A 72,089-nucleotide genomic window follows, 5' to 3' on the forward strand; every position below is an offset into this window, starting at 1 on the left:
CATGTTTTATGTAAAGCACTTTGAAGAGAATACACAAATACACCTGACTTGCCTTTCACAAATACCTGCCCCTGTCAATGTCCACCAGATGTTATAGACATTGGTGGGGAGACTGAGATTATAAAATTAAAACAGTTGAAGTAATCGGTAAAGTAAAACGGTCTTTCATTTTCTTCATCTGGTGTCTGGAACTAGCTCTGATTTGCTTCTGGACAAAGTTTTATTCTTTGTGGCTGATGTGCTCCTGAGGTTTGGGCAGAAAACCCGTCAAAATAAACGTCTCAGGGACCTGCCATTTGGGCAGGAAGCCGTTCAAAATAAAAGTTCCAGGAACAAGACATTTTGATTTGGAGTGGAGGGTCTTTCTCCATGGTCTACAGAGAGAGCGCATGCAAAGTTTGATGCAGATCAGTCAAGGCATATTGTACTGTACCTGTCACATTGTGCAATAATATGATGACGATTGGTGCACCTTGATGCCCCGGAAAAGCCAACCAAAGCTGACGTTGGGTATTGCTCAATCTAAGTGCGCATACATTTCCAACGAGTAGAGGACTCTCACATTTAAAATCAGCTATAATAATTCCAGTGCCGAAGAAAACTGTATTTTATTTTGCTTTGGCTTGATTTTGGCTTATTCATTTGTGTGATATTGTTTCGTATTTTTTGTGTGGTTTGTATTTTGTGATAATTGCTTTGATTTCTTAATGCTTTCTATTTTTAATTTTAGTTTGTTAACCCAATACCCACTGACTGACACCAAAGCCTAGTCTTGATTGCTGAGGACCTGCAGCTGATGGCAATTGTGTGCACCTTCAGTGGCAGTCTAATTAGGTGGCCTATTTTTACAGCTATTTTATTGCTGTTTTTTTTTTTGCTATTTTCTTGTTGCTAATATGACATGGGGTAAACACACCATATACAGACCAATGCAGCATTGACAGACTTGAAGTATTCATAGTTCCTTGGGCCAAATGTAATACTTTAACCTACATTCCTGCCCTTTGATGCTTCAGAGCTGTTCCACAAATGTTAATGAGATGTCTGCAGATGTAAAAAATGTATCTGAACTGTGTACATCCACAACTGCCTAGTAGACAAGTTTGCTGAGGACACAACAGTGATAGGCCTGATGACGACGATGACACAGCTTACAGGAGAGATGATGGAGAACCTGATAACAATGGTTTCAGAACAACCTGGCTCTCAACGTCAACAAGACCAAAGAGCTGATTGTGGACCACAGAAAGCCAGATAGAGCCCCTCCATGATGGGGCCCATACCCATGTCCTACGGGCCTTCCACAGATGCACCACGGAGAGCATCCTGCCTGGCAGTGCCGGTCCTGAGGACCAGGACTTTATTATTTATTATTAATTATATCCTGTCATGCATGCACGCAGAGAGAGAGAGAGAGAGAGAGAGAGAGAGAGAGAGAGAGAGAGAGAGAGAGAGAGAGAGAGAGAGAGAGAGAGAGAATGAAAATGGGAGGCAACAAACTGGAGTTAAAAGACCTCTGAAAGTCTTATGTCAAAGAAATGTAACTTACATGCTGCACGTCGTTGCCATTGGCTGTTGCATGTGCATTGTGCACGCATGTTTGTGTACAGTATGTTATACTGTACTGTACCATGCACTTAATAAACAGGTTTCTGCCCATCTAGGGGAGATGCAGAACTCTTTACATTATATGGAATGCATCCTTCTAGCAATACAGGTTCTATCTTATCTAGTTTGAAACACTTGAGGTAACATGATCACCTAGCCTGGTTCCAGACGAATCTGCCTTTGCAAAATTGCATGCACTTTAGCCCTCGGTGCCCTCAATGTCCGGTCAGATACGCATGGCTGGGCGAAACAAAAAAAACTCATGAATGAGAGGGGTGCATTGTTGGGGCGCACCTAACTTTTAGTTTTTCAAATACTTAAAATGTACAAATTTGAGGGTTTCTTTGTGTTCTATAAACAATAGCAAATATGTATATTTTTCAATTCTTAAAATAAACTAAAAACTTAAATCTTGGCTTGGTGCAGGGCGCCCACCAGCCTTATGGCACCGTAGGCAATTGCCTACTTTGCCGGCTCTGCCTGGTTGCCTCACTAGTCACTACCTGGTATATGGGAACTGTACAACCGCGAAGCATGGCAGCGGGTCATCGGTCATGAGGACAGCATCAATGGTGAACTTCCCTCCATCCAGGACATATACGATACATAAACCCCCACAAAACACATTCCCTGCAAGCACAATAACACAAAATTAACTTCATTATCATTATAAAAGTGTTACACAATGTTAAAAGCCTTGACTGGTCTAGAAAGTGCATTATGAATTCAGATTGAATTCCCATGACTTCACTTGAGCCATTTGAAATGAGAATTTTGTGTGGCTGTATTGCCTAATCCTCGACTGCTGCAACACACACACACACACACACACACACACACACACACACACACACACACACACACACACACACACACACACACACACACACACACACACACACACACACACACACACACACACACACACACACAGAGAGACGGGGGGGGCTACAACTCCACACACACACACACACGCGCACACACACACACACACACACACACACACACACACACACACACACACACACACACACACACACACACACACACACACACACACACACACACACACACACACACACACACACACACACCATCTGCTCGCTCCTGGAGTCGTAGCCCACAGTCAGTAGACACAAATTCGGTCAGAGAACGCGCATAGAAAACAGCTTGTCCGTCCACTCTGCCTTGTCTTAGCCGGTGGTGGTGTGGGTGGGTGGGGGTCTGCATAGTGGTTGTGTGTGTAGAGCCTGCAGGGGGGCTGGGCTGGGCTGGGCTGGCTGTATGGGGGGGACATCCACTGACACACAGACCGTAGAGAGATGGGAGGATTCCTGAATGATCGTCTCTGTGCCTGAGAAGGGAGAGAGAGTGGAGCTGGCGAGAGAGAGAGAGAGAGAGAGAGAGAGAGAGAGAGAGAGAGAGAGAGAGAGAGAGAGAGAGAGAGGGGGGAGGACTGGGGATTATAATACATACAGCAGCATGCACAGTGATGCGATGATGCTGTGCGTTTCGTGGATAATACAAAGCCAAAGAAAGCTGACGTGAATTAGACATGTCTGGACGTAATGCCCACAGGACTGCATGGGGATGCTGATGAGACGCGGTGCTGATGAGAGAGCTGCTCCAGCCAGTGCCACCACATCTGCATCGACGACAGCACAGCTGGATAGAAGGTCTATGAAGGCATCAGTGGCTTATTGCAGAATGTATTGGTAAGCCTGGTAACATAACCAGTGTGGCTGTTTATTTATTTGTTGGAGGTAGAGAGCATGCTAGTTGACTACAAATAGACAATGATCCATGCACTGACAGATTAGCAGCATTTTAGCTATACTGTACAATAATTCACATTTGTTTGTCTGTTTTCATCATATATGTTTTACTTACATGTGCAGAACCCACCCAATAGAATAGGCTACCTATCTGCCACTTATAGTCGTTAGTGAAAACTGAAAAGAACAAGGTGTTAAATAGCCTATTGTTTCTCATTTCATCAGAAAGGCCTGAATTCTATTTGTATTTCAAATAATACATGTAATAATAATAATAATAATATAACAATAACTTGGCTTAATGCTCCGGCTGGTCTGTGAGGTGATTGAATAGCCAATTATGTTCAAGGTGACATTGGTTGAAGTTTCTCCACAGGTGTTTCCACTTCCAACATTTAGCATTTATCTCCTTTTATAAGTAAAAAAGAATAATAATATGAGTAAAATGTTAGCAAACTTTTCCTTTCACCCCCTTGAAGGGATGAAAGGAAAAGTTTGCTAACATTTTACTCATATTATTATTCTTTGTTTTTGGTACTTATATTTTTTCCTCCCCCCCAGATGGTCCACATGGGGAGTTCCAGGACATCACACACCACCACCCTTTAAAAACGCCCTCTCTCTCCTGCTCTCGTCCTGTCCAGCAGCACCTGAAAAAGTACTCACATGTTTTACTTCAAAAAAGTAAAAGTATCAATACTGCAATGCAGAAATACTCTGTTACAAAGTACAACTTACAAGTCTGGTATTCAGAATTGACTTGGGTAAAAAAAGTACAAAAGTATTGGTATCAAAATGTACTTAAAGTACCAAAAGGAGAAAGTATTCATTATGCAGAATGTCCCATTTCACAAGTTTTCAGATGTATGAAATGTGTACAAATCTTTTGAAAATAGCAGTCGCATGAGCTTGTAGATCTTCTATTGTCAAATGGCCTAAATGTTATGGGGCTGTAGTGAGTAATGAATGTTTTGTAATGATAATCAAAATCTACCAAGTAACTAGTAACTAAAGTTGTCAAATAATTGCAGTAAAAGCACAATATGTGTCTCTGAGATGTAGTGGAGTAGAAGTAAAAGTACTGAAAACTGGAAATACTCCAGTAAAGCAAAAATACCTGAACATTGTACTAAAGTACAGCACAGCAAATGTACTTTTAACGTTACTTTAATTTCCACCATTGCTAAAAACCATAGACTGTATAGCTAAAAACGCGCTCTCCTCCCGTCAAGCAGCAGCAGCGCACCTGTACAGTGTGTCCGTGCGAGGCCGCCGTCGCCATGGGTGACAACATGTCCAAGAGGCTGAAGCTGGTCTCTGCTACTGAAGCAGAGATGGAGGAGCGGTCGTTTATCAACCCTTACCCGGACTGTAAAGACCCCCAGGGTGGTCTCACCACGTCAGGCTCAGGCACGGGGGAAGAGGAGGACGAGGACTGCCATAATGAGCCTTTTGACGCCAATGGGAAGGTGAGAAGTGTTGTTTAAAACCCACATTCACCTGAATGTTTATGATAGTGCTAGCCTCGATACATGACTGTCAGTCATGGATGAACTTCAACATAGTGTTTGCACGTTCTCCCTTTTTGGCCCGTACATCTACATACACGTTCATATTTTATAATGAAGTGCTTACCTCATGGCCACGGATGTTACAATTATGTACGGGTCCTCAGAAGTACCAGTATCTTCCGTATTGTTCAATAAAAAAGCATTTTAATCCGATTGGCGGCTATTTATTTTCTTCATCATGCTTTAAACTACGTGACCCTATCGGTTGGTAGGTGTACTGCACTCTGATACACTATAACTCTATGAGAAAATGGCCACCGATCGGATTAAAATGTTTTTTATTGAAGAATACGGAACATACGGGTACTTATGAGGGCCCGTACAAAATTGTAACATCCGTGGCCATTGGGTAGGCACTTTATATTTGAAATCTGAACGTTTATGTAGGTGTACGGGCTCTAAATGGAGAAAGTGCAAACACTATGTTGAAGTTCATCCATGACGGGACCGTCTTGGATCCATGGCTCCGATAGTGCTAACTAAGCTAGCTAACATACTGTCATACTGATATACACACAGTCAAGTGTGCTGTATAGCCCAGTGGTTCTCAAACGTTTTCTTGTCCTCGGACACCCATCTGAAAAGATGTCATGTCAGGGACCCCCGTAAGAGAACATTATGTGTACATTTTTTTTTACAATTATTGCCCAAAAATATTCCACAATAGTTCTATTTGAGATGTTTCACAATGTTTCAAAGATAGTCCCAAGTATAAAATTGTGTCGTCACAATCATTTTAACCGAGCGAGCATTTTTAACTCAAATATTCCTTGGCATGAAAAAGGTTGAAAACCACTGCTGTAGAGTATGTGGAGAAGTGCACAACAGCTCACACCAAGTTATTATGTTTGTGTAGGTTATGGCTCAGCCTCATTTTTATGTGTAAACATAAACAACTTTAAACATCTGGCCCCTGCCTGACTAGGGTTGGGATGGAACCTTTAGGATTTTTAACGATTCCAGTTCCTTAAAGGGATAGTTCACCCAAAAAAAAACAATTATTTAAATATCATTAGTCACCCCATGGAGACTTGAATTCATGGATTATGTTTTTGTTTTTGTCGCATTCCTAAGCCAATAATTTGATGACCAGCGGACCGGTAGGCAGCGGTTTCGGTAGGAAAGACAAAGGAGACTGTTTGTGTCTCCTACCGGAACCGCTGCCGGTCATCAAATTATTGACTTAGGAATGCGACAAAAAACCCAAAATATCCACGAATTCAAGTCTCCATGGGGTGACTAATCGATAGAAAAAAAGTCATTTTGGGGGTGAACTATGCCTTTAATGATTCCCTCTTCACGGTTCAGATTCCTAAACGGTTTCCTTTAACGATTCCTATAGGAGGTTCCAAATGGACCCTTACGGGTCTGTAACTCTGAGAGTGTACAAATGGCCCCTTAGCGTCCGTTTGGCTCCATTTGTACACTCTGAGTTATGGTGGTCATGAAATGTAAACGTTTGAGAACCACTGGTATTGTAATTGTATAGCAGACGTGAAGTCCATATGCCAGCTCTGACAGTGTGATTTAAAAACCCGGTTCCAGAAACTGTTCCAAATGTGATGGAACCGATTCTGGTTCCTCAATATTGGATCCGGTTCTGGATCCCAACCCCTATGCCTGACCAAGTTACACCATTCAAAGTAATAGGGCGACAGAAGGGAACAGGGCGGCCGTGTCCATAGAGTTCAAAGAGAAGTGGCGCCATGTTCTATTCGGTTCCTCAAGCTAGGCTATATTAGCTGTGTTGTGCAGAAGTTTGTGTTTGGTTGTGTAATGCCTTGCTTAAATGGAGTAAATTGTTCTAGACTAGAGTTTGCTGTAGGCAGCTATGCATCAGTCATTCAGCGCTATGGAAGAACAGTATACTGTAGGCTTACATCATAAACGGTGTCAGAATCACCTTAATTGTCACATCACAGGTTTACAGGTGTAAAACAGTGGGTGAGAGTCGTTTTTGTGCAAACACCATCATGTCTCAATACTAGAAAGAATGGACTATTTTAATGAATGCATAGCAGTAATTGCAGAGCACTAAATAAACTAGGCAGTAAAGGTCTGTGCCTTTTTGTCCAGAAATGCAGGCTTTTGGAATGGCATTCTAAACTGAAGTCATACTCATGAATAACCCACCAGGTAAACCAATGACCTTTTTTATTACCCACTTAGTGCAGGTGAATCCATCATTGGCTCATGGGTCACATGATTAATCAAGCTGCCATCTATTGAAGGGTATAAAGGATTAGGCTAATTGAGCTGCATAGTCAATTGCGTCAAACACATGCAATTCAATTAGAAAGACTATTTTAGCTGTGTATACTGTTTTTTTGGAACAACTTCCTCTGCTTATTTATTTACTTAGATAAACTTATCAAACTGAAAACTAAGGCTGGGTTCCCATTGGACGTGAATGCTCTGCAAATTGTGTTGAAACTTGCCAGCATGTTTTCCTTCTGCTGCCCATATTCACTAATTGAGGCGTTCATATCGCCCACGTGTCAAGTGTGAATTGCAGCATAAAGCTGCTTTCTGTTGAGTCTGTTTCAAGATGAAAGCGAAACAAACCACCCAAAAATTATAGCATAAGTGTATAGTGTTTTATTGCAGCAGTTTTTAAGATAACATTTAAAATTGTAGACCGTATAGCCAAGAAAAACTAACGAAGTGGGTAGTAAGTCCAGTATAGTGTACAGCTGTAATTCTTAAAGTTATTAATTCCAAGGACCCCCAGTATGGTATGCATTTAGGCTACGGACCCCCATAACTCAGTGTTCAAATGGGGCCCAAATGGACCCTGGCTCCATTTGTACATTCTCTGATTTAAAAGGTCAATTTGGTTCCTAACTATAGAACGTCTAGCTTTGAACCCCCTCAAGGACCCCTGTTAGTCCCTGGACAAGGGCTGCCACTTGTAACCGATGTTACACAGTGTACGGTAGGGCTGGGCGATGACTTCACATCAATATCACAGATTATTTTAAACTACTGAACAATTTCATACACTTTTTTTTTTGAATATTGCCCTCGCCTCAGTTCCCTGACCCATTTAGTTATTTTTTTGTGTGGTATCCATGTTCTTGTAACATACAAGCGTGATATCAATTCTTTAGTCGGATGACGGGCGGACTTTCATGCTGCTTGTTCGTAATCATATTGGAGAAAAGGCCTGGTGATTTAAGCCTGTGCTTCTCAAACTTTTTCATGTAAGGACCCCCAAAATGATACGTATTTGGCTGCGGACCCCCATCTCAAAAATATTTTGTGCCACGGACCTCCAGAAGCAAAGATTTGAGTAAAAACATGTCGCTTTAAAATATATATATTTTCTAAGATTATAAAGAAAAGATATATCTTTAAGCACAAATGTTCACGATTTTTCAAAAATAGATCTACAAGCTCACAGCGCATGCATGTATATCTAAAACATGGTGATGTTATATTAATCTTTGACCCATGTGTGCATGCCTCCATTGTGATAAGACAGAAAAATCATTTAAGGCAGACGGTATGAAATCTTTTAGTTTGGTTGCTCATGTAATCAACCCAGCAGGTTGTGTTGTGGCTTTCATGTCTGCAGCAAACCAACACAGAGAGAACAGTGACAGCTGAAGTGTTTGCCTTTTTATGAATATTCTATTGTTAAGGCTGAACAGTACGCTTGTTTGTGTTCCTCCCTTGGAACGGCTTTCTCTCTTTTGTCTGCCTGTATGTATCCATGGTTCTGTTCTGTGTGCCAGCCTCTCTTCTCCCTCTGTGAGCCTGCAGTACTGAGGCAGAGCGTTCTCTGGTCACAATCCAAAGACAGAACAGATGCCAGTCAGGTCCCCTGTTCTTCTTGAAGCTGTTTTTCCAGCTCTCTCTCTCACGCACGCATGCACGCACGCACGCACGCACGCACACACACACACACACACACACACACTGGTGTTCTCCTCCTAAAACGTCTAGAGCCAGGGGGCCACTTTGAGAATGGATAAACCACTGTATCCATGTTCATGTTGGCTATGCAAAAATAGCAGATGTACAAGCTCACAGCGCTTCACTTCGATCTACGCTGCAAGCTTGTACATCTGCTATATTTTGATGTTTGGGGGCTCTCCCAGTGAAACTCATCAGTGTGAAAAGAAGTGTCTGGCAACTCTGTTTGTATCAGCGTAGATGAAAGAGATCACAGTACATTGGCCACGACTACTTCCCCAATAATAGCTGGCATATGAGACAGCATTCTCCATCTTGTGTATACTGTATCTAAATGTAGCCTACGGATTCAGAGGGTGAGCTAACTCCACATTCATGATGATGCGTTCACAAGGCTTTGGAGCCCAGCATCAGCCTGGCCTATTAAAGGGCAAATGGAGCCTTGGGTCTGGCTAACTTAAACCAATTATTCAAGGCAATTTATTTCCTGAAATGAGGTCCCGGTGCAGAAGCAGTGGGGTCACAACCTTTTGGCCAAAATGTGAAGGAATATTAGTCCTTTCAGTTTATGGACAGCTTTTGGCTGGTTTCAAAAAGACGGTAGCCTAGTACGTAGGTCTTCATTGGCAGATTCAGGGCCAATTATAGCTTAATGTATTAGGATGAGATGGTAGAAATAACAGGTGTGCAACTTAGGCGGTAGGTAGCACAGAAATTGTTCTATTAGAAATGTTATGCCAGCTGCTGCCATTTTTCCCCAAAGCACAACATGGCATTATTCTATTGTAAATTGTAGAATTATTCTATTCTATTTATTCTTTCATTTATAAAGAACATTTATAAATGTCTGTCTGTCTGTCTATCAGCCTTTTGACAAATGAATCCATTTCTATGGTATTTGTTGTTATTGATTTCTCATGGACCAAGATCATTGCTCTGATTGTAAATACGTACGCAATACGCATAGAGTAATTTGTAGTTGATTGGGGTTGGTTTCTTCTCCAGGTGAGTGCTGCCTTCCAGAAAAAAGTCCAGAATAAGATTAAAGACCTCCTGATACAGATGGAGGAAGGTCTGAAGACTGCCGACCCTCACGACTTCTCCACCTACACCGGCTGGACAGGTCTGTTCTGGTCTTACTATCTGACATGTAGACTGAAAGAACGAGCCCAATCGATGGTCTTGAAGGGCAGATCCAAACCAATCTATGTCCCCGCCTCGCCTCCCCCCCCCCCCCCCCCCCCCGGCCTGTGCACGGAGCACGCTGACGTCACCAAATTTAGAGCGACGCCCCTCTGCACTCTGATTGGTTAGGAGATAACAAGGTCCTAAGACCAGCGTTCCTGCAACGTTCTCCCAGCCTTTTTTTCTTTTGAAACAAAAGGCATGGGTTTCCGAGGCTATCTGACATGTGAGACACGCTGGCCCAAAATGTCCCTCTCCCCAGGGATGAAATGACGAATTGACATTTAATACTTGATACAATTATTACAATATTATATCATATTACAGGATGTAACAGAATCGAAATGAAGAAGAAAAAAACCCGCCATACATCATAAACGTAGCTTCCGATCTGCGCTCACTGTTCTTAGTTTTAATTTTATAAATGATAATTTTGCTGCATGTAATCTTAGAGAATGTTAGACCTACTACAAGGCACGTGTGACACCCCTCAACTAGAGTTGTTCTGATACCGATACCAGTATCGGGAAAAGCTGCCGATACTGCCTAAACTGCTGGTGTCGGTATCGGTGAGTATGCCAGTCTGTGCCATTCCCATACCACATCATTTATCACATGATGATATGTCATTTACAGTGATCAATTATTTTGAATGCTTCAGTTGATATTTATATATTGTTTAACATTTGTATTTATTCATTTATTCAATCAGTGGTTCTCAAACTTAAAAATTTCAAGGACCCCCATAACTCTGAGAGAGTACAAATACATTTGTACACTCTCAGAGTTACAGACCTGTAAGGGTCCATTTGGAACCCCCTCAAGGAACCTTGAGAGTCCCTGGACCCCACTTTGAGAACCACTGTCCTAGATTTCTTTTTAAATGACACACTATTATCGGTACTCGGTATCGACCAATACGCAAGTTACAGTATGGTTATCGGAATTAACATGGCCAGACTAATATCACTTCGGTGATATTAGTGCAAATAAATAAAAATGCCTCTGGTGATAATCCCGCCCCATATTTGCATACTGGGCCCTGATTGGTCCCTCACTACTTTCGGAGGGAGTGAGATCCAATCGCAACTGAGCAGTGCCAGACCAATTTTTATTTTTTTGCAATGGCAGATTCGTCTGGTTTCCAGGCTACTGTATATCGGAATCGGTATCGGGAAGGGAAAAAAATCGGTACCTTTCTACCCTCAATGTCTGTAGCAGTGTGGTTCAACTGGTTATACTGTCAAATAGTTCTGTAGCTTCTCTCTCTGCCGTCTGCCCCACAGGCATCGCACTGCTCTACCTGCAGCTGCACCGCACGTCCCAAGACGCCGCCCACCTGCAGAGGGCGCTAGATTATGTGAAGAGAGCCCTGAGGAACCTGAATGGCCGCAAGGTGACCTTTCTGTGCGGAGACGCGGGGCCCCTAGCGGTGGGGGCCGTGGTCAATCACAGGCTGGAGAATACCGCCGACAGCGAAGATTGTCTGACCAAGTACGTGTTATTAGTTAATTATCTTAGTTATCAGATAATTAGTGCGATTAGTAGGTTTTTGTAGGTTCTAAATGTAGTGTGAGGTCCCTTTGGTTGAGCTGGTCATGTATGCAGATGTCATAGTGTGCTTAGGTCAGTGGTTCGCAAACTTTTTCATGTCAAGGACCCACACATTGACAATTATTAGCCCGCAGACCCCCATTTGAAAAGATATGCCAGGGACCCCCATAAGAGAAGGTTTTTACGGCTCTAGCTGTGATTCTCAACCAGTTTAATTTCAAGGACAGCCAGTTTTATATTTACTAGGCTACAGAACCCCATTTAATGGCATTTCTATCTCTGGGACCCCAATTTATATTGTAAAATCAACATTAATTTAACTTAACGGGTCCATTTGGTTCCATGTGTTCACTCTCTAAGTTGGTTCATTTGGTTCCTAACTATCTATCATTTAGCTGGGGACCCCCTGGAACTCCCTCAAGGACCCCTGGGGGTCCCTGGACCCCACTTTGAGAATCACTGGCTTAGGTGACATGCTAATGGTGGTACTATGGTGTCTGAAAGGTGTGGGGTGCCAGTGGGTTCGGACCCAACAGTAGGTTGTGAGATGCTCTAACATAGCATAGCCTTTTATTAAAGACATATTGTTATTAACACATCGGGTGCCGATCACGGTCTGAACCGTGTGTTTACATAGTAGCGCTCTGGTGCCGCTCACGGTCTGAACCGTGTTTTCAGTCTTTTTGTTTTTTTTCGTTTTTCTCCGCACGGGTGGGGCTAGAGCAGCTCTGGGAGTACCCATTGTGATCTTGAGAAGGAAGGGCCAGATAGATCACCGGAAACAAAAACATGGCAATGTCGCAATGTAGTGAAAGAAAGGAGCCGTAATATATTCTGCTCAAACTGGTCTTATTCTGGTGTGGTTTGCTTCTGTTTATCCCTAATGGCCACATGCTGCCTCCTGTCAACTTCCTCCTCCTGTTGTGTAAAACAAAACTTATGAATAATGAAAACAAATTAAAGTGTGGCAAAGCAATCTAATTATTAGAGATGAGGCTGGAACAGGACATTCATTCTTCTCAACTCTGCTGTTATCGCACAGTTTAGGTATACAATGACAGGTGTGATTAGGATTAATGAGCCGCATTATTATCGCTGGCCCGGCCGGTGGCGGAGATTTTGTTTTCGACCTTGTGTGTGTGTGTGTGAATCCAGAGCTACAGTAATCTCGCAAAAGGAAGACACCCCAAGCCTCAACTTTCAAATCAGCCTCACGGTAGAGCTTTATGTTTAGGCTTATAACTCTTGAACCGTAGGTTGTACAATGGATATTGTACAACCTACGGATTCCTTGGATCAACTACTCACATAGGCATTGCACATTTCCATCTAACTAGATTTTCCACAATTTAGCATTTTCTGACAATGAGCATCAACAGCGTTTTGATATTCCCTGCTGTTTGCCTGTAATTGGCTTTCAAAATGAGTGGGAGGGGCTTATCTCTTACCACAAATGCTAAATATCATGTATGCAAGATTCAATGAACCCCAAATTGAACTTGCATGTTGAGGCTCTATAGAGCGCACCTCCACCTTACCTCTGTCCATAGGGGAACGGCAAATTTGAAAAGTTGAACCGTATGTTGTAGAAAGGCTAATTCCCTCGTAGCTTCCCCGGGTCCTGACGGCTTCAAACGACGACTTACAGTGCACAGCCCTGAGTAGGCGACCTAGCCTGGTGGAGATATGTGCTCCATGGAGCTCCCCTGTCTAGTTAACAATGTACTGTAATGCTGTAAGCACTGTGCCTTATAGACTGTTTATGTAGAGTTAGTGTTTTTGCATGTTGTTTGTGTACGCCTGCATGCACCTGTGTTTATATTGTTTGTGTGTGCGTGTGTGTGTGTGTGTGTCAGATTGCTTCAACTACAGAGGGCGGTACTGAGTCCAGAGGCAGACATGCCAGATGAGCTGCTGTACGGTCGAGCTGGTTACCTCTACGCTCTGCTCTATGTCAACAAGGAGATAGGACCCAACACAGTGGAAGATGGCACCATCTCTAAGGTGACACACATAATGTCACATTACACCAACAACAGTGCAGGAATGCACTACTTCCTAGTTGGATTTTGAGTGGCCAGAAAAATAGATCGATTTCAATGTATTGATGTCAATGGGAGATCCATCGGATGCCACTACGTAATATAATTCCCCCCCCCCCCTGACATTGTGGTTTACCGTCACGATTTAATCTTGTTTGTCAGGCTGCTTGTTTGTGACAGCGAGTAAGCAATACTCGGGTGCATTTCTCATGTGCGACGAGCAACACCCACTCATGCAGACCAGAACTACATTGATTGCCATTGACAGCCACTGTTATGCATCATGTTGTCTTTGCTTGCTGTTAACTCTTTCCTCTTTCACTGCCAGACTTATTTCTGGCTGCGTGCACCCACTGCCAGCGATTTCTAGATTTTCTTACCTTTTGAAGTAGTCACAGAATATTTATCTCCAGTATGATCGATCCCCTGATGGTTGCTAATCACAAAGGGTTTCATTGTGCTTCCGAGAAAGAAAAAGTTCGCTTTTATACGCCTTTGAAAATAACATGTCTCGGCCAAAAATACATAGTAAAAAAAAAAAGTACACAGGAGGCGAGATACAGGATTTTTAAGTAATAAGTTAACTAGGAAGTGAATGGAGCAGTACATCTTTGGATCGCGTTATCTCTGGTTCTGTGTGAAAAAACAAAAACAAAAAATATATATTTATATATATATATATTTTTTTTTCCCAAAAAGTCGTCATAAGTCGTTCTTGGCAGCCAGGGCGTTATGACGACGATGTCTCGTCATAAGTCGTTCTTGGCAGTAAAAGAGTTAATAATGCTTATTTTCAAAATGTACTGCTACTTTGGCGAATTTCGCACAACACCGAGCGCTGCCTGTAGCTGCGGTGTCGCGGTGCGGAGTGCCAGCCGCTTGACACCGCAGTTATGATTGCCGCTCTGTGGATTCGTCTATGGAAATAGATGTTAGCAGCAGTAACTTGCATCGGTGAGAGCCCCATCCCCTTCTGAGAACTAGCCGTGGTTTCAACCCCGTACAAGCCGCGGGGCTTCACCTCGTTTCTCTCCCCTGCTCCAGCCAAGTGAGAATTAAGCCGCAACCTCGTTGCGTGGCGTGCCCCGCCCCAGGGCCGCATGGGCCAAGAATAGCAAGTATCTGAGTCAGAGAGGCAGGGAGACTCCCGAGGAAAAACACATGGAGAGAGACCGAGCGTGCAGGTCCTGCTAACACTACACGGCAGCCTCGCTTCCAGGGGGTCCCCAGCTGAATGATTGATTGTTGCCAATCAATCATAAGGGTCCATGGTCCTTTTGGGGTTTTCAGTGTAGACTGCAGTCCCAGAGATAAAAATCATATCAAACGGGGCAAAAGATTGCTAATCACTGCTCTAGATCACACTCTTTTTATCCCCCCCGTACACACGCACACACAATTCCTACAGGTCTGAGATCTATGGAGAGGAAAGCGATCATGGTGATTATCATCTCTGTAGAACAACAGGATTATGGTTGTTCTGTAGATATGAGGCAGCTTAACATAACAGGACACGATGATCACTCTTTTGGAGAAAGCCTTCAGCTATGGTTTTAAAGCTGCAATCTGGGATTTATTTTAATTATTCATTTATTAAACCACTCTGTCTGTATGGTAGAGTATGTTAATACAATATAACTAGTAAACCTGCAGTGGTTGGAAGTGGTCTACTCTTCCTCTTCCTGGTGTCGGATAGGACACAGACCAGTTGACATTATTGATGTCAATTAACTTAATTGAAGCAGACAGCGCACTGGATTGGATACTAGATGCACCGCCGTCTTTATTGCAGTTCAGACATCATTGCAGTTACCTCTCATTGTCGGGAGAGATGTAAAAGTTAGGGATTGTAGCCAGATTGTAACCGCATATATCCAGAGATGGCAATGTTTAGGATTACCATTTCTGGAGCCACATGAACATCTTTCTGACCTACATGTATAGGCTCAAATCTAGCCGGGCACAGGCTGGGTGATGTCTTGAGAAGCGGAGTGTGAAACACAATAAACAGAAATGTTGTCCTGGCGCTCCAAAGAGCATTACGTTCTTGAGTTCCTGTTTCTATAAAGAGGATATGTGAAACCCGTACTGGGGAGCATCAATTAGGCCAAGGGTTCCCAAACCTTTCAGGTTGTGAAATAATCATATTTGAACTGGGGACCCCTCACCCTGACAAGCACTTGGAATTGTAGGCATTACATTTAGTTTGACTCAGTGCCACAGATAAATATTGTGAAAATAGCCAAACTACAAGCTCAAACGCCTCGCAGGCGTTGTGAGCTTGAGGATTGGCTATTTTCACAATGTTTGCCTCTTTCTTACGTAATATTTGCCCAATTCGGTTTTAAAAAGGTCTTAAAAGTCATTCAATTGTATCTTTAGAAATGTGCAGATACCCTGTATACACTTATACTGTACGTTGGTTTGTTTACCGTTGAATGAGAAAATAATGTTGCACATTAAGCTAATCATCTGTTTACCCCCCAAAAAAAACAAGTTTTGGATCCACTAAATTATGCATCACTTCACACTTTGTCAAGCACTCCAGCTTTGAGTCGACTACACCGCACAAAACCACTCCACTCTTACTCAGACCCCACCCCCCCCACCCCTCTCCTGTGCCCTGTTTTGTCCTTTTACAATAATTTTGGCTTTTTCACCATCTATTAATAAAAAAAAGCTCAGATGTGTATTTGCTTCAGTTCTACAATTGTCCAGAGACAGCCGGTTATAGAGGCAGCTTCATCATCGAGCTGTACCCACACATGAAACCTGATTATGAGAGTGACCGTGTTGCCAAAGACACCCCCACGCAACTTACCCTCGCTTCAATACTAACAAAGCCAAAAAGATTTTGTGTGCGCGTACGCGCAGGGCTGGGTGTCATGATTCTATAATAGATAACATGATTATTGCATACATTTTTTTTGCATTTTAATTTTCTGCTCAATTAAAATGCATGCACACACTCTCACTCCTGCACACATTGCTGCAGAAACTGCAGGACCAGCTGTCCTTATTGGTGAGGTGCCACACACACACACACACACACACACACACACACGCACACACACGTGCCACACACACACACACACACACACACACACACACACACACACACACACACACACACACACACACACACACACACACACACACACACACACACACACACACACACACACACACACACACAGGTGGTGTGAAGGTGTCAGCAGCTTGTTGACAAACACCCGGTATTGTGGTCAGACATATTGGATGTGGATATTATGGTGACAAATGGAGGAATCAAGTTGTCAGGAGTGTGGCTTTGAGCACATCCGTCTTTCTACAACAACCATTCATCATGCCATCATCTGTACGCCGCCCCATAACACCACAACACAAAGATTACCGCGGTAAATCCATTTTATGAGTTGATGAATGGCATTCTATATTAACCACATGAACCCCAGTGTCCCTATTCTGAGTCATCATAATAGGCAAACATTCAGTGAAAATAAAAAGGGCAATCTACACGAGCTCTCAACGCGTTGCGTTGTGCTGAGAGCTTGTAGATTGGCTATTTTCACCAGACATTTGGTGTAGAGGGGAGGAAAAAAGGAGGGGACCAAGCGTAGAGCCCTGGGAGACCCAGGTCAACTAAAGTATATAGGTTTTAATTGGTTAAGTGCAATATATTGTCATAGGTTGCAGAAGTCATCTCCCCAGATGCAGGTTTGCCGGGTTTATGATCCCATCCCGATTTTTATTTCTCTCTCAAAAGACTTGTGAAGTATTAATCTGCAGCGTTTGTGATGTTTCTCCCATCTTCTAATGTATTTATTTATTTTTATGGCAAAGTGTGCTGACAGGGTTTTTTTGTTTGTTTTGCAGCAATGTGCGTGTTTGTCTGTATTTGTCTGCGTCTCCTTGCATGCATGGCTGCATGACTTATTCGCCTCTATTCTCCGGACCCGTCAGTTTTATGTTTTTGTGCCTTTTCTGCTGTGAATTTGTACTCTGCTTCAACGAGGAACCTCGGGGCTGAGGGGGAAGAAAACAAAACCCCCCACGCTCTTTGTTTCCATGTGACATATTTTAAATTTTGGTTATGATAGGACTGTTTAGACATCTCTGGCTAGTAAGCCCAGCCTCTGAGGACATTTGACGGCTCCGGTTTAGTTTTTACAGCATTTCCACATTTGTTTTCAATCATAGAAGCGTCACACGTACAGTATATACTGTACGTGTATGCCTCGCCTTCGTTGTACTGTGAAGATGAGAGCCATCTTGACTGAATGTGCACCACTGCCGCAGTCTGAATGCTGCAGATTTCTGCTATCAAAAGAAGTTCTCCAAAGCTGTGCAACGGTATCACTTCCCTAGTCTCCCAAACAACCATGTGATCTCTTGCTTGTGTGTGTCAAAAGGGAGATACTCTTTTGTTTGAGAGCCCTCCAAGTGGAGGTCCCAGCAGCTCAGGTGTGAATCCACTGATTCAGCGCCTTGCACAAGGGCACTGCAGCAGCGAGGGTAAACGGTTCCCTGCCCTCAATTTTCTCTAGTATGCAGACTATGCATACTGTGTTGATACCTTGTCAGCAGCATAAAATGAACTCCAAATGGGCTTTTACTTCAGGAGTGCTATCCGATGTAGCCTCTAGACCCTGTTGACAAACTAGCTGCTGTCTCTGTCTGGAGTAACTGTATCTGTTGCAACTCCACTGTGTGTGTGTACACTGGTGATGCATTAGGGCTGTAAACAAATTAATTCCCTCTAAATTAGATCGGTATCCCTCTGGGGTGGCTGAGGACTGTGTGTGTGTGTGTGTGTGTGGGGGGGGGGATTGCAGGGAATAGACCCATGTGAGTGAGGGAATGGATGAATGCCCATAAATGTGCCCTGTCACAAGGGAGGAGTTAAGTGCTGCAGGGTCTCTACCCCTTATATTTCTCAATCGTTCGCTCTCCCTTTCTTTTGTCTGATTTTTTTTTTCTCCTTTCCCTATACTGCGGCATCTCATTGCTTTCTTTGTCCATGTTCCATTATATCGGTGCCACTCCCCCAACGTGTTTCTTTCTCAGCGTACCTGCCTCTCTACAGGCCTCCCTCTCCTCTCTTTCTGCATCGCTGCACCTCTCCTTCTCCTCATATCTCGGTTCGCCCTCTCCTTTCCTCTCTGTCCGTGTGTGTGTGTGTGTGTGTGTGTGTGTGTGTGTGTGTGTGTGCGTGCACACAGAGACGAGAGGAGGCACGTGGACAACAGAAATGCGCTGTATCACGCTTTGCGTACTAGCCCGGCCTCCCTCTCTCCACCCCTCGTCCCTCTCTCCACCCCTTCTCCCTCTTCCCTCTCTTTCTCCGTTTCCCACCTCCCTGTCCCTTTCATGCCTTCTTCTCTCCTTCCCTCCTCCCTCTCTCTCTCCCTCCCTTCTTCCTCTCCGCCCATCCTCCCTCTCTCCTTCCCTCCTCCCTCTCTCCTTCCCTGTTTCCCACCTCCCTGTCCCCTTCACGCCTCCTTCCTCTCTCCTTCCCTCTCCCCTTCACGCCTCCCTCTTCTCTTCTCACCCCCCCCCCCTCTCCCTCGCCTCTCTTTACCCTCTGCCCCTTCAGTCGCTCTGCCTGTCCTCCCCGCTGACCCACACCCCTCTCTCTCTCTCTCTCTCTCTATCCCTCCTGTAGTAGATGCAGTCAGTGTTTCAGTTCAGCGTCATTAGCGCTGTAGCGCTAACAGGCAGTCGTATCCTAAAGGAAATCCATAAGAGCCTGTGTGTGTGTGTGTGTGTGTGTGTGCGCGCGCTGTAGGCTGCTGCTGTAATTGCTGCTTTTCTTACCCCCGTTCTGTAGCATCTTCGCTCAGCTTCTCACAATGTCTTCCTCAACATGGAAGGCAGTGGTGTTTGGACCACTGGCCTTCTGCTTAGCTTCATGGCCATCGGTCGCGATCTGTATCATTTTCTTTCAAGCCTAATTATTAGTATTAATGATTATATATCATTCATTCATTTGTTGATATAAGCTTTTACAACCGGTCTCTGTGTGTGTGTTTATGTCATAAATTACTAACGTTACAGGCTGGCTAAATTAAGTCCCAACTTCAACATTGGAGCCATGCCGTTCCCATGTGAATCCCAAGATCCGCATGATTAGATTTCTTTTACGGTATATTATAAATGTACAGTAAGTGTACATTTGTGAAAAATCTGAGTGCACCGCAGAATCACAATTGAATTGATCATTAAATGAAATACCTCATACTATAAACGGCTCCATTTGATCCATGACTCTTTACTGTGAGAACAGCTTTTGGTTCTGTCTGCAGACAAATCTATACTCTGTGTAGAACAGCGGTATCGCTTAAAGCATGTGTGTCATTTTAGATTTTTCCGTTGGCTATTAACACATTCACTGCCATTAACAGAGATCTCCGTCATTTCAACAAAATAAAAATGTATATATATATATATTTCTTTTTCACACAGAACCAGGAGATAACGCGATCCAAAGATTTACTGCTCCATTCACTTCCTGGTTAAAGTATTTGAGAAATGTTCTGTATCCTGTGTTTACCATGTATTTTTGGCGAAGCATGCTATTTTCAACTGGGTATAACAAGCGAACGGGAGGTCGCGATGAAATTATTTTTTATTTTACGGAACCCTCCGTGATTAGCAACCATCAGGGGATTGATCATACTGGAGATAAATATTCTGTGGTTCTTGAAAGATTAGTCAGAATGCTTTAAAATGCTGGCAGAAGCTACAGCCTGTTTTAGAAAACCCCTGAATGTGTTAAAAAATTGCAGATTTACAAGCTCACAGCACGTCGCTGCAAGCTTGATTTGATTTGATAATTTATGGTACAAATTCACAGAGGTGCACAGTACAGTATATATCAGGATATCACAAAAAGTCCAAGGACTTATTTCCGTTGAGGTCCCACATAAATGATTACATCATGGTTTCTAACTATCAACACACTTGCCATTTTACCTTAACTAAATTAAAATCATTGCAACAACAGCACTCAACAACATAGACATTCATACAAAACAAAGCACAATAGACCAATAAATAAATAGAACATTACATTTATCGCATCCAATACCAGTCATACAACAAGACCAATGCAGACCAACAGGGGCCCCTGACTCTAAACTAACTTGCCCATCAGCCATCTTTTTAAAACTATTTAGTGACTGTGCACATTTTATTTTGTGTGGGATTTTGTTCCACTCCTCCGCCCCTGTGTATTGGAATGAGCTTTTACCTACCTTGTTCTTTTAACTTTGGTGGTTTAATTTTGTATATCTGCTGTCTTGTTTGAAAAATCTTGAAAGTGTGAGAACTACTGATCTAGAAGGCATTTGTAGAATCAGTCTCAGGTCTTAATGGGTTAAATGAAGTGATCTTCACCGTCTTACGATGGAATTATAATTAACACCATTGGTTCCTTTGTGTTGTCTGTAGGTGGTCACTGCCATTCTGGAGTCTGGTAAAAACCTGTCGGCAGAGCAGAAGAAGACCGAGCGATGCCCGCTGCTCTACGAGTGGCACAAGAAACAGTACGTTGGCGCAGCCCACGGCCTGGCTGGCATCTACTGCATGATCATGCAGGTAAGCAGTGGGTAGGATGGAAGGACTGTAGGGCTGTCATAATTACGTCAATTTTACTTGACGATTAATTGTCGCTCAAATAATTGCGATCAATGATTTTACATTGTGTTTCTGTCGTTGAACATTGGAACAAATTTAATTCTGTTTCTTCGTGTAAAAGTCGTTTAGCCATGCATGCAAGGAGACGCGGACAAATACAGAACATTTCTGTTTGGCTTCTAGGCTCCGTAAACTAAAGTTGCACAGGGAAGTTATGACAAATAACTTGCATATTTAACAACTTTATACTTAAGAAAAAAACATGAATAGTGGACATAGCCAATCTACCAGCTCAAAACGTGTCGCACGATCGACTGTTTCCACATTTTTTTTAAATGTTTGAAAATATATGAACATTTTGATGATGATATGACAATTATGCAAAATAGTATTGCGATTATCTCAAATAATTGCAATTAGGCGATTATGTAATGTAATTGTTGTTAATTTGGCCTACCATGCACTTTCAAGGCTACTTTCATCTTGAGTGCTCACATCCCCCGGTATGGACTAGTAAGCTGTATTTAAAGAGTCCTACAGTAGCCTCTCAGTGATTATTGGCAGCAGCAGCAGTCAGCTCTGCCAATCAGTCACCAAGGAGAAAGATTAGGTCTAATCTGGCCCCCTGAATAATACATGATATTTAAAATATTCAATGAGTAAACGGCAACGTTGACATGGCACAATGCTCAGCAATATCGCACAGCGTTCAATAGCTGAGTTTGTTGGCTTATCACTTGCGCGCACGCACGCACACGCGCGCGCACACACACACACACACACACACACACACACACACACACACACACACACACACACACACACACACACACACACACACACACACACACACACACACACACACACACACACACACACACACACACACACACACACACACACGTGAATGTTTGTGTGTGAGTTGTCTCTTTATCAGCTACACTTTCAAATCTAATCTTTTATTTTATTTTAAAAGCCAACCGCTTCAAAATGAAAGATTTATATAGAATACAGAACCACCTATCCCCTGCCTTTCGACTTAATGTAGATTTATTGACAGTAAAAAAAGAAGGGTGGCCATAGCTGAAAGGGTAGAGAGGCCGTCTGAGGGAGAATGTCCCAGGTTCAATTCCTGGCCCTGGCTATGTGTTGAGCTGTCCATGAGCAAGACACGTAACCACTAATTGCTCCTCGTAGAGTGCTCAACATGACCCGATTATGCAGCCATCAGCTAGCCTGGGACCAGACGAATCTGCCAGTGCAAAAAAAGAATTGCCCTCTGCGATTTGGGTCTGGCCCCGCTCCGTTGTGTATCCATTTCCTGCTCCCGAAGTCTGGGGTGACTAATCAGGGCCCAGTATCCCAATATCGGCGGGTTTATCACCTTTTTTGGAACAGTGACGTACAACGCAAGAGACTGTAGTTGGTTGCATGTCTAACCAATTGCGTCCGTTCTTTTGAACCCACCCCTTGGAAAAATAACCTCCTCATAGAAGCACCAGACTCATATCCACGCAATGATATAGTCTGGCCATGCGAGGCTAGCCATCAGCTGGGTGAAGCTGAAACTGAATTTTCCACACAGGATTAAAACGGTGTACATTACTGCATTAAAATTGCTTCTCTGGACCGAGTAGAGGGGTTCATACCCTACCAGATAACCTAAAGCCTGGTGCATCAACTTCACTTGCTGGGTCTGTCATTAGAGGCGTACGTACGTCGGCATTACCTTGCTTTGGTTGAAAAAGCAGTGTGTCCTATATTAGAAGAGCCAAGTACTTCTACACAGCTAATTAATGTTAGGACTGCAGTAGCTGAGTGGGTAACAAGACCGCCTGGGAATCGCAAGGTGACAGGGTTCACCTGCCCTAGTCTATTTGTCAAAGTGTCCCTGAGTGGGAAACTTAACCCCCAACTGTTCCCCGGACCCTGTACTAATAGCAGTAGTTCTCAAACCTTTTTGACGCTGGCTACAGCTGCACTTTATAATTTCACAAATCCGAACATACTTGACGGCACAATGCGAGCTCATTCGTCGTATCTCTGATATCCTCGCAAAACATTGAAACAAGTAAAGTAAAATTGTTTCTCTAACGGTTTCTTTGGCCCACAAGGCTAAGCAATTTTGGTTTTGCCTCTACCCCTGAGCCTTCTTTTCTGCAAGTTCGTCCACGTCCCAAAGGGAGCCAGACTGTTCCAATCACAGTGTGAGCTCAGTAGCATCTGTACTCAGATAACGCAGCATGGTGTGAGTGCAGTGTAGAGTAACTGAAGCCCTAGTTGCCAGCCATTTTCCTCAGTAGTGTCTCAGGAAAAATAAAGACTGTTGCTCTTGTCTCTTTGACTTGTCTCCCTTTCTTACACTCCTCTCAGCTTCGCTGATGACGCAGATTTGCTTAAAAAAGAAAAAACCCATCAAAGCATCACAGATCTCATGCATAGACAATGAACCTCAGTACAATGTCTGCTTTGCTGAGCTATATCAAACGTCTGCTCTTTAAAATAAACCTTAAGAAGATGACAAAAATGCTGTAATTAGAACACGATCAAAGTCTTTGAAAAAGATTGTGAAGCGTGGGCTTGGATCAAAGTACCGGAAGGGAGTGCAGTATGTTCTGCTGTGACAGCTATCTTCACATAAGCGAAGCGGTCACCAACTGTGCCGTTAATACCCGTAAAGCACTTCTTGTTGTAAGTCGCATGACCAGCTGTTATTGCTGCTGAGCTGATTGCTCTTGATTTCTCTCGCTTTTCATAATATAACATTGTCTCTGTCGGGTGGAAACCTCATATGTCCAAAACTGTAACTTTTTTTTCAAAAACATCAAAAGTAGCAGATCTACAAGCTCGAAACACGTCGCTTTGTGCCGCGTTTCGAGCTTGCGGATCTGCTGCTTTTTGATGGTTTTGTGTGACCCCTTAGTATGATCAAGTAGGGATTTATTTATTTTTTTAAACGCAAAAAGTTAAAATATGGGGATAAGAGGTTTCTGCCTGACAGCAACAATATCATATAACGTGTATTGTAGAAGAGAAAAAAATTCCATCACCAGTGAGTTATTTACAATGTTATAAAAGCCACAATAATGGAGAAAAACCTTTTCTGATCAGTGTTTGGTGCCACTAGTGCCGTTGCATCAGCGGTAACAAATTCCCTCTTAGATTGTGATCTCTGTGTACAGCGGATCTAACACAGATTAACAGAGGATTAGTTTTCTTAGTGTTGAGTCAGATTTTGCCCCTGTGTTCCGAAACACAGAAGAAGATGTTTGTGTGGGCATTTCACGGTCGTAGATGTCGGTACAAGGGGGGTATCTCCCACTTCTGGAACGGAAATGGTCACGATTTATTCAATTCCATAGCTTGGAGGTAGACCAGTTCTTTGGCTTAAGAGTGAATGGAAAGCGTTAGACTTTCAGTCTGTGGAGAGCAAGTCCAGAACCATGTATCCTGATGACTACAGTCTGTTGTGTCTCTCTCTCTCTCTTTCTCTATCTCTCTCTGTGTGTGTGTGTAACCATGATGCTCTATGTCCACACAGGGTTAGAATGACACGGAACGTCTTTGCTTCTTAACACCAGGCATATGGCCAAGGGTTACTTGGGGTTAGAATAATGCTTCATATATCGTTGCTGTCGGCCAGAAACCTCTTATCTCCATATTCTAACTTTTTGCGTTTTTTCGTAAATTAACGACCTACAGTACTTGATCACACTACAGCGTCACACAAAAGTATCAAAAGTAGCAGTTTCGAGCTTGTATATCTGCTACTTGCTGTTTTTGAATTTGAATCCTGAAAACGGTTTTGGACATATTACCGGTAGGTTTCCACCCGACCGAGACGATTACGCTCCATCGTATGATGGTGTCTCGCGTTGGAAAAAAATAGCAGATCTACTTGCTCACAACGCGTCATAGACGCAACACATTGTGAGCTTGTAGATTGGCTATGTTTCGGTATGTGTGACATTGACACCATCATTATGACAAATGGAATAAATCAGGCTTACGGTCAAAGGTTTCAGATTATTCTCATAATGATGAGAGTTATGAGCTGAGGATTAGTTCTGTCAAGTTGTGTCTTTGTGAACATAAGCTCTAAAGCAGCTTATTATTCATGTCAGCCTAAACTCTTTGCTCTCATATTTCAGAATAAGACGGCAAAATGACTAAATCTCTCTTCTTCACTTTGTGTCCCCCATTCTTTTTTTTTCTCCTATCAATCTCCCTCTCTCTCGCTCGCTCTTTCTCTTCTTTTTCCACCCCATCCATCTTCAATCACCCCCCCCCCCCCCTCTCTCTCTCACTCCCTCTCTCCCTCTGTCTGTCTGTCTCTCGCTCCACACCACACACATGCACACTCACACACATGCACACAGCCAGGGTCAAAGGTGAATCCGGACGTGCTGTCAGAGGCGGTGCGGCCCAGCATCGACTACGTGCGCCACAAGAAGTTTCGCTCGGGCAACTACCCCTCGTCGCTAAGCAACGAGAGCGACCGGCTGGTGCACTGGTGCCACGGAGCGCCCGGTGTGGTGCACATGCTCATCATGGCATACAAGGTAAACGGACAGGCCTGTCAATTATTACATAATAATAATCGCCTAATCACAATTATTTGAGATAATCGCAATAATCTTCTCATAATCGTCATCATTTCTATGTTTAAAAACATATTCAAACATTTTCAAAAATAGTGGAAATGGCATACCTACAAGCTCAAAATGAGTTTTGCGCTCGTAGATCAGGGGTGCACGTAACTTTTTTGGTCTAGTACTCAGAAGAGCACCTGGGTTGGTTAAAATGGTTAAAAAAAAGTGCCGGTGCGTTTTGTCAAAGGGGGGGGGGGATTGCTGTGCGAGAAAGAAGGACGCTTCACTGGTGCGTTTCGATGTTGTAGCGCCGTATTTCGCCGTTTTTTTTTCTTCACGCCGTTTGGTGCCACCCCCAAGGTTGGTGCGATGTGCTGCGCTGATTTTATCCGCCAGATTGGGACGTTCACGGCATATTTTGCACCATCACGGTGCGTTCATCATCGGTGACGAGTGCCTGCAGCATGCAGCGTACGAGTCGTGCGACTGACTGTGTCTGTGTGTCAGGATTAGAGGCATGCAGCATGCGTCCCCTCCCCTCCCCCTCCGCCTAATGGCTGTGCATGGGGCCGACTCGTGCTTTAGCGTGATTGTGTGAGTGTGGCTTCAGGAAGTAAATTCCTGTCCCAGCGGTCCCAGCTGTTGGTGTGCGAAAGCGCTTCCCTTCGTCTGATGTGCGCGCATCATGCATTTTGACGACTCGTGCGCACCTGCGCACCAGTTATGTGCACCCCTGTCGTAGATCGAGTTTGTAGATCGGCTATTTCCACTATAATGTTATTAAATGATATACTTTATTTTTCACATCTTGCCTTTGCACCTTTTGTTTACGAAGCCTAAGAGCCAAACAGAAAATGGAATTTATATTCATAATGTTCAAATGTTCAAAGACAAACGCAATTCAATCGTTAATCACAATTATTTGATTTATCAAAATAATTTGAGCGACAATTAATCGTCAAGTAAAATGTAATAATCGTGACAACCCTAGTAACGGACTGATTACGTTTGTGTGTGGTGGGGCAGTCACAATCATGACATTTTACTTGACGATTAATTGTCATAATTGCAAACAAGCCATTATGTAATGTGTGTGTGTGTGTGTGTGTGTGTGTGTGTGTGTGTGTGTGTGTGTGTGTGTGTGTGTGTGTGTGTGTGTGTGTGTGTGTGTGTGTGTGTGTGTGTGTTAGGGCTTTCACCAACTAGTCGACTAGTATAACCACTAGTCGACCTTGTTGGTACTAGTCGAATAGTTTGAAAAAAAAAATGAAAAAAAAATTGTTTTAATGCCATAGTAATGGCCCATCTTACTATTATTATTATCCTCCTGACTTTATTTTTTATCAAAAGGGGGTCAAAAGTATGCCCAATAAAAGCCTATTATTAGGCAATTGGGATCCTTGGAGACGCTGCTGTGGTGCTGTGCCAGAAGTGATTCCCTTAAAACGCCATAACAATAAGGGCAGGAGGATATAATAATGGTAATATAGTTGTAGGATGGCATTAAAACAATCCCCCCCTAAAAAAAAACAACTAGTCGACTACCACTGGGTCAAATTAGTCGACCTGTAAAAATCTCTAGTCGTGAAAGCCCTAGTGTGTGTGTGTATTTTGATTGATTGAATACTTTATTAAGTTTGCAAAAAGGTACAGTTATACAATCATGCTAAAAAGATAACACAAAAAGCCCTGGGGGCTTTGTTCCATTTGTGGTCCTGTGTATTCAATTCATCAAGACATACTATATAAAGACATACAATACTGTGTGTGTGTGTGTGTGTGTGTGTGTGTGTGTGTGTGTGTGTGTGTGTGACAAAGAGTTTCAGTATTGCACAATTCATGAGCTTGTAGGTCGGCTCTTCTCGATGCGAGACACTGTCACGCGACGAAGTATGCATCAGGCTTTTGGCTTCTCTGTTGGATCCTTTGTCTTAAAATGCATGTGCTTTGTTGTTGATGGTTTAAAGTGTGACAACTTGGGTGCACAGCCACTTATTCTCAGTGCAGATGAAAACACACACTTTTAAAAAACGGGGACGCAATTGTGAACAATAGCCAGATAATGTATCATTTGGCCAATCATATGGTTCACTGCAGCAGAAAATGTGCCCACAATAGGGACACCAGGGTTAATGTGTTCAAATATGGGACACCCAGGTCTTCTCAACCACTGTCTTGAGGGATCGCCGTCTACTCTAGATGCTGGCAAAATGCCACCGGTCTAGTCAGTAGTCGCCTCGTCAAACATATCGTTTTATGTTCTAGGTTGTTTTGTTTTTTGCATTGTCTGGGATGACTATGCAACTGAGCTGATCTACAGCATCACCTAGTGGCGAGTATCTGCACTGCCAGCAGCCAGCACACAATGCCCCATACAGTTAGCCTGGCATGGCCAGACTAATATAATATCACTGTGCAGATATTAGTCTGGAACTTCCAGTAGTGGAAAAAGTACTCAAATGTTTTACTTAAGTAAAAGTATCAATATTGCAATGTAGAGGTACTCTGTTACAAGTAAAAGTCCGGAATTAAACATTTACTTGAGTAAAAGTGCAAAAGTATTGGCATCAAAATGTACTTAAAGTACCAAAAGTAAAAGTACAAAAATATTTGAAAATAGCAGATCTACAAGCTCACAACGCGTCGCGCTGCGACGCGTTGTGAGCTTGTAGATCGGCTATTTTCAAATATTTTTGTCACCCACAACTCTGGGGTGAGCGAAATGGAATTCAAACCGAGGAGTGCCAGACCAATCTCCCCACACACACACACACACACACACACACACACACACACACACACACACACACACACACACACACAGCTTGTGCACAGCATAACCCAATAAGACCTGAGGCCGATTCTACAAATGCCTTCTAAATCAGTAGCTCTAAAACGTTTTCTTGCTGAGGACCCCCAAAATTATATGCATTTGGCCACGGATCCCCCTCCCATCTGAACACACTTTCAGGATTGTTTAAAAAATGTTCAAAATTGGCAGATGTACAAGCTCGCATGAAGTGACATGCTGTGAGCTTGTATATCTGCTATCTTTGAATAGCCAACGCCATAATCTAAAATGACACTCATACTTTCCCAGTTTTAATGGGTTTAAAGTGGCGATTCCCAGAAATCTGATCGGTTTGAGCCGGTTACAGGGATCCATCCGAGTCCACAAGTGGACAATAATAATGGACATGCCACTCCAGCAAATCAGAAACATCTCTAATAGTTAGAGCACTTCTACACTGATAAATAAATGATCTAAAGTAAACTGTACACACACACAGTGCACTGCTGCGTTCCCATTCACAACTTTACTGCTAAAGTCTAAATTGTACTTCGTAGTACGCCGGTGTCTCATGCCAAAAAAACAATACTGGGTCCAGTAGAAACAGCGGCTTCATGTGCACATGGTTTCAGCCCCATTCCACCGCCATTTTGCCGTGTCGGGCGAAAACCTTGTATCTTCATATTTAAACTTTTTATGTTTCTCTGTCACTTAATGCCCTACTTTCTCGTACAAGAGTGTCAAGCTATGTAGCTATTGTCTGCTATTTTCACTATTTCTGAACATTTTCGTCCCATTCATTCATCCTATATTTATCTTCTTGGAAATACATTGGGGGCAGGACCCTCATTTTCAATGATGCCGAGATTACAAAAGGCATAATCATGAAAAAACAGACTCATAATATTGAAATAAGAACAGGATGAAAACAGGTTATGTACTGGTAAAGCAAGCAAGGAACAGAATATAGAAAACGGTAATACAAAAATAACCAATAAGACACCATAATTAACCTATTTAGACCTGAGGCCGATTCTAAAAACGCCTTCTAAATCTTGACCTAAGTTTTCTAAAAACGATTAAAAAATATGTTTTGTTTGTAACAGGCCTAAATGGGTTAAAGCCTCACTATGTAACCTTTTTATTATGAATAAAATGTTTTAAAATGACAAATAATTTTGTCCACAATCTGTATTGTAGAGTATGTTAATACAATATTTAGATTGTGCCAAAGGTCATGTCTCACCTAGACACAGGATCTGACACAAATTCTGACCTCATGGTCAAGATTCAATTTATCCCCTGAGCAAGCAGGTAGGCTCTATTAGCTCAATGGTAAAAAGTTCAGCACTTGCGCAGGAAACCGGGTACAAATCCGTGGTAGAAGAGGAAAGTTGCATAGTGCTGCGTTAAAACAATTACAATTTTAAAAACTACAAGATTAGCGAGCTGCAGATTTCTAAATTGACCCAATCGAATCATGGAGTCAATTTGTAAAGTCTAAATCATTCCTGAAGAGTAACGGTTTTGGACAACCGACAGCGACGATGCTTCCTCTTGTACGGCCTGGCTCTGAAAAAGGTTGGGCCGATGACGGCATCCGTGCCCACATTTTGGAAAATTTACTTCCATTAATTCAGAAAGACACACACACACACACACACACACTGTAATGAAGTAACTGTGGGGAGTGCAGTGGAAAAATGTGCATGTGACAAATTTAGGACGTCAATATGCACACTGCCACGTTCCCCCTGCTGACGAAACACAAGGTGTCTTTCATTAGTCAGAGGCTGGCATATACAGTATGTACACACACACACACACACACACACACACAGACACACACACACACACACACACACACACACACACACACACACACACACACACACACACACACACACACACACACACACACACACACACACACACACACACACACACACACACACAGAGAGACAGAGCTTGGTCTTCTACCAGCCCACCTCTGCCATGGTTCAACTCATTCAATGCTTGATCTGAACTGGAGTCAGACGTGGTTGTGTGATATTCCATGATGCAGCTACCTGTACAAAAGCAGTTTCTGCTGTCATCTACCTCAAGGTCACTGATTCTGGAGGACAGTGATAAGGGGAGTTCATATTTTAGACCGCTAAACTTGGCCAGAAAAGACATTTGTTTTGGTGACTGTAGAAACTATGAGGTCAGGATAATGCTTGCATGCAAAATGAATCATGGGAATTGTTGGAATGGCCAAAATGTATAGACAGGGTAACTGTGTTGCATTGTAAATATTGATGTTTTTATAGACTTATGATAGTCATCAACACATTTCAGTGCTATATTTCAAATCCTGCTTACACAGTAGTGCAGTGCAACAGACATTCCAGAGAAACTTCTCACCCACATTCTCATTCATACTGTCTCTCTTCTCTCTCTCTCTCTCATTCCTCTGATACAATAACGCCTTCACACACCTGCTCATAGTGCCCAGGGGATGTGACTTTCCATCTAAAACAGAGCAGTGGGTGCTGACGTCCCTTTTAGCGGCTCTCAGAATGCGATGGCATGTTAGTGTATAGCGGCTGGCACAGCTCTGCCACGTGCTGCTACCGCCTTCTGTATGATTTGAGTTCAAAATGTCCACTTAAAAATATTTATATATATATATATATATATTCAAAGGTTTGCACAGATTTTCATGATAAAAAAAGACTGACATACACCCTTTTGTGGCTGCAAAAGACACAATTGTAACCTTCAGTCAGCTAGTTGCTTTTTTAGTTTTTTTTAGTTTTGTCTCTTTCTCGCATGCATGCACACACGCTGTAACCATACATCAGCTGATACCCTCAGTAACAATGTATGGCTGCTAATGTATGGTAAATGTGAGAATTATTTTAATTTTATCTATTAATCTGTCTGTCTCATGACTGTTAAAGGGTTCATGATTGTTAAAGGCTTGAGAACCACTGTTCTTACCCATTGACTACAAATCACATATAGACTCTACCTTACATTGCTGCCAACCATTTTCCCCTCTACACCAAATGTCTTCGCCCTACAATAGAAAATCTACAGTGAGCTTGTAGATCTACTATCTTTGCCAAATGTTCGACTATTATGACATGCTCAGAAAAGGGACGCTAGGTTTCGTGTAGTTCAAAATAAATGAAATAAAAACGACACTTTGGTATGTGTGATTGTGACTGTAAATGAAATAAAAACGACACTTTGGTATGTGTGATTGTGTGACTGATTGTGACTGTGAGTGAGTGTGATTAATAAAAGATATTCCTGTGTGTTCCCAGGCGTTTAAAGAGGAGAAGTACCTGCGGGACGCGGTGGAGTGTGGAGAGGTGATCTGGCACAGAGGCCTGCTGAGGAAAGGTTACGGGATCTGCCACGGCACCGCCGGCAACGGATACGCCTTCCTGTCCCTGTACCAGCTCACACAGGAGAAGAAATACCTGTACCGTGCCTGCAAGGTGTTTGTTTAACCACTTAAACCCCATATGGTTGAGCGGAGTCCCTCAGGGTTCTGTACTAGTGTCTTTTCTGTTATTGTGGGGAAAGCATTCGCAGAAAGTAGCCGGTCGACAAACGTTGCGTTGCGAGTTTGTGATCTTCCCCACAATGTGGAAAATTATAATAATTACAAGCTCAGCTTAGAGACATTGAAGGACGACTTCACCCATTTTCAACATATCTTCATATAAATGGTCCTCACTAATGCTCATGATAAAACGCCGCCATTTCTTTCTCCTCCGTCTCTGTCTCATAGAAGGGCTGTGGACATTTCAGAAACCCGCCTACCAGTGACATCATCATTATGCTGTTTTTTTAATTTTCCGAACAAGATTTCACATTTTTTATTTAGATTTTTATTAACGCGATTTTTATTAACCCCATTATAGCATGCTAACTTTCCAGGAATAGAAAGCCTGCAGTTTCTATTAGCTTGGAGTCCCCATCGATGATGTCCCTGGTAGTACGTCGGGTTTCTGAACTGTCCACAGCCCTCCGAGAGAAAATATTTGTACCATATTGTAATGAGCATTAGTTAGGACCAATTATATGAAGGTTAAAAATTAGGGAAGTTGTCCTTTTTAAAGGAGTAGTTCAGCCAAAAAATTACATATTTTCCTACTGGCCAGCCACGCACTTATTTTCTATCAATTACGCACCCCATGAAGCCTTGAATTCATGGAGATTATTTTGTTTTTGTCGCATTCCTAAGCCAATAGTTTGATGACCGGCGAAGTCTCTGGTAGGCAACTCGATTAACCTGCATTTGAGTCTCCGCTGGTCATCAAGTTATTGGCTTAGGAATGCGACAAAAACAAAAGAATCTCCATGAATTCAAGGCTTCATGGGGTGTGTAATTGATAGAAAAGAAGTCATTCTTTGGGTGAACTACTTCTTCAAGGTTCATGTGCTTGAAGTCAATATGCCTGACCGAAAACACAAATGCCTACAAAGTGTGTAAAAATGGAAACATGCTGTACAGTACAAGTACGTACACAACGTTTTATTCTGTCTGATAAAAGGCCATTGATGTTTTGTCCCCTCCTGCCTCCTGTAGTTTGCCGAGTGGTGTTTAGACTACGGGACCCACGGCTGTCGCATCCCTGACAGGCCCTACTCTCTCTTCGAAGGTAATGGATATCTGTTTGTCTGCGTTTTAAGCTACAATACCTTCTTTAATGAATAAAACATGTTTTAACCAATCTGTATGGTAGCGTATGTTCATACAATATAGCCAGTACATCTGCAGTGGTTGGAGGTGGTCTCCTTGCTCTTAAAAATGGAGATCCGAGGAAACGTTATTATAGGCTGATAATTAGGACTAGAAAATGTGCTCCTCGGAGCACAGGTCTCCGCCAGGCGAGGTGGTAAAAGAAAGTGCTGTTCCTGATTAATCCTGTCTTACCTATTTATATTACATATTGTGATGTCACGTGAAGCTTGACCAATGCTTGGCTGATTGAACATGTTAGCCAAGCTAACATGTTCTAATCCTTAGATGTTCTAATCTAAGAATCAGAACATTTCTAGAAAACTATGGTTAAAGATAGGGTAAGTGATTTCCTTTGGTTAAAATAGCACGGGTCTGCTGGCGGAGACTTGTGCTCCGAGGAGCACATTTTCTAGTCTAGAAATGTTCTGATTCTTAGATTAGAACATCTAAGGATTAGAACATGTTAGCTTGGCTAACATGTTCAATCAGCCAAGCTAACATGTCCAATGTTAGCTGATGGCACTGATGTCACTTTGAAACATGTAATCAATGTTTCAAAGTGACACACCTATTTATAGGATTTTATTTCGTCATGCGTCCCTCTAGCCAATCAAAAGCATTGGTGACAACATATTGTCACGTGTCACGTGGAGCTTGACCAATGTTAGCTTGGCTGGGGGGGGGACACAGCGGGACGGGAACGAAAACATACTCTCCACCATGCCTTCGGCGGAGACAATAACACAAGCGTAGTATACTATGCTTGTTATTCTAATTAGCAGCCTATAATAAGAAAGTCATTAATTTAATAATATAAGCTAACAAAGAATGAGACAATAATTCAGCGTGAATAATAATGGTAAGATAAATTCTGACTATCTGGTGAGAAAAGTGTTATGCATAGATAGTGTTAATGGGTTGTTCGGGGGGGGGGGTCTTCGTTAATGGATGTTTTTGTGTCACTGGTGTTTGATCACCCTTTTTGGTACCTTTATGTGCAAGCATTCTCCTAACCCAAACCCTGATTAGATTAGCGATGACATATATAATTGAGTTGACGTGATTGTGCAATGCGATTCATCGCGCTCTTCCTCTTTCTTTCTTCCTCTCGCTTTTCCATCAGCATCTCTCGATCGTGGTGAAAAAACTAAAACAAACGGCTTCATCTCCTGTAGCTGTAACTTCAGATTGGAGCTGGCACACACACACGCACACGCACACACCTGCTGTGAATATGAAATGAATGTGTTCAAATATAGACATGAAAGTGCCTCAGCTGTCTTGCCTTACTGCCTGATATCCATGGTAACAAGTTGCACTCTATATACCTGGAGAATGATTGATGGTCACATCCATCTCTCTCGCTCTCGCTCTCTCTAGTATATTCATTTTTTTCAGTCTGGCTCTGTCTGTCTGAATTTACAGTATGCTGTATACCAGGGGTTCTCAAAGTGGGGTCCAGGGACCCCCAGGGCTCCAGGGGGTCCCCTGCAAAATCAGTTTACCTTAACCCTATATGCATTAGCTATTTGAAAATGGCTGATCTGCAATCAATTTACAACAATTTACAATTTAGGCATTTAGCAGACGCTCTTAATCCAGAGCGATTTACAGTAAGCAAGGACGCAAGATAATACATCAATTATACATCAAATGCATAGAAATAGTAATCTAATAATAAATGAATACTTAAGTAAGCCAAGAACCTATCATCAGCCTGTACATTGAAACTATACACACAATAGGATGCCAGGTCAACAATGACCTGGTATCTGTCTACATAACATGCTATCTAAGTTACATTTTAGCCTTTGCATAATCCTACAAGGTCAAGTGCTATGGGCAATCTATTAAACGTGTGTGACCTTGAGCTTGAAGACATGCTATTTATAAAATTAAAATAAACTTAAATGTATTTTACCAATCTTGAATATAATATCATTTTGAATATTTAAACAACACACATCTTGTATGGGGGTCTCTGGCACAAAATGAGATGGGGGTCCGTGGCCAAATTCATATTAATTTGGGGGTCTGTGACGGGTTTGAGAACCAGAGCCACTCATATATACAGTACAGTGCATTCATATCTGTCTTAACTGTACAGTATAATCCTCGGTGTTAATCACTCAACGAGATGCTGACTTTCAACGTCCTCACGTTTTTCAAAAATGCTTAAATGAAACTGAAATGCAGGGTTCCTCCTAAAAAAAACAATGGTACGGTCAACAAGTCCACCCACAGATCTTCAGAGAAGCACAGATCAGCCTCCCCTCTAGGCAGTGTAAATATTTCATACGCAGACTTTCTGGAGAGGAAATACATTGCCAGAGCCTGCATTTTTAAAGCAGGTGTAACTCAACTCCCATTTGTACTATTTTATGTAGTCAGGACTGGGCCAGGGTAACACTCACCCCTCCGTCAATACCCACAGTTGAAGTGCCATTGGGCAAGATACTGAAACCCCCAACTGCTGCAGTGGAGCAACAGTGGCTTATTTGTATGATTTATGTTAGTTATATTTAATTGACGGTTAGTTAATCAGTCCTAAACGGAAATGTGGTACATTTTCATGTACGTACACTTTTAACCCAAACTTTTTCGTGCCAAGGACACCCCCAAAATGATATGTATTTGGCCATGGAACCCCCATCAGATTTTTTTTTGTGCCAGGGAAGAACAGAAGAGAAGATTTGTGTTATTAAAAACTTTTTTTTTTCAAGAAATGCAAAAAAATGATTTAAAAAAAAAAAACTACTGTTCTACCAACGTACGTTTTCTGAAAAACATATGTTGCTATAATAGCTCCAATCGAAAATGACACGGATGCTTTCCCCGGTTTTAACGGGTTAAACATGTGCCCACCCCCCCCCCCATCCCTACTGCATCTGTTGTGACATCTTTGTGTTCCCTTCAGGTATGGCCGGTGCCATCCACTACCTGTCTGAGCTGGCCACGCCCGAATCCTCCCGTTTCCCTGCCTTTGAACTTTGACTTCCGCACCCTTCCCAGACCGCGTGGTCTCGATGGGATTGAAGAATCTGACGAGGGAGGGGAGCGCAGTTTGGTGTCTCAGCCGAGACGTCCTGAAGATGGAGGTTCTGAGTTCCGTGTTGGTTGCACTGATAAATGAGTTCAAAGATTTGTTTTAAGACAAGACGGACAAACAAAACAGAAAATGCACTTTGTTTGTGGACAAATCTGAACCTGTTTTGGACCCATTGGAAATGGATTGAGATCCATCTGCATCTGGCAGACAGACGCGGCTCTCGTCGGACAGTTCTCTTTCAGCGAGGAAAGACCTTTTGTTCTGCAGGCGGAGCCCTTGGCTTTTGTGGGAAGACTCGCACATGATTCAGGGCCACATATACACTCCAAAACCCCTGTCCCCCTCCACTCCTTTATCCTGGAGCGAGGGACTCTCAGACCCTCAGCCCTCTTCCTCGCACTTCTTAACCCCCCCAAATCTCCTGTAGCTGGCATGGTCGTGAAAAAGTCCACAGCCTATAATGCCATTTTGTGTGTGTGTGTGTGTGTGTGTGTGTGTGTGTGTGTGTGTGTGTGTGTGTGTGTGTGTGTGTGTGTGTGTGTGTGTGTGTGTGTGTGTGTGTGTGTGTGTGTGTGTGTGTGTGTGTGTGTGTGTGTGTGTGTGTGTGTGCGCTCATCTGTGTGTTTGAACTAAACTGTATTAAAGCTGTTTCATGTCATTTCCATGGCTCTGCATGCTCTTGGTGCCTCATGTAATGTGGATGTAGTGATATCCTTCCCCAGTTTTCTGTCTGTGTCCCCCCCCCACCCCCCCCACCCCATCATATTCCCCTCCTCCACATCGCCTTGCAGGGACTTAACAACATTCTCCTCACCTTGTCACAGTATGTAAGGGAAACTACGCCTTTTGTGTAGAGCTTTGTCAGCATTCTCAGCAAACATCAACGGGTTGCGATGGGACACGGTTTACGCGGTTCAAGCTAAGCGTTCGAGCAGGAAAGCCAACTAACTTTCATGACAAAACCTGCCTGGTGATTCATAACGATAACTAAATAATGCATTTCATGCCGTTTTCCCTCAGTCTTCTCAGTCTTCAGTGCGTCTTAAGGAGTCCCTTGCTTCTGTTTGAGAGGGTCCTGCCGTTGTACCGTGTGGTATGTGCCGAGCTCCAAGCTCATAAAGATTGCATCTAGTGGGGGCGCCCGCTGGCCTAGCAGTCCAGGCGCACACCACATACGCTGGTAATCCAGCGTGTCGCGAGTTCGACTCCCGATGACCTTTGCTGGGGGTCACCCCTCCATCTCTCTCCCCATTTCCTGTCAGCCTACTTTCCTATCAATAAAGGCAGAAAAGCCCCCAAAAATATATATATTTTAAAAAAAAAGTAATACCCATGTCCCACGTCCAAAACCATTCCTTTTTTTATTATAAAAAAAAAGAAATAAGAATGGTGAAAATAGCCGATCTACAAGCTTGCAATACGTCACGTTGTGAACCTGTAGATCGGCTATTTTCACTAATTTTGCGTGACACTTGTATGATGAAGTAGGACATTAATTTACAGAAGAAAAAAGAAATCGGCCCGACAGTTAAATAGTGAACTTTGGTTTTCGCGCAGCGGAAATTGCCAATCTACCAAGCTTGCGACGTGTCGCAAGATTGTCGATCTGTTATTTTTGTTTTGTTTTGTTGAAAATGTTCGCCTTTAATGACAAAATAGGGACACGAGGTGTACACGGCTATGGAGAAAGTAGCATGTTATCCAGACCAACCCCCTCTATGTTCCTAGATGACGCATACTATTCCCCACTGGAACATACCTAGATATAGATATAAAGGTAGATGGACAGACAGACGTTTTCATAGCAGCACTACGTTAAGGATGAAACATGGACACGGGTAAGATTATAGAAGAACTAATTGGGTAACACACATTATAATAACATCCCACCTGGCCATGTGCACCTGGGCTGGTCATGTTTGCATAAAGTATGAATCATGTATTTATTTATCAAACCTAAACCCCTGTTCCTCCCCCGTGACCCTCCCTCCCTCTTTGTCATGGTTGTCATTGCATGAGGATAACGTCACGTGTAATAATAGCCTTGGAATGTTACCTGCGTTTGTCCGTCCGTATCTCTGTTGTCGGTCGAGTCTGTCACGTGTGTTTTAGGTGTGTGTGTTACCAGTGGAGCCCACTTAGTTTGTTCAGCTGTGTACATCAGTCAAAAGAACGTTCAAAGGTCCAAATGTTCTGTCCTGTGGCAGTGGCCACATGCACATGCACACCATTTTCACCGTGATAATCAGTGTTTTGTTCATATTTAAGATTACTGATGCAAATAAACATCAGTTAACCCAGTTGTTGTCAACCTTTTCTGGATCAGGCCCCACTTGAAAATCTTGTTAAGTGTTAAATCTTGGTCAGATGGGTGGGCCGCGTTTCAGAACTTGCATTTTTCAATGATCAGTCAAACGATTGTGTTGTGGCTTGAATCAACAAAACTAATGTAGTATACAGTCGCAATAACATACATTTTTCAAGGCTTTAAAGAAAAAATACCATGATTTTTTTTTTACATTGTTTTTGAATGTTATATTATCACTAAAATTGTAGTGTTTTGTTAATTATTTTGGGGCCCAGTTGCAATATTCTCGCGGCCCACAGGTTGAGAACCGCTGTGTTAACCTGTTTACTCATGCTGTCAGTTCTGACAGCATGAGCTAATGTCATGGTTGTGGACAGAAGTTACGAAGAACGTGAATAATTCAAATAAAAAATGACTGTTGAAGAACATATTTTACTTGATCTTTTTTTTTTTAAGGCTAAGTAAATGTAGCCCACAGTGACGCCAGCTATTCGTGGGTTCATGGTGTGTTTGTGTCAAGTTTGTGGCGCTATAAAAGGACAAACTGAAATTTTTGGGACAGAGGTTCGGCTTTGGCATCCAGGGAGTGTGTGCACAGTTTCGCAGCGGCCGGGCTAACGGTGCCGGAGATTAGCTGTTCACAGACAGACACACGGACGGACGGACACGCGGACACACGGGCGGACGGACAGGGGTAAAACATACTCTCTCACCATGCCTTTCGGCCTGGCGGAGACAATAACGGCTCAAATTGTTGTTTCCTGGCAAGTATGATGGTCAGTATCATGGTCGGTATAATGTCAGTATCATGTACGTATCATGGTCTGTAGAATGTCAGTATCATGTCAGTATCATGGTCAGTTTAATGTCAGAATCATGGTCAGTATCATGGCCAGTATCATGGTTAATTATGGTCAGTATCATATCAATATCATGGTCAGTATCATGGTGACCATGAAACTGACCATGATACTGACCATGGTACTGACCATGATACAGACCAGGATACTGATACTGACCATGGTACGGACCATGATACTGATACTGACCAGGATACTGACCATGATACTGATACTGACCATGATACTGACCATGGTACTGATACTGACCATGGTACTGACCATGGTACTGACCATGATACTGACCATGGTACTGACCATGATACTGACCATGATAATGGTACTGACCATGATACTGATACTGACCATGATTGATTGATTGATGTACTTTATTTAGTAAGACATGAGAACAACAGTACATGGAAGTACAAATTCACAATACAAGGTCTACTAAACTGGAAGACTCATAAAAGCACTGAGCTTGTTTCAAATGAGTTCCCCATGCACACAAATCATGATGACATATAAGAGACAGACAGATATACACAACTACTATAGAATGTCATACAATCAGTTTACAGGTTACTGGTATGAAGAGTGAGGAATATGTACAAAAGGAGAAGGAGAGAGGGGGGGGTGGGTAGGGGGGTAGGTTAGGTTAGGACTTAGACAGGGGCCATTTTCCAATTGCAGCCTCCTGAAGGTGTATCTTTAGGGCTGTTTTGAAAGAGAGTAGGGTTTTACACTCCTTTACTCCTTTTGGTAGGGCATTCCACATTTTTGATGAATAGCATGAGAACGAGTTACTTCCCTTTGTTGAGCCAAAAAAGGGTTGGACAAGGTTTGTGGAGCTGCCTCTGGTATTGTGATCATGGACATCATTAACATTTTGGAAGTATTTTGACAAATACAGGGGGATCCCAATGTTGTGGTATATCTTGAAGACCAGGCCCATAGCAAGTTGCTGTACTCTGTCCGCAACCCTAAGCCATCCAATCCTATCAAAATGATCAGGGGTTAGATGGGTTTTGTAATTGAGGCCAAGAAGTAGCCTTACAAGTTTGTTTTGGGATGTTTGGAGCCTTGTTTTTAAGGCCTTGGAGGTGTTGTGATACCACGAAGTACATGCATAATCGTAATGACCTTGTATGAGGGCCACTGCAAGAGTCTTCAGAGTCTTCTTACTGACTTTACGATCAATACTCCGCAAATAGCGTGTTTTCTTGTGGACCGTTTTGATCGTTTTTTCAGCATTTTTGTCACCAGAGAGGTCAGCCTCCAAGATAGAGCCCAGGTAGGTAATTTCGTTTTTTCTTTTGATGATATCATCACCCGCTTTGATCGTGAAGCTCTCTGCCTTTCTGAGGTTAGGAGTGGACCCAAAGAGGATGCATTCCGTTTTGCCCAGGTGTAATGAGAGCTTGTTGTCGGAGAGCCAGATGCAGATCTTGTTGAGTTCAGAGCTGAGAGTTTTCTCAACCTGCAGCCTGTCCCTGTCCGAGACTAGCAGGGCCGAGTCATCTGCGAACAGGAACAGGTTGCAGTCGCAGGCTGACGACATGTCATTCACATATATCAGGAACAGTAAGGGTCCTAGTATACTTCCTTGGGGAACACCACAAGTCACTGGGAGGGGGGGGGGACTGGGTGCCGTTTACTTCCACCACTTGCTCCCTCCCTTCCAGGTAGGATCTCATCCAGTTCACTGACGTGTCATCAAAACCTATTGCTTTGAGCTTATTGATCATAATTGGGTGATTAACGGTGTCAAAAGCCTTCTGGAGGTCCAGCATGACCATGCCGCAATATTTGCCCTTTTCGATCTCTTGTTTGATAGAGTCGTTCAAATAGAGAAGGCATGTGTCAGTGGAGTGGTTTGTTCTGAAGCCAGATTGGAATTTGTAGATTAGATTTTTCTCGGCAAGATACTTGTCGACCAGTTCATAGACTATTTTTTCCATGACTTTCTCCTAACGAGGTTTTCTCCCCTTTCTCCTAACGAGGTCCTTCTCCTTGTTACCTCTAGCCGCCCCACCTCATGCTCTCTGGATCCTGTCCCATCCCCTCTGCTGCAGTCCACTGCACCTGAACTTCTTCCCTTCTTAACCCACCTTATTAACACCTCTCTGACATCTGGTTACTTTCCCTCTACTTTCAAGACTGCCAGAGTCACCCCCCTCCTCAAGAAACCGACACTTGACCCCTCTGAAGTCAAGAACTACAGGCCGGTTTCCCTTCTATCCTTCCTATCTAAAACTCTCGAACGTGCTGTGTTCAAACAACTGTCCTCGTATCTCCACCAGAACAACCTCCTGGACTCCAACCAGTCTGGGTTCAAAGTGGGTCACTCGACAGAGACTGCCCTCCTGGCAGTGGCGGAGTCACTCCATGCCGCTAGAGCGAACTCTCTCTCCTCTGTCCTGATACTCCTGGACCTGTCTGCAGCGTTCGACACAGTGAACCATCAGATCCTCCTCTCCACCCTCGAGGGGATGGGTGTCTCAGGCTCTGCACTCTCCCTGTTTGCATCCTACCTGACGGGTCGCTCCTACCAGGTGAAGCTGGGAGGGTCTGTGTCAGAACCTCACAGGCTCACTACTGGGGTTCCCCAAGGCTCGGTTCTGGGTCCTCTTCTCTTCTCTCTCTACACTACATCTCTTGGTGCTGTCATCCGCTCCCATGGCTTTTCCTACCACTGCTATGCCGATGACACCCAGCTGATCCTCTCATTCCCCCCCTCTGACACACACGTGGAGGCACGCATTGCTGCTTGTCTGGCTGACATCTCGGAGTGGATGTCGACGAACCACCTGAAGCTCAACCTGGACAAGACCGAGCTGATGTTCATCCCGGGGAAGGGCTGTCCTCACCGAGACATGGCCATCACCATTGAGAACGCTGTGGTGACGTCAACTCGGACTGCGAAGAATCTGGGTGTGACCCTGGACGATCAACTGTCGTTCTCGGCTAACATCGCATCAGTGACACGGTCCTGCAGATTCCTCCTCTACAACATCAGGAGAATTCGGCCCTTCCTCACGGAGAAGGCAGCCCAGGTGCTCATCCAGGCTCTTGTCATCTCCCGCCTGGACTACTGCAACTCCCTCCTGGCTGGCGCTCCGGCATCTGCCATCAGACCCCTGGAGCTTGTTCAGAAAGCTGCGGCTCGTCTGGTGTTCAACCGCCCCAAGTTCTCTCACACAACTATCCTTCTCCGTTCCCTGCACTGGCTCCCCGTAGCGGCTCGCATTCAGTTTAAAACCCTGGTGCTAGCCTATAGGGCAGCGAAAGGAACAGCTCCCTCTTACCTCCGGGTATTGGTCAATGCCCACAACCCTTCCCGACCACTCCGGTCGGCCACCAAGGGGCGACTGACTCCCCCGCCACTCAACGGTCCTTCTGGTCGATCGACACGGTCACGACTTTTTTCTGTTCTGGCCCCACAGTGGTGGAATGAACTTCCCACTGATGTCAGGACAGCAGAGTCACTGCCCATCTTTCGCCGCAGGCTGAAAACCCACCTCTTCAGGAAACACTACCCTTCCTCTTTGCCTGGCCTACTTGTTGTTAACTAGTTGTACGAATGCTTGTTTTATTGTTGAATTGTTTATTGGATCTTGTTTAGTCAATACAATTATTTGTTTTTAGCTCCTGCTCATTTGACTACTTTGTCTCATCTGTTTAAGGAAATAGGTAGCTGATATATTGCACTTTTACCTTAGCGCTAGGTATGCTCTTGGTTGCTTGTTATTGCAGAAAATGCACTTATAACCTCTGGTGATTAGTAGCTTTCGTTCCCTACCTTTGTTGATTGCACTTATTGTAAGTCGCTTTGGATAAAAGCGTCTGCTAAATGACTGTAATGTAATGGAGCTTAGAATAGAAATAGGGCGGTAGTTGCCAGGGTCTAATTGGTTTCCTTTTTTGAACAGAGGGGTCACCCTTGCTTTTTTGAAGTCGTTAGGGACCTGTCCCTGTATGGTGGAGAGGTTTAATATGTGGGTAATGATTGGAGCAATGGAGGCGGCTGAGTCTTTTAGAAATTTGGGGGGGATATTGTCGAGGCCTGTGGCTCTGTGTTGATGAAGAGCACTCAATTTTTTAAACACCTCTTCTGTTTTCACAGGGGAGAGTTTAAAGTCATCTTTGCAAACACCCTGTTTTTCGTAAAATGAGACAACATACTCCTCACCATATCTCCCAGAGTGTGGAGGAAGTTTTTCAACCAAATCTGAGGCTACGGTCGTGAAGAATATGTTGAGGATTTTACTCACTTCGTGTTTGGATGAAATGAGAGTGTCATTCACCTTGAGGCTTAAGTTTGAAAGCCTGGTTTTCAATTTTTTGCTGCAGCCTAGGAGGTTCTTGAGTAGCTTCCAAAGCTCTCGTGTTTTTTTTTGATTTTCCTCAATCTTGTCATCGAGGTAGCTTTTTTCTGCTAACAGGAGCATGCTATTTACCTTGTTTCTTAGCTTGTTTTTTTCCTTTTCAAGTTTAGCTACGTGGGATTCGAGACCTTTGTTAAAACATTTGGCTAGTTTGATCCTACTTTTATGAAGCTCAGAACACTTTTTGTCTCTGACTTTCATGGCAGTAAGGATGTCCGAATTCATCCATGGTACCGAGCGGGTTTTGACCCTGATGGTTTTCATGGGAGCCACACTGTCCAAAATTTGAATGAATTTGGTTTTGAAACTAAGCCAGGATTCGTCTGTGTGCTGTTTAGAACGTCGGACCAATCCTGTTCCTCCAGTCTGTGATCTAAGTCCTCACTCTTATAATTTTTGAGGTCTCTGATTGTGACTGTTTTGTGGTAACCGGTCTTAGGTTTACGTTTCTTTCTGGTGCAGAAGATCATGTTGTGATCAGATATGCCACAGGTAGAAACACCACTATTTAGGACTTTTTCCTTGTCCGTTGTTAGAATGAGATCTATGGTAGTTTGAGAGGAAGCACACAGCCTTGTGGGCTGAGTGATCAGCTGGTGGAGTGAATGCCGATCACAAAACCATGATACTGATAATGATTATTATGATGTACCACTTTAGTTTTCTCAACAATATGAGACATTATTACATTAAGAACTTTTATTACATTATAAGCGGCTACGTGAGATTTATAATGTAAGTAACACATTATTACATTATAGAAAAATCTGTTATTACGTTTTTTTAATTGTTTTTATTACATTATGAGCTGATTATTTACATTATGAGTTTTTATTAGATTTAAATTATTACATTATGAACCATTATTACATCATGAGCCGTTATTACATTATGAGTTACTACACGCCTCCACTTGACTGAGCTGTGGGTTGCTTTTGGAACTGGGAAAAGTTTCCGTAACTTAGCAGCTCATGAGATGGCAAGGGCATTAGGCCCAGATCGATGCTTAGCCTTACCCATGTTCCATGCCTTTACTGGATGTGACACAGTGTCATCCTTTGGAGGCAGAGGCGAGAAGACGGCATGGGAGACCTGGAAAACCTATGGTGACGTCACACGTGCCTTCAGTTCCTTAGCTGCCACCCCAGACAAAATAGATGACTGGATGGAGCCTCTGGAGCGATTTGTGGTATTGCTCTATGACCGTACTAGCGGCCAGGCATCAGTGAATCAGGCACGGAAGCAGCTATTCACCTAGAAGGGCAGAACAATTGATGGACTCCCCCCAACACGAGCTGCACTGATTCAACATACAAAGAGGGCAGCCTACCAAGCTGGCCACTGCTGGGGACAGGCGATGGTTGCAGCCCCTGAACTCCCATCCCCAGGTGAATGGGGGTGGAAGAGGAAGGAGACAGGTGAATGCAAATAATTTAATCCACTTCTTTACACTTGTAAACCTGTGATCTGACAATAAAGCTGATTCTAACTTTGACAGGAGGATGGGAAGTGCACTGGACCACACAGAAGCGAGCCTGGCCTGTCGGGAACTCTTCCGCTGTGGTTGCAAAAAGGGATGCAGTGGACAATGCAGATGTGTTAAGGCAGCACTTCAGTGTACTGCCCTTTGCTACTGTGGTGGACTGTGCAACTAACATTGTGTAGATTATCTGGCTTTATTGAATAGACCCCTTAACAGACGACATCACACTGCTAAGAACCAGTATGTGCGGAACCAGTATGTGCGCAATGAAACCCATTCTATCAGGTCTCGCTAGGACGCGCCTCACTAGCCAACACACAAGAGGGGGTTGGGGTGTGCTGAAACCAGCGCACCCCAAAACAACAGGTTGAGAATTGATTGCGTGAAACATTCACCTGTGCGTCCAGTCTCAATGTTGGTAAACAAATAATTGGTCTATATGCCATTAGGCTATGACTCATGAATACTCTGTCTTTGTTGTGTCGTATAGTTATAGTTCATTTAAAATAATTATGCAATACTACTACTAATAAAAGAAACAGTGAAGTACTGCATTCTTGACTCTCACGTGTCAGTTTGAAAACATGTAGGCTACTCTTGCCTTGACACATTGTCAGAACCGAGATTCGAACAGGCAACCTCTCGGTACGCAGGCAGGCGTCATTACTCTACTATATACTACTATATATATATATGGTTCACAAACCTTTTCATGTTAAGGACCCCCAAAATGATAGCCACGGACCCCCCCCCCCATCTCAAAATATTTTGTTCCAGGGACCCCCCAGAAGAAAAGATTTTAGTTAAAAGTGTGTATATATATATTTATTCAAAGATGAGCTTGTAGATCTGCTATTTTTTAATAGCCAAATAAATCTTAAAATGACACAGTATGCGTTTAGTTCACAGATTGAATGGGTTAAGCACATGAGGTTAGAGGGGCGTGTCCCCCCCCTCTGTACTTGTGTCCCTGTTGGCTTTCGTGAATCGGGACTCATTCACGTTCTAAGAAACACAGGGTTCAGTTTATTTAAATGGATTTATGCCTTATTCGAACTTACTTTATAAGTTAACTCGGGCTACTAGGTTAAACATTCACATCATCAATATGCATACCTGTACTCCCCACATTGTGTTTAGTCACAGTAAGTGAAGGGACATGTACTGCCAGTTGGGTCTTGAACCTGTGACCATCTGCTCATGCAGCAGCCACTCTATCCATACACCTATGGCTGTCTCTGTAGTATGAGTGGTTCTCAAACAACTTCATGTGAAGGACCCCCAAATGTATATGTATATGACCGTGGGCGCCCATGTGTAAAGATGTAGTGCCAGGACCCCCCATAAGAAAGATTTATATTTATAACTTGGAGGGAAAAAAAGAGTGTTCCAAATTTGGCAAGATGTTGGGTACACCTTGATACATTGTCAAAACTTGGATTTGAACTTGCAACCTCCCGTATCATAGGGATGCGCCATTACTCAGTGAGCCACTGAGCTTTTGTTTTATGCCTACCAAAAACCCTTAGTTTCACTCCATTTCACTGTATACCATTTGTATATTGTTCCTTACACAAGTAGGGATACTATAATACTAGTCCTGTGTAGTGGAAGAAAGCTGGCATCAAAAATGTATACGTATTGGCCGCAGACCTCCATCTGAAAAGATTGTACTGGGGTGGCCATAATAAGGATTTGTTTAAAACGTCAAGATTCTTCAAAATGATGAACTGTTATTTGTAGGACTTGAACCCAGGACCTTTTTGGACATGCAGAAAGAGTCTTTTCACAGTGTAGTTGGGTCATATATGGCACTTCCGTGACCGTGGAGAGTAAAGGTCCGTTTCTCAATGGATTTGTCATCTAGGAGGGTTATTAAACAAATTTAGCCGGGGTGTCTTTTTTAAAACGGCGGGGAAAATTTGTGAGAGACCAAAATCCAAAATGGCGACCGTGAAAATGAACTTTTTAATGGTTTGACCTACAAAGATGCACAATACATGGTTTCAGAGCTTATTTTGGTCAAGGAATACATATTTGGTGTTTATATAATGATTTGACCTATTGTTGACCTTCAAATGCAAGATGGCTGCCAATTATGAGCTCCAAAAGGTTTTTTTTTCAAAATCGTCACAGAGCCTTCTTATTAGGCTCTAATGAAAGCTCTGCTCATGATGAGTTGAATAATATACAGTATAAGTACACAGAAGTAATCTCTGAGGTCAATACAGTCAATGTTTGTGTGTAAACAACAGTTACTGAGTTGCAGTTTCCCATTAAATAGTGTAGGCTACTGAGAATATGGTGTCCAGTTCATCCCATCCCATTTTCATAATGAACCAAAAATAAATTAGCACTATAGCCCAACATAACATAGTATTCTGTATGCAAAGCTAGAAAGGCTAGTTGCTTGAGGTGAATCTAAATGTCAACTCATTTGTCACCCTTATTTTATAGTATTGCTCCCAGTGTTTCCTGTCTGTCTAGTTACTTTTACCTGCCTTGTCTAACCAGTCCTGTGATTTTGTTAGTGTTTCCACCTGTGTCCTCCTAGTCCCCCAGCCTATCCCAGTGTTGATTTTCTGTTGAGTTCACCTGTGTCCTATTAATCCCTGTCTATTTAAGCCCTGTGCTTGCACTGTGTTTTTGTTGGTCTGTAGACCATTGTCATGTGAGGTTGTTAGTCCTTGTTTTTTGTGCTCAAGAATCTTGGACTTATGAGTGTCTGCCATTCCAAAGCCCTTGAATCGCTTGTAGATGGCATAGATGTAGGACATCAGCTGGTGGAAAGGTGGAGAATTGGGAGGATGTCCTTCAACATTTCTGGATGGTCACCAACAAGAAAGGAGAATGGAATATTCTTCTGCCGCATGGCCTCCACATGTTTCACCATTATGTCATTCACCACTGACTTGCTTAGAGGTTCATTGTATGTTGTGTGGTAATAAGGCTTGCTCTTGTTGGGTGGTGGATGACAGCAGGACTGGGCACCACTGTATCCTGGAACTCACTGGTCTTCAGGTGGTGGTCTTGTTCCATGATTGTCTACAAGAGACAGTGCATGACAGAGCGAGCACGCTGTGGAGCTGACCCATCCACTGGTGGATCTACCCTGGGACGAGCAGGTGGCTCACTCTTGCTACCAGGGGGGCATCTGTACTGGCAAACCTTTGTTAGTTCTGCACACTTCTGCTTTAGCTGTGCAGAGATTTCCTTCTTCTGGTAAGCTTTTCAGCAGTCTCTTCACCTGGTTTCTTTTCATAGCTCTCTGGCTGCATGTACATGACATTTGTTCGATGGACTCCTGTAGACTCACCTGTCATAGTGTCAATCTTGAAGTCGTCATTGTGGATGATCACAATAGCTGGCTTGCTGTCTGCGATCTCCTGTGGGCAGGTTGCTGATGCCTCCACATCCATCAGAGCCCAATGGTCATAGAGGAGCAGTGTATCTGCATAGCTGATGCAGACACCGCTCTTGTGCAGAGTGTCTACCAGATCTTTACTCCTTGTCATGCCATGGACATTTACGCCCAGGTTGATAACAGAGCTCTGCAGTGTGCTCGCTCTGTGATACATGTCTCGTGTAGAAGACAATCATGGTACAAGACCATGGTCCTGCTGTCATCCACCACCTTCTTTGGCAACAAAAAAAAAGCCATGGGTTTCCGAGGCTATCCACCACCCAACAAGAGCAAGCCTGATTACCACACAACATACAATGAACCTTCAAGCAGTGGTGAATGACTCAATGAATCATGGAGAAACATGTGGAGGCCATGCGGCAGAAGAATATTCCATTCTCCTTTCTTGTTGGTGACCTGCATCTACAAGACACTCACTCAGCTCAAGGCAGAGAATCCAGAAATGTTCAAGGACATCCTCCCAATCCTCACCTTTCCACCAGCTGATGTCATCCATCTATGCCATCTACAAGCGATTCAATGGCTTTGGAATGGCAGACACTCTGGTTACAGCAGGGGTAGTAGTGGAGGGGTTGGTAGACCAAGCACTACGAGGAAAGCACTACAGATGGGGCGTGCAGTGCATCCAGCTCTGGAGAGAGGTTCTTATCCAAAATCAAATGACCAAGATTCTTGAGCACAAAAAACAAGGACTAACAACCTCACATGACAATGGTCTACAGACCAACATAAACACAGTGCAAGCACAGGGCTTAAATAGACAGGTATTAATAGGACACAGGTGAACTCAACAGACAATCAACACAGGGATAGGCTGGGGCACAGGAGGACACAGGTGGAAACACTGACAAAATCACAGGACTGGTTAGACAAGGCAGGTAAAAGTAACTAGACAGACAGGAAACACTGGGAGCAATACTATAAAATAAGGGTGACAAATGAGTTGACATTTAAATTCACCTCAAGCAACTAACCTTTCTAGCTTTGACTACAGAATACTATGTTATGTTGGGGTATAGTGCTAATTTATTTTTGGTTCATTATGAAAATGTGATGGGATGAACTGGACACCATATTCTCAGTAGCCTACACTATTTAATGGGAAACTGCAACTCAGTAACTGTTGTTTACACACAAACATTGACTTTATTGACCTCAGAGATTACTTCTGTGTACTTATACTGTATATTATTCAACTCATCATGAGCAGAGCTTTCATTAGAGCCTAATAAGAAGGCTCTGTGACGATTTTGAAAAAAAAAAAAAAAAAACCTTTTGGAGCTCATAATTGGCAGCCATTTTGCATTTGAAGGTCAACGATAGGTCAAATCATTATATAAACGCCAAATACGTATTCCTTGACCAAAATAAGCTCTGAAACCATGTATTGTACATCTTTGTAGGTTAAACCATTAAAAAGAACATTTTCACGGTCGCCATTTTGGATTTTGGTCTCTCACAAATTTTCCCCGCCGTTTTAAAAAAGACACCGCGGCTAATTTTTTTTAATAACCCTCCTAGATGACAAATCCATTGAGAAACGGACCTTTGCTCTCCACGGTCACGGAAGTGCCATATATTACAACTATTGTGTCACTACCGAAACGGAAAAAAAAAATACTAAGTCCAGAGCTCGATGAATGTTAGGGACCAAAAAAAAAGTCTCTACCAATCAACTTTAAATTGCCTGAAACGTACTCCTAACAGGTTTTTGGGGGAACAATTTTTTTTCCGTTTTGGTAGTGACACCATTGTGTCACTACCGAAACGGAAAAAAAATTACTAAGTCCAGAGCTCGATGAATGTTAGGGACCAAAAAAAAAGTCACTACCAATCAACTTTAAATTGCCTGAAACGTACTCCTAACAGGTTTTTGGGGGAACAAATTTTTTTTTGGCCTCCACACTTAGTGATTTTTTCGGATTTAACTTCGTTTCGGTAGTGACACAATGGTGTCAATGGTGTCACTACCGAAATGAGAAAAAAAAATGACTAAGTCCAGAGCTCGATGAATGTTAGGGACAAAAAAAAAGTCACTACCAATCAACTTTAAATTGCCTGAAACGTACTCCTAACAGGTTTTTGGGGGAACATTTTTTTTTTTTGCCTCCACACTTAGTGATTTTTTCGGATTTAACTTCGTTTCGGTAGTGACACAATGGTGTCAATGGTGTCACTACCGAAACGAAAAAAAAAAAGACTAAGTCCAGAGCTCGATGAATGTTAGGGACCAAAAAAAAAGTCACTACCAATCAACTTTAAATTGCCTGAAACGTACTCCTAACAGGTTTTTGGGGGATTTTTTTTTTTTTTGGCCTCCACACTTAGTGATTTTTTCGGATTTAACTTCGTTTCGGTAGTGACACAATGGTGTCACTACCGAAACGTAAAAAAAATTACGAAGTCCAGAGCTCGATGAATGTTAGGGACCAAAAAAAAAGTCGGTAGCACTTTACAATAATGACCCGTTATAAAGCATTTATAAACGTTTATAAGTAGTTTGTAGACTATTAACAAATCATTAACAACCTGTTTGTTGACATTTGTAAATGATTACTAAAACCTTTATAACTACAGTTACAAATCATTTGTAAAGTATTAGTAAGTAGTGAACTATTCATGAATAAGCCATTTATATACATCTGTAAAAGATTAGTAAATCATTTGTAACGACCCATTCTAAAGCATTTATAAACGTTTATAAGCAGTTTGTAGACTATTAACAAATCATTAACAACCTGTTTATTGACATTCGTAAATGATTACTAAAACCTTTATAACTACGGTTACAAATCATCTATAAAGGTATTAGTAACTATTCATGAATAAGCCATTTATAAAGCATCTGTAAATGATTATTAAATCATTTGTAACTGATGTTACATAATATATACAAGCTATTGGTAGCTTGTTCATGTTTAACATATGCTTTGTTAAACATTCCTAAAGTATCTATAAATCCTTAGTACATGTTATTATGTGCCCTATAGTAAAGTGAAGACAGTTCATCATTTACAACTGTCTGTTAATGTGTTTGTTCATGTTTAACATGCTTTGTAAAACATTCCTAAAATATCTATAAATCCTTTGTACATGTTATTATGTGCCCTACAGTAAAGTGAAGACAGTTCATCATTTATGACTGTCTGTTAATGTGGACTTTCTCCTTACCTGTTGCAAACTACCTGGCTTTCATGAATGCAGACACCAAACAATTACTAGAATTATCATTCATGTTAAGCAAATGATGCGTAAGACATTCGTAAAGAGTATGTAAACCATTTGCAGACGTTATCATGAGCCTGAGCCTAGTTGCTTCTTTTGGGCTTGTTTTCATAGACCTGTCCGCTTGTTTCTTTTGCAAAATCTGGCAACACAGAACACACTGATTACCTGCATTACACCTGCAGTAGCCTACTAGGGAGGAAGTGAACAGTGATGCAGTTGCAGCATAGAGTTAAAAATAATAGAGAGGGCACCGGATATCGCCTCCCGTCCACTTGCATTGAGTTGCTCACACAGCGCATGAAGCGAATTCACCCCTTCTTCCGGGTTGTAAAGTGTGATGGGCGTAGCCTATTTGGGGCCACTGTGATCCGTTCTGCGTCACAGAAGTGACGCGTTTTACGTCACAGAGGTGCGCGTCCCTGTGCGCAAGCTTGTGCGCAAGCTCGTGAGTCAAGCCCATTGGTCGAAACCGTTTTTGCTCGTACATTTGCAGTGGCCCCATCCGTTTTAAGCTGCAGTACCTACGAATGGCCAGCATGTCCATTTCGCTTCAACGCAAGCACTGGGTTCTGGGGGCTTGAGTTGCAGACTGAACAGAAATATGTCTAATTCATGTTTTATGTGTTTTAACTGTCTTGTTGCAGGTGATCGAGGTAACATCAAATGGCTAATCTTACACACATGAAGTAGCATTATGACTAGGGGGTATTTTGATGGTGGCTGTTTGTATCCATAATGTTTGTTTTGATGTGTAGGCTAGTAATGTCCTCCATGCTTAGCAGTTTAGCTTAGCAGCTAAAGCTAACTTGCACTGGGAGGTGGTGACTGCAGAGGCTCCAAGCTGCTACTCTGTGATTCAGGGGCCTGTTCCTCAAAAGGTGAATAAACTAAGCCTGGACTTAAGCCAAATCCAGACTTGACAAAGTCGGGTCCATATAAGCCTCGTTTATTCCGTTCCTCGAAGCAAAGCCAGGCTGAAAAGGAGCGACTTTGTCGAGCTAGGCCTTGTCAAGCCAGGCTATGTCCAGCCAGGATAATGAAGCCAGGCTTCACGTATATTTCTATAAAAGACCATGAAAGTCGATAGCAGAATCCTTGAACTTGACCAATCATGGAGTCCAAAACCAGAGCGGCGTTCCTCTCTGTGGCTGAACAGCAGCATTGCAGCAGCTCATGAAATCATACAAGGAAGTAAAATCTAAAATGTATTATAAGCGAGAAAGGAAACGCGACCGCAATAAATAGATCCAGGGAGAAAGCGTGGCATTGTGGCAAGGTATTGCAAGCACACACAGAGTGTGTGTGTGTGTGTGTGTGTGTGTGTGTGTGTGTGTGTGTGTGTGTGTGTGTGTGTGTGTGTGTGTGTGTGTGTGTGTGTGCGCGCGCGCGCGCGACGGTACGGGACGGCAACGGGACGCACGGGACGGGACGCCGCGGGGGGTTGACCGCGACTGGGGGCCGCGACGGGATGAGCGGGGGACAGGGGGACGGGGGGGGGGGGGGACGGGCGAGACACGCAATAACCCCACATTTGCAAGACCACTTTGGTAGAGGTTTGGGTTGTGTAGTTACCTTGCCATCATGATGTAACTCCAAAGGTGGACAAGAAATAAAAAATAATTTCTCCATTGACTAGAAATTGATCATTTAAAATATGCTCCTCATTGACTTACATTCAGTGAAAAAAAAAATCTGTTATATATTATCAAACATCTAACAACAATATGAACTATAGTGTTAACAGAGTGACAATGACATCCCATGAGTCATTGTGAAACAATTATGATTCATGGTCACACACTATTTCAGTAATATAATTAATTTGATTATATCTGATTGTATTTATTTCATTTTATTTGAATGCAAGGTCATTAAAATGAGTCCATATTCAAACACATGTGTTGAATTAACTGTGGAAAAACTTGAAGAACAAGGCACTGGATTAAGTAAGCTTGGCTGTTAGCCTGCTCCTGACCAGGCTAACTTCACAGCTAAATTGCCATGGTAACTAAGGTAGGATTGCTTCAATTCTCTTTTGAGGAATCGGCTCATGGCTAAACTTAGCCCGGGTGAACTGGCTAAACTAATCTTCAAGCTAATTCAGCTTTTGAGGAACCGATTCAGCCCTAATCCTGGCTAAATTAAGCCAGGATAGGTGTTAAAGCCAGGCTTAAGCTTTAATTCTCTTTTGAGGAACAGGCCTCTGTTGTGATTAATTTCTTTGTTTAAATGTCAGTGTGTGTGCTGTGGCCAAGAGTTGCTACATTTTATATCTTAATAAATTGTTGTATACTTGTATACTATATAACGTTACTTTTGCCACTTTTTGATGTCACATGTTTTACTAATCACTGTTAAACTTGAAATAATAATGCATAGTCTTCACTTTACAACAAGGCCCATGATAACGTTAGCAAATGGTCAACACACTCTTTACGAATGTCTTACGAATCATATATTAAACATGAAAGATAATTCTAGTAATTGTTTGGCTCTGCATTCATGAAAGCCAGGTAGTTTGCAACAGGTAAGGAGAAAGTCACATTAACAGACAGTTGTAAATGATGAACTGTCTTCACTTTACTATAGGGCACATAATAACATGTACTAAGGATTTATAGATATTTTAGGAATGTTTTACAAAGCATATGTTAAACATGAACAAACACATTAACAGACAGTTGTAAATGATGAACTGTCTTCACTTTACTATAGGGCACATAATAACATGTATTAAGGATTTATAGATACTTTAGGAATGTTTTCCCCCCGTGGTTTCCAGACAATAAAGCGGAGGGGTTATAGAACAAATATAAACGGGCAGCTGAAATATTACAGAAAGATTGAGGGAGGGGCGGAGCTAGAGAGGAAGGGGCGGAGCTAGAGAGGAAGGGGTGGAGCTAGAGAGAGGAAGGGGCGGAGCTAGAGGGGGAAAGGGCGGAGCCAGAGAGGAAGGGGCGGAGCTAGAGAGAGGAAGGGGTGGAGCTAGAGGGGAAGGGGCGGTGCTAGAGAGACACTATAATATAGACACTGACACTATATATAATATAGACACTATATTATAGTGACACTAACACTATAATATAGAGACACTATAATATAGTGACACTAACACTATAATATTGACACACTAACACTATAATCTATAATATAGAAACTATTAGTAAGTATATTAGTTAGTTATATATTAGTATTAGTAAGTATATTAGTTATGCGATAGTAGTTAGTTATAGATTATGTAGTAGCTTTGGGGGAGGGTTTATCAATTGAATATTCCACTATGATCAAACCATTCACCGATCCAAACTGGATCTCCATTTTTGCTGATGCATATGAACACAACTCTACAAGCATATGAAGAAGGAGCCGCTGACCCCAGAGGTCAAATGCCCCAAACAGCTCTGTTTACACACATCCTGCAGTCTACGTGCCCTGCACGCACACACACACATGCACGCACAGATATACTGATGTGCACGGACATACACACAGAGTTTCCTAGACCCACTGGCTAGGATTGACAATGTTGCTGACATGGAACCATGATATCAGGACACGAACTTGGGACAAATTTAACTGGAAATAATGCCATAATTTGCAGTCTGTGACAGTTGGCTGTCACAGGGAGAGCTCTGCTTCCAACCAAATGGCCTGCGACCTATGACCTTGAGATCATCGATCCTCAAGCACTCCTCAAAGAATTGAGGCAGAGTTCGTTTCATACGTTCATAGTTAATTATCCATTTATGACCTTGAGATCATCGATCCTCAAGCACTCCTCAAAGAATTGAGGCAGAGTTCGTTTCATACGTTCATAGTTAATTATCCATTTTAAACAAGTGGTTATTACGTGTCCTACTGTGTAAGCTTGCTGTTATATTTGTAACATTCAGTATGATTAAGTACAACTGTTTATCATATTTTCACTTATGCATGAAGGTACATTTATATTATCATTTGATTGTTATTATTCATTATATTTCCAATATATTTCCAATATTATTTTTAAATAGGAACCAGATGCGTGACACTAAGTTACAATGGGAGAATATCGATAATATAATGAATAAATCCTTGTAAGAGAATCAACTTTAGGTTGAGTTAATTAGTGTTGTTGTGGGTTCAGATTTCTCTTCTCCCCCCCCCTTTCTTTCTAAACATACCTTCCTGTGTTTGAGCCAATGACAGGCAGAGGATTGAGTTTCGCATGGTATTTAGGATGGAGAATAAAAGACCATCTCTTAGTGACCAATGTCCAGTCCAGTCTAGGTCTCGTCTTCTCTGGTCTCATCTATGTTATCCTCCCCTTTTCTTGTCTTAGTGTCAGTTAGGTGTATTTTTGTTTTGTTCAATTTGAACGGGAGCTACAAGATTCATTGACATTTTCAAGTCATTACATATTGCGTTCAACTACTGCAAAGGAATCAAAGTTGTGCCTTTCAACACAACAGTGGAAAGTGGACAGTGGACAGTGGAAAGTGGAAAGTGGAAAGTGGACAGTGGAAAGTCGAAAGTGGACAGTGGAAAGTCGAAAGTCGAAAGTTTGAAAGTGGAAAGTGGAAAGTCGAGAGAGAAAGTATCACCTACATTCTCTTTCGTGAAGAATATAGACTCTAAAGAAGAATAAAAGACGGCTGTTGTTAACAGTGAAGACTTGCTGGCACTTGAGGAGTGTCGAAGAAAAGTTGGTCTACCCAGCATGAAGACGGCTGTTGAATCAGTGAAGATTTGCTGGCACTTAAGGAGTGTGAAGAAAGCCAGGCAGGCAGGCAGTGAGGCAGGCGACAAATACCAACAGCCCCAGAACGCTACTTGAGAAGTGACCCCTGTCAATCACAGGTCTGTTCCCATCATCTGATGTGCAACGGCAATAGGATTGTATATGTATTAGGCTTGTTTTCATCACCTTATTGACAGGGCTCTTTAACTACTGTTTCTATTTCTTTTCAGCCCTCACCTACCTTCCCCTCTTTCTATCTCTTTCTGTCTAGGAGCTCACAACAATTAGTATACCATTTTTAGCACAAAAAGTTCTAATCAGGGACCACAGCAGAAATTACATCTTGTACGGCTGTATTGGAACATTAATATTTCCTATGGCTTATGCCTTTGAGTTAATAAAACTTCCTTGATTAGAAATAAAACTTGTTTGTCTTTTGTATATTGTTGGATGATCTATGACCCTGCCTCAGCCAAGAATTCAAAATCCTTCAGATTTTATGAGACTGATCTGTATTAAAAACTGGTAAACTGGTGATATATAATTTCATTGATATTCATGACATTTAATGATAATTAATCACTAAATTACCCCATACACACTACATAATTGGTGCGCCCCGTGTGAGGCTGAGGTTTATTCATAAATATCATTCAGCGATATATAAAAGACACACTTTGTTGGCTAAATAGCAGAGTCCGGCAAATTGTGACTTATTGTCAATTTACGTTCCCAAATCGTTCAAATGTTTTGGTACCATTTACTGGGCTGAACAGAATTAGCTACTCTGTTCCGTGGTCCAGCTTTTTTTTAACCAAATCAGGAGTTCTCTACCTGTTGGTTAAAAGTCGTGCAGTGTTCCTTACTGTAGGATAAGTATCTGGCCCTAAATTAGTGGTCCGCGTTGACGTTAAGTCTATTTTAAAAAGCATTCCGTGCTTATGATGGGGTGTTTTTGATCTGTCAATTACTCATTGGTTAATCAAACTGACATCCCTTGTCATTGCACGTGGTGATTTAAGTCTCCCATTTACTTTGTCGCAGTGAGTTGAAATTAAGTCTGTGCGTCCAAACAGAGCCAGGTCGACCGTTCCCTAGTGTATTTTATTACACTTTGTTGGGGTGCATTCCTGGCGGTTTTCGTAACAGCCAGTTGTATATGAGTCATCCTTAGTACAGGTTGATTTAAGTTGGTTTACATGTGCCACATTCCCTGTGCTTCAAAACAGATTAGATTGCATTCCCTGCTATTATTTACTTAATTCCAAGTTGTATTTAAGTCAATTGCATTCCTTGTGATTTAATTTTCAAGTTGAATGTCAGTCAATTGCATTCCTTACGGTTTGTTTAATTAAATATTGGGTAGATATCAGTCAATCTCATGATTGCATTCCCTGCAATTATTTATTTAATTCTAAAGTTGTATTTAAGTCAGTTGCATTCCTTGTAATTTCATTATCAAGTCGAATGTCAGTCAATTGCATTCCTTAATTGAATCGCAGGTAGATATCAGTCAATCTCATCTATAACCGTGCACGTCCTAGTGCTACGTTGGGTAGGTATAAACCATACCCATTTGATAAGTTTAGTGGTGAAATTCTTCACTTTATCTAAAGTTAAGAGTTGTGCACAACCTTAGCCCCACTAAACGTTAAATAGGGCTTCTCATTATCCCTATAAAAGCGTGCGCTGGTGAACTTTCTTCCACCAGAAAGTTTTGCAATATTGCTCATAGCTCAAAATGTCTGCCTCGCCAAACGACCCAGACACCTTTGATCAAGTTCAGGTTGTCATCGGACTGTTAGCCAGGGATCTTGACAAAGGTTATCTTGACAAATTGGCAGGAGCGGCTGAGGTCACTATCCATGATAATCTGAAAGCTATAACAGCTGAACTGGTTGATTCAAAGCAACCATCAAACATCTCTAACGTCATTCGAATGGTTTTATCCAACCTTCATAGATTTTGTCAAATACAACAGGACACTTTAGATGCTAAATGTCAACTGTCAGCTCGTCAGACTCGTGGCCTCGACCTCGCCGCAGACCAAGTGACAAACCTGGAACAAAGCGTTATTGCTCACCAAATTAGTGCAAATTTTGAAAGCAACAAGGCCAAGGCTAGCGAGGCCACTGCTGCTGAATTTCAAAAACGCTTCAAACAGGCGAATGAGCATAATATTGAACTGGAAGAGAAAGTTTCCTGGCTCGAGGAAGCCCTCCTCGATGCCCAAGATACTGCCACTTCTGACCGCAAGTGCCATGACCTTTTAAACAAAGCCGAAGCCAAGATTGCTAAGCAAAAGGTGAGAATTGAACAACTTAGGCAGGCTTTGTTCCTCGACTCAAATGAGGACTTACAAACACCGGCACCATACATTTACCCAGGCTCTTACAGGGCCCAAAATAGCATGTCAGTCCAACATGTACCAACACCAGCTTCAATGCCCCCTGACCCCCAAGCTGCCACAAAGCAGTTACACCCTTTTGGGGCCCAAGGTGGCCTTTTTGCTCAACACATGCCTCCATGGGCAGAAGATGTTCAGCCCGCACTACCTCTTTCTCCATTAAATAATCATATGCTAGACAAGATTGCACGACATATGACTAAGTTTGAGCCTGAGACCAAGGGGTCTGCTGACACAGCATTGTATTTAATGGATATTGACATGCATCTTACAGACTATCCCCAGGCCACAGTAGATCAGAAGCTCTATCTAATAAATGCCACTTCCGATCGTGAGGTGAGGAAGTTCTTGATGAGGCAGTCACCAATAATTCTGGGTAACTACGATGTAATCAAGCAGGAATTGATGGTTGAGTTCTCTGACCCCAATGCCAAAGGAAACCTGACTATCGCTATGCATACTAAGCAAGAACGAAATGAGTTACCAAATATCTATTTCAACAGGCTGAGAAATGCTTATTTTGGCATGCGTTTGGAGGTTGACATGGAAGAAGACGTGAATTTTAAGACACTCTTTGTCCAAAACCTCCATCCAAGTACCCGCAACCCGCTAATGCACATGGTGGACCCCATAACGATGCATAGCACTAAATTACGAGAGCATGCCAATAGAGTTTACATGACAAACAAGAACAACAAGCAACAACCATCTGACTCCCAGGAGGTCTATTCCGTGGAGTCAAAGGGGGGTGACAATCAATACCGTTCCTCAGACAATGGTTCTCAATGTCCATCGCAAAACCGTAGCTCATATCGGGAGCTCAGTTTTACTGATGACCGATCTAGATCTTCCTCCCCGTACAGGGAACTAGAGGAATTAATGGAGTCACCTAGTGACACAGAGGATGACGATCATGAGAACCAATCTATCCGTGACCTGTTAGTCGCTGAACTTGAAAGACGAGGGATACTCTAAATTTAGGCCGGACTTTCCCTCTTTAGCCACCAAAAGTCAAAGATCCGAGCCAGCCAATATCAAAGTTATCAGTATTTAGCATGCATGATTAATTTTGATTGATTTAGTTAGTGCTTGTTCATTTGAGTTTTAAACTTCAAACGGTCCTATATTGTCTCAGTGATATTATACTCATAGATAAGTATAGCTCAGCTATATTACTAAAGACTCACTCTCAACAATACTTTCTACCGCTCTAATTCTATCTCTCAACTCTGTCTGTTAGATATCCTCTTGCCGTGACACATACAGATGGTGCATGAACAGTGCCTAACATGTGGATGTATTCAATTGATCCTCTTCTTCTTTTTTCTCTACTTTGCCAAATTCCAAGATGCTCCTGACGTCATCTTTCATTTGTCAAGGGGGGATTATGTAGTAGCTTTGGGGGAGGGTTTATCAATTGAATATTCCACTATGATCAAACCATTCACCGATCCAAACTGGATCTCCATTTTTGCTGATGCATATGAACACAACTCTACAAGCATATGAAGAAGGAGCCGCTGACCCCAGAGGTCAAATGCCCCAAACAGCTCTGTTTACACACATCCTGCAGTCTACGTGCCCTGCACGCACACACACACATGCACGCACAGATATACTGATGTGCACGGACATACACACAGAGTTTCCTAGACCCACTGGCTAGGATTGACAATGTTGCTGACATGGAACCATGATATCAGGACACGAACTTGGGACAAATTTAACTGGAAATAATGCCATAATTTGCAGTCTGTGACAGTTGGCTGTCACAGGGAGAGCTCTGCTTCCAACCAAATGGCCTGCGACCTATGACCTTGAGATCATCGATCCTCAAGCACTCCTCAAAGAATTGAGGCAGAGTTCGTTTCATACGTTCATAGTTAATTATCCATTTATGACCTTGAGATCATCGATCCTCAAGCACTCCTCAAAGAATTGAGGCAGAGTTCGTTTCATACGTTCATAGTTAATTATCCATTTTAAACAAGTGGTTATTACGTGTCCTACTGTGTAAGCTTGCTGTTATATTTGTAACATTCAGTATGATTAAGTACAACTGTTTATCATATTTTCACTTATGCATGAAGGTACATTTATATTATCATTTGATTGTTATTATTCATTATATTTCCAATATATTTCCAATATTATTTTTAAATAGGAACCAGATGCGTGACACTAAGTTACAATGGGAGAATATCGATAATATAATGAATAAATCCTTGTAAGAGAATCAACTTTAGGTTGAGTTAATTAGTGTTGTTGTGGGTTCAGATTTCTCTTCTCCCCCCCCCTTTCTTTCTAAACATACCTTCCTGTGTTTGAGCCAATGACAGGCAGAGGATTGAGTTTCGCATGGTATTTAGGATGGAGAATAAAAGACCATCTCTTAGTGACCAATGTCCAGTCCAGTCTAGGTCTCGTCTTCTCTGGTCTCATCTATGTTATCCTCCCCTTTTCTTGTCTTAGTGTCAGTTAGGTGTATTTTTGTTTTGTTCAATTTGAACGGGAGCTACAAGATTCATTGACATTTTCAAGTCATTACATATTGCGTTCAACTACTGCAAAGGAATCAAAGTTGTGCCTTTCAACACAACAGTGGAAAGTGGACAGTGGACAGTGGAAAGTGGAAAGTGGAAAGTGGACAGTGGAAAGTCGAAAGTGGACAGTGGAAAGTCGAAAGTCGAAAGTTTGAAAGTGGAAAGTGGAAAGTCGAGAGAGAAAGTATCACCTACATTCTCTTTCGTGAAGAATATAGACTCTAAAGAAGAATAAAAGACGGCTGTTGTTAACAGTGAAGACTTGCTGGCACTTGAGGAGTGTCGAAGAAAAGTTGGTCTACCCAGCATGAAGACGGCTGTTGAATCAGTGAAGATTTGCTGGCACTTAAGGAGTGTGAAGAAAGCCAGGCAGGCAGGCAGTGAGGCAGGCGACAAATACCAACAGCCCCAGAACGCTACTTGAGAAGTGACCCCTGTCAATCACAGGTCTGTTCCCATCATCTGATGTGCAACGGCAATAGGATTGTATATGTATTAGGCTTGTTTTCATCACCTTATTGACAGGGCTCTTTAACTACTGTTTCTATTTCTTTTCAGCCCTCACCTACCTTCCCCTCTTTCTATCTCTTTCTGTCTAGGAGCTCACAACAATTAGTATACCATTTTTAGCACAAAAAGTTCTAATCAGGGACCACAGCAGAAATTACATCTTGTACGGCTGTATTGGAACATTAATATTTCCTATGGCTTATGCCTTTGAGTTAATAAAACTTCCTTGATTAGAAATAAAACTTGTTTGTCTTTTGTATATTGTTGGATGATCTATGACCCTGCCTCAGCCAAGAATTCAAAATCCTTCAGATTTTATGAGACTGATCTGTATTAAAAACTGGTAAACTGGTGATATATAATTTCATTGATATTCATGACATTTAATGATAATTAATCACTAAATTACCCCATACACACTACATTAGTATTAGTAAGTATATTAGTTAGTTATATATTAGTAAGTATATTAGTTAGTTATATATTAGTATTAGTAAGTATATTAGTTAGTTATATATCAGTAAGTATGTTAGATAGTTATATATTAGTATTAGTAAGTATATAGAAAAACAAGTTAAAACCGTTTCGGTGAAATAAATTTTACCGAAACGAAAATTACCAATCGACTCTAAATTGCCTGAAACGTACTCCTAACAGTTGTTTGGGGGGACGATTTTGGCCTCCACACTTAGTGATTTTTTCGGATTTAACTTTCGTTTCTGTAAAATAAATTTTACCGAAACGAAAATAACCAATCAACTCTAAATTGCCTGAAACGTACTCCTAACAGGTTTTTGGGGGGAGTATTTTGGCCACCACACTTAGTGATTTTTTCGGATTTAACTTTCGTTTCGGTAGTGACAAACTTTCGTTTCGGTAGTGACACAATGGTGAAAAAATAAATTTACTAAGTCCAGAGCTCGATGAATGTTAGGGACCAAAAAAGTCACTACAAAGTACTACCAATCAACTCTAAATTGCCTGAAACGTACTCCTAACAGGTTTTTGGGGGGACGATTTTGGCCTCCACACTTAGTGATTTTTTCGGATTTAACTTTCGTTTCGGTGGTGACCAACTTTCGTTTCGGTAGTTTGATTACAAAATGTAAGTTGTGTAAAAAATAATCTGACTATACTAAGTTGTTATTTGTTTGTTTAAGCCAGGCTATACTCTACTCAGAGTCATAAGTTTACAAAATGTACTAAAGTACAGTGAACGTCTGTGCGGTTTGTCTTCATCACTGAAAATAACGTACATGTAAACTGATATAAAACTCCTGTCATGTGCAGTTGGGGTGAAGAAACACAACCATTTCACTCCTAATAATACCTATTTGATTTGACATCCTGACTTGCTGCTGTAGCTGAGGCTTGAACCTGTTACCTGCGGCTCACTAATCAGTGACTCTATCCATTCACCTACAGCTGTTTCCTTGGAATCTGTGGTTCTGAAACGTTTTGTTGTCAACCCACCAAATTGACATGTATTTGGGCAGTGGACCCCAATGTGAAAAGATGTAGTGTCAGGGCCCCCCATGAAAAATATTTATATTTATGCTGTAACACATTTTTTAAAGTTATTTGTCTTGTTTGTTGTTCAAGTCAAAGCACCAGGAAGGCTGTACTTGTCAGCCATCTGTTAGCTCAATGGGTTGAGACGCAGTATTCATGATCCAGAGGCCATGAGTTCAAATCCCATTGATGTCTTTCCTATGATTCTTTCCTTTGCAGACTGGCTTCCAGAAGATCAACTGAAAACTACCAGGAAGGCTATATTTGTCATCCAACTGTTAGCTCAATGGGTTGAGACGCAGTATACATGATCCAGAGGCCATGAGTTCAAATCCCATTGATGTCTTTCCTACGATTCTTTCCTTTGCAGACTGGCTTCCAGAAGATCAACTGAAAACTACCAGGAAGGCTGTACTTGTCAGCCATCTGTTAGCTCAATGGGTTGAGACGCAGTATACATGATCCAGAGGCCATGAGTTCAAATCCCACTGGTGTCTTTACTGTGATGCTTTCCTTTGCAGACTAACTTCTAGAAAAACAAGTTAAAACCACCAGGAAACCTGTAACTCTCAGCCAACAGCTTAGGTCAACTGGTAGAGCGTCTGTCCAATAACATGACTTGACTTGACTTGAGTGGGTTCGATTCCCACTCGAGTCAAGTGTCCCCGGTAACTTGAGGCAACGGATAAATTGACTGATATCCCTTAGTGATGCTTCCCTTTGCAGACTAACTTCTAGAAAAACAAGTTAAAACCACCAGGAAACCTGTAACTCTCAGCCAACAGCTTAGCTCAACTGGTAGAGCGTCTGTCCAATAACATGACTTGACTTGACTTGAGTGGGTTCGATTCCCACTCCGAGTCATGTGTCCCCGGTAACTTGGGGCAATGGATAAATTGACTGATATCCTTAGTGATGCTTCCCTTTGCAGACTAACTTCTAGAAAAACAAGTTAAAACCACCAGGAAACCTGTAACTCTCAGCCAACAGCATAGCTCAACTGGTAGAGCGTCTGTCCAATGACTTGACTTGACTTGAGTGGGTTCGATTCCCACTCGAGTCAATTGTCCCCGGTAACTTGGGGCAACGGATAAATTGACTGATATCCTTAGTGATGCTTCCCTTTGCAGACTAACTTCTAGAAAAACAAGTTAAAACCACCAGGAAACCTGTAACTCTCAGCCTACAGCATAGCTCAACTGGTAGAGCATCTGTCCAATAACATGACTTGACTTGAGTGGGTTCGATTCCCACTCGAGTCAAGTGTCCCCGGTATCTTGGGGCAACGGATAAATTGACTGATATCCTTAGTGATGCTTCCCTTTGCAGACTAACTTCTAGAAAACAAGTTAAAACCACCAGGAAACCTGTAACTCTCAGCCAACAGCATAGCTCAACTGGTAGAGCGTCTGTCCAATAACATGACTTGACTTGACTTGAGTGGGTTCGATTCCCACTCGAGTCAATTGTCCCCGGTAACTTGGGGCAACGGATAAATTGACTGATATCCTTAGTGATGCTTCCCTTTGCAGACTAACTTCTAGAAAAACAAGTTAAAACCACCAGGAAACCTGTAACTCTCAGCCTACAGCATAGCTCAACTGGTAGAGCATCTGTCCAATAACATGACTTGACTTGACTTGACTTGACTTGAGTGGGTTTGATTCCCACTCGAGTCAAGTGTCCCCGGTATCTTGGGGCAACGGATAAATTGACTGATATCCTTAGTGATGCTTCCCTTTGCAGACTAACTTCTAGAAAACAAGTTAAAACCACCAGGAAACCTATAACTCTCAGCCAACAGCATAGCTCGACTGGTAGAGCGTCTGTCCAATAACATGACTTGACTTGACTCGAGTGGGTTCGATTCCCACTCGAGTCAAGTGTCCCAGGTAACTTGGGGCAACGGATAAATTGACTGATATCCGTAGAATAACTTGTAGGAGTGTGCTGGTTCAAATCCAGCACAACCTAGGACCGAGCGGTCCTGGGTTCGATTCCCACTAACGTCAAGTTCCCGGTAAATTGGGGCAGCGGATAAATTGACTGATATCCGTAGAATAACTTGTAGGAGTGTCCTGGTTCAAATCCAGTCACCACCTTAGTAACTGAAACCGAATCTGGCCAATTCGGTCTCAGTTACTGAGATAGATAGAGGGTGTGTAGAGTAGGCGGAGTAGAGTAGTGAGTAGAGTAGGGGTAGAGTAAAGAGGGAATATAGTCGGGGAGTAGGAGTAGGTCCCAGAAGGGCCCAGAGTAGGGGGAGGAGTAGGAATAGGGGGAGGAGTAGGGCCTAGAGTAGGGGGAGGAGTAGGAATAGGGCCCGGGGTAGTACTAAGGTGCTAAGGTGGTGACTGGATTTGAACCAGGACACTCCTACAAGTTATTCTACGGATATCAGTCAATTTATCCGCTGCCCCAATTTACCGGGGACTTGACGTTAGTGGGAATCGAACCCAGGACCGCTCGGTCCTGGGTTGAACTGGATTTGAACCAGCACACTCCTACAAGTTATTCTACGGATATCAGTCAATTTATCTGTTGCCCCAAGTTACCGGGGACACTTGACTCGAGTGGGAATCGAACCCACTCAAGTCAAGTCAAGTCATTGGACAGACGCTCTACCAGTTGAGCTATGCTGTTGGCTGAGAGTTACAGGTTTCCTGGTGGTTTTAACTTGTTTTTCTAGAAGTTATTCTGCAAAGGGAAGCATCACGAAGGCTATCAGTCAATTTATCCGTTGCCCCAAGTTACCGGGGACACATGACTTGGAGTGGGAATCGAACCCACTCAAGGAAAGAATCATAGGAAAGACATCAATGGGATTTGAACTCATGTCCTCTGGATCATGAATACTGCGTCTCAACCCATTGAGCTAACAGATGGCTGACAAGTACAGCCTTCCTGGTAGTTTTCAGTTGATCTTCTGGAAGCCAGTCTGCAAAGGAAAGAATCATAGGAAAGACATCAAAGGGATTTGAACTCATGGCCTCTGGATCATGTATACTGCGTCTCAACCCATTGAGCTAACAGTTGGATGACAAATATAGCCTTCCTGGTAGTTTTCAGTTGATCTTCTGGAAGCCAGTCTGCAAAGGAAAGAATCATAGGAAAGACATCAATGGGATTTGAACTCATGGCCTCTGGATCATGTATACTGCGTCTCAACCCATTGAGCTAGCAGTTGGATGACAAATATAGCCTTCCTGGTAGTTTTCAGTTGATCTTCTGGAAGCCAGTCTGCAAAGGAAAGAATCATAGGAAAGACATCAATGGGATTTGAACTCATGGCCTCTGGATCATGAATACTGCGTCTCAACCCATTGAGCTAACAGATGGCTGACAAGTACAGCCTTCCTGGTAGCTTTCAGTTGATCTTCTGGAAGCCAGTCTGCAAAGGAAAGAATCATAGGAAAGACATCAATGGGATTTGAACTCATGGCCTCTGGATCATGTATACTGCGTCTCAACCCATTGAGCTAACAGTTGGATGACAAATATAGCCTTCCTGGTAGTTTTCAAATGATCTTCTGGAAGCCAGTCTGCAAAGGAAAGAATCATAGGAAAGACATCAATGGGATTTGAATTCATGGCCTCTGGATCATGAATACTGCGTCTCAACCCATTGAGCTAACAGATGGCTGACAAGTACAGCCTTCCTGGTGCTTTGACTTGAACAACAAACAAGACAAATAACTTTAAAAAAATGTGTTACAGCATAAATATAAATATTTTTCATGGGGGGCCCTGACACTACATCTTTTCACATTGGGGTCCACTGCCCAAATACATGTCAATTTGGGGGGTTGACAACAAAATGTTTCAGAACCACAGATTCCAAGGAAACAGCTGTAGGTGAATGGATAAAGTCACTGACTAGTGAGCCGCAGGTAACAGGTTCAAGCCTCAGCTAACCCCTCCGCTTTATTGTCTGGAAACCACGGGGGGAAAACATTCCTAAAGTATCTATAAATCTACTTACTAATACTAATATATAACTAACTACTATCGCATAACTAATATACTTACTAATACTAATATATAACTAACTAATATACTTACTAATAGTGTCTATATTATAGATTATAGTGTTAGTGTGTCAATATTATAGTGTTAGTGTCACTATATTATAGTGTCTCTATATTATAGTGTTAGTGTCACTATAATATAGTGTCTATATTATATATAGTGTCAGTGTCTATATTATAGTGTCTCTCTAGCACCGCCCCTTCCCCTCTAGCTCCACCCCTTCCTCTCTCTAGCTCCGCCCCTTCCTCTCTGGCTCCGCCTTTTCCCCCTCTAGCTCCGCCTATCTAGCTCCGCCCCTTCCTCTCTCTAGCTACACCCCTTCCTCTCTGGCTCCACCCCTTCCTCTCTAGCTCCACCCCTTCCTCTCTAGCTCCGCCCCTCCCTCAATCTTTCTGTAATATTTCAGCTGCCCGTTTATATTTGTTCTATAACCCCTCCGCTTTATTGTCTGGAAACCACGGGGGGAAAACATTCCTAAAGTATCTATAAATCCTTAATACATGTTATTATGTGCCCTATAGTAAAGTGAAGACAGTTCATCATTTACAACTGTCTGTTAATGTGTTTGTTCATGTTTAACATATGCTTTGTAAAACATTCCTAAAATATCTATAAATCCTTAGTACATGTTATTATGTGCTCTATAGTAAAGTGAAGACAGTTCATCATTTACAACTGTCTGTTAATGTGACTTTCTCCTTACCTGTTGCAAACTACCTGGCTTTCATGAATGCAGATGCCAAACAATTACTAGAATTATCTTTCATGTTTAATATATGATTCGTAAGACATTCGTAAAGAGTGTGTTGACCATTTGCTAACGTTATCATGGGCCTTGTTGTAAAGTGAAGACTATGCATTATTATTTCATGTTTAACAGTGATTAGTAAAACATGTGACATCAAAAAGTGGCAAAAGTAACGTTATATAGTTAGTAGGCTATACAAGTATACAACAATTTATTAAGATATAAAATGTAGCAACTCTTGGCCACAGCACACACACTGACATTTAAACAAAGAAATTAATCACAACAGAATCACAGAGTAGCAGCTTGGAGCCTCTGCAGTCACCACCTCCCAGTGCAAGTTAGCTTTAGCTGCTAAGCTAAACTGCTAAGCATGGAGGACATTACTAGCCTACACATCAAAACAAACATTGTGGATACAAACAGCCACCATCAAAATACCCCCTAGTCATAATGCTACTTCATGTGTGTAAGATTAGCCATTTTATGTTACCTCGATCACCTGCAACAAGACAGTTAAAACACATAAAACATGAATTAGACATATTTCTGTCCAGTCTGCAACTGCATCACTGTTCACTTCCTCCCTAGTGCCAAAGTTTGTGTTTTGGCAGGCTTTGTCATAGTCCTAGAAAATAGGGAAATTGGAAATGTGTGTGTAAATGGTATATCCCCAGAAATGCAGTGAATGGGATATGAGTCAGTATTGTGGATATTGTGCTCATGTAAATGTAGCCGGTGTATGTCCTTACGATTTGGATATGATGTAAATGAGTGAGCCATTTCCCCCTGTGACTGTATTTGATTTCAGTCTTATAATGGATTCTGCTCTTTTTTTCGTCCCCCAACTCGAGCTTCAGCAACAGAACGGCAGTGTTGGGGCATTGTCTTAACCTCCGTATTATACTTGGTTGACCGGGGTTCCCCCAGGGGTCTATACTTGGTCCCCTCCTTTTTACCCCCCCTGTATACCGCTTCTCTGTAGTGAAAAGAACCGATCGACAAGCTTGTAGATTTTTTCACCGAACGTTCACCTATTTTCGACCATGTTCGCCTGTTCTGACATGCCCAGAATAGGGAAATATGGTTAATGTGGTTAAATGGAAAAAAAGAAAAAAAAACATGTTCTGCTTCCTGGATAGCCAATGCTTTACAAAGAGAAGGAACAGTGTCATGCAAAGTTTGATATGGTTGGAAATAAAGAATACATTGAAATGTGATTTTAGTTATTTCCTTGAGCAATCCCACACCTGATTTCCTGCCTTCACCTTGGCAGAAACATATTTTGTATGCAATTTATTAACTAAAATGGATGTTTCTGTATGTAGTATCCCATGCTGTCACCTTCGGTTTACTTTGTAGAGCAGTCAAACACTTTCAGTGCACACAATCAGAATAAAAACAAGAAATGACTAAAGTCATAATATAGCCGCCAGCGGCAGGCTTTTTTTGCCCCAATCTGCAGCACAAAATGTAAAAGTGGTCTTTAAAATGAAATCTCAGCCATTCCAATGCAACCAAAATAACTCAACAGAGAGGTTCATCAGTTGGCTACCAATATAAAGGATGTGTGTGTGTGTGTGTGTGTGTGTGTGTGTGTGTGTGTGTGTGTGTGTGTGTGTGTGTGTGTGTGTGTGTGTGTGTGTGTGTGTGTGTGTGTTTGTGGCTGACAACTATCTGAAATTAAAATGACAAAAGTTAAAAATATTGTTGCCTATCATTAAAACAACCATTCATATAATGTGCAATAAGTGTTAAATGGCTTTATATTATGAATAGTACTGTAATAATTACTATAAAATCTCCATGTCTCTTCAACTCTTTATAACAAAAAATGCATATTTATTTTTTCTTTGTTTTAACCAAAATATATCACTCGCACTACATTTTACTAGGGCCTTCAAATACAGTACTTTACAGAGTAACAGACAGAAGGCAAGTGACCTTTTTACTTTTGGAAAATAATATTGAAGAAACGGTTAATTTGTGTGCTGTCACTTTAAAAGCGCAATTTATACTTCATCGTACGACGGTGTCACGCACCAAACATAGCCGATCTCCAAGCTCACACTGCGTCTGTTCGCACCACGTTGTGAGCTTGTAGATCTGCCATTTTCGGCAACGATAGACTGAGGGACGGACACGCTCAGCAACACTAGTTATTCATTCACAGGGAGATCCCAAACGGATTATTATCAATTGGATAATTAAAATTGTCAACGGAGACTTGCTACCTTGGGTAGAAGAGGACGAGTGAAACTTTTGAGCGTTTCACTCGTTCGGTGCAGTTTCACCGCTGCACCGCACATGTAAACACAACAACGACGCAACCACCCGAGTGTACAAATGGAACCAAATGGACGCTTACAGCCCCCTTAAAATAGTGATGTAGTGAGCCAATAAAATTCCTCTTCCTTGTTAACCCGGGCAGCGCTGTTTGGCACAACTTGCAGCTATCAATACACTTTTAGACCAACATGTTTGTGCCAGCGTGAGTGATTAGATTTATTTCTTGATCGCCTCTTGTTTTGATAGTTTAGACATGACGTCAGGGGCCGCTGCACTCGATAACAGGCTCGACAAGGCTAAAGCTTATCGATACCCGGGTCTCGATAAATTCATGCCCGGGTATATAATGTACCCGGTTTTCGAGCTCCATCCCTACTTGCGTCGAGAACTAATGGAGAGTGGACATTACCGCGTTTGGCTAAAAACAGTTAGTAACATCATACAAGCATACAAGCTAACTGTTAGCCAAATTCGGCTAGCGCTCAGACGAATCCACTGAGAGAGGCGTGTCTAGTCCCATAGCTTGGGAGGACGAGAGCGCCCATTGGCTTAAACGACAGCCAATCACGCAAAAAAAGTGTTGAATACATGTCGGAAATCTGTCGGGTCAGAGTCAGAGTGAATACAGAGCCGCGCTTTCAGCTGGCGGCTAAAAACGACATCTGCAACGCAGTGACAGCTCAGTCAAATTTAACCCAGATGCACATTCTCAATTTAGCGCTAAAAAAATAAAAATGTTACTACTTACTTATGTAGCTGTAGTTATACAAACTACATTTCTCATAAATGTATAGTTTGTTCGTACTAGTGCCATGGGTTTATGCATGTTCAAAAGACAAATAAAAAAGCCCAGTTCATAAAACATACGGCAATTGGTGGATAGTAACTAAGTAGATTTTGAGGTATGTTTTACTTTACTCAATACTTTTACTACTTCTTCATTACATCTCAGAGGCAAATATTGTACTTTTTACTCCACTATTATTTGAAAACTTTAGTTACTTTGTAGGTTTTTATTATTACAAAACATACATTAATCACTTCAGCCCCCTACTTTAAAAAGATTGTTCATACATTTTAGACATGACAACTTGTGAAGCGGGACATTCTGCACAATGAGTACTTTTACTTTTGGTACTTTAAGTGTATTTTGATGCCAATACTTTTGTACTTTTACACAAGTAAGTTTTGATT

At 42.4% G+C, this 72,089-nt stretch overlaps 1 protein-coding gene across 1 annotated transcript; it reads left to right on the forward strand.

The window, feature by feature from the left end:
• Positions 1–4,657: 4,657 nt before the first annotated feature.
• On the forward strand, positions 4,658–37,219 carry lancl2 (LanC lantibiotic synthetase component C-like 2 (bacterial)). The gene is made up of 9 exons (XM_084049029.1): positions 4,658–4,852; positions 9,878–9,995; positions 11,344–11,551; positions 13,468–13,615; positions 21,106–21,252; positions 25,671–25,853; positions 31,989–32,165; positions 33,263–33,335; positions 36,336–37,219. The coding sequence occupies exons 1-9, from the start codon at positions 4,664–4,666 to the stop codon at positions 36,410–36,412; spliced, it is 1,320 nt and encodes a 439-aa protein (XP_083905155.1). The 5' UTR covers positions 4,658–4,663; the 3' UTR covers positions 36,413–37,219.
• The last annotated feature ends 34,870 nt before the right edge of the window (positions 37,220–72,089 follow it).

Source organism: Gymnoscopelus microlampas (genome assembly GCF_963454915.1).
Source record: "Gymnoscopelus microlampas genome assembly, chromosome: 22".
NCBI classification, from domain to species: Eukaryota; Metazoa; Chordata; class Actinopteri; order Myctophiformes; family Myctophidae; genus Gymnoscopelus; species Gymnoscopelus microlampas.

Coding starts and splice junctions, on each gene's coding strand:
- lancl2 (XM_084049029.1), top strand. CDS start 4,664: ATGGGTGACAACATGTCCAAGAGGCTGAAGCTGGTCTCTGCTACTGAA. Junction 9,996..11,343: donor CACCTACACCGGCTGGACAG/GTCTGTTCTGGT, acceptor TCTGCCCCACAG/GCATCGCACTGCTCTACCTG. Junction 11,552..13,467: donor AGCGAAGATTGTCTGACCAA/GTACGTGTTATT, acceptor TGTGTGTGTCAG/ATTGCTTCAACTACAGAGGG.